We start from the raw sequence: 72,089 nt of genomic DNA on the forward strand, positions 1-72,089 counted from the left end.
TCTGTAGGCAGATGGAGTCCTGCTCTATGTTCTTGTAGGATGTAACAGGGGCAAGCTTCTTCACCTCTCTGATCTTCAGTCCCTCATTTGTAGAATAATAATAATAATGAGTAGCTTCTGCATATGGCAATTGTGACAACCAAAAAAAAAAAAACAGTCTGAGTAAAGGCTATGGTGTGTGTTCTATAAATTTCCCTATTCCCACTAGCCAGTGAACAGAAGCAGCCCACCGACACTATGAAGAGCTCTTCAAATTAGGATGAAAACCTTGCAGTTCCCATAACTTCTACAGTCCAAGTCCCTTCAGTTGAGGTTATTAATCTATTTCCATTGATTGACAGTTCTACAGTCATCAGTTATTTGATTTATAATTTGGGCTGAGTTATTAAATGTATAATTCGGACAGAGCTCGAAATGCATTTTTGATTTACGCGTGTCCCCCACACAGTTTCAACAAATCACTGGTGGTTGAGCAACGTTGACGGTAAGACACGCATTTTAGCAGGTGGATTTTAAAGGGCAAAGCAATGTGTATGTCTTCATGTAAATGTAGAATCAACGCTGTAGATCACTGCCAAGGAAACCAAGTGAACAGGCGAGGAAAGCCACGCAAACCCAAATTCTGTGGATAATTCTGTCCCTGTCTGGGCTGCATTACAGATTTCCCGTTACCATGGTGAACATCTAGGGGAGCATTTAAAATAATTTTTTTTTCTTTATTGATTTTAGAGAGAGAGGAGGGGAAAGGAAAGAGAGAGAGAAACATTGATGAGAGAGGATATTGATTGGCTGCTTCCTGCCTGCCCCCCACTGGGAATTTGGCCCACATCCTGGGCATGTGCCCTGACTGGAAATCAAACCAGCATCCTCTTGGTGCATGGGCCAATGCTCAACCACTGAGCCACATGAGCCGGGCTAGGGAAGCATTTTTGCTCGACACACAGAAGGCTGTAAGTGCCCAAGCCCATAAAGGAGTCAGTGTCTAAACTGAAAATGTACCCAACTTGTGGATTCTTGTTTAGAAACCTCTCCCTCTTGCAGTTTTCCTGCAATTCAGTTTCTCTCTCTGAAAACTATAAGGACGATAATAGAGGCTTTTCTTGGCAATGGAGTATTTTTTCTTTTAATGCATGAGACTTGCCATGTGCAAGAGCTTTATCTACAAAAGTACGTTACAAATCCTACCGAGACTCAAGCTTTGGCTCCTTTGCAAGGGAAGACACAAGGGGTGGAGTCAGGTGTCCCCATCTATCGTGTGGCTACTATTAACAGAGAGGCTCCAGCAGCCACACATGTTCAGTTTTGATCTTCAGAAAACCCCCTTTCTCATTTTCAGAGGAGAAACTGAGGCTCAGAGAGGTGAGAGATGTCAGGCTGGGGTTTCAAATCCAAGGCCTTCCTGTCACCGCTCGGCCATCGGACACCCTTGCCTTGGACCTAGGAGGCTGTGAATTTAATATTTTTCTGGCAACGCAAAAACAACTGCCTCTTTAAGATTTGACCCTAATTGTAAAACAGTTTTCTTCTTGCAGTATTAGCTGTCATATTAATCTTTCTTTCTGACCTCGTTCTGGCAAATTGTCTTGGAGAGAGGATAAATAATGTTCCTATAAATTGATTTATATGAACTCTAGAGATAGAGTTACCAGCAAAAAATACTAGGCCGCGTCGGGGACGCAGTCAGTAGACAAAGGTTCTGTGTCTTATTGTTTGTATTCCTATCAAGTTTAGGATAATTACAGAATGCCCACTCTTCTAATGCCAGACCTTCAATCAAGTACCCTGCACTTTGACCTCCACTGATCTGGCCTCACGTGTAACACTATGACTTCATGCAATGGCCAGGAAACGTCCGTTTGTAGGAATCTGCACTTGAAGTAGAGGATTGGGCTGGAGCTACGAAGATGAGCAATCCGATCAAGGAGGATATACCTCGAGACTTCCAAGCACTGAAATGAACTCTGCAAAAATACTCTGTTTTAGAGAATCTTAGGACCCTGTCCCTTTCACTCTGAGAAGCACGATTAAAGCCTAATGCTTTCTCACTTTAAACTCCCCTTTGGTACAGCCAGTGTGGCTCAGTGGTTGCGCGTCCGACCCATGCACCAAGAGGTCTCCAGTTTGATTCTCAGTCAGGGCACATGCCCAGGTTGAGGGCCCGATCTCCAGTGGGGGACATGCAAGAGGCGGCCAGTTGATGTTCTCTCTCATTGATACTTCTGTATCTCTCTCCCTCTCCCTTCCTCTCGCTCTCTAAAATCAATCAATAAATCAAAAAATAAGTAAATAAACTCCCCTTTGATGGTTACTAAATGCAACTTTCATCCAGCACAGCAGGTACCAAAGCAGAGGACATGGTTGTGCCCAGATCCTCTTACACTGTTGCAGTCATTTTCTTCGCAGTGAAAATCAGTGCCCTTTGTATTAGGAGGTCATTATCATCTTCCACTCCATTCAAAACATATCAGCTGTTTATCTATGTGATTAGCAATTTAAGGAAGGACATATTCAGTGACCTCAAAAACATTAGTATTTCGTTGAGTGAGAAAGAAGTAACATTGTATGAAAAACAAAATGCAGTATGTGATCATGGGGGGCGGGGTCAGGTACTTGTTACAGGTCCTTTCAACAGAAGAGGAATCGAGAAGAGGATGAGGAAGCATGGGAAAGCACCCAAGCACTGGAATTTGCGCGAGACCTCCACAGGATAAGCACATGAGAAGAAAGAAGACATCGAAGGCCTGGACGTTGCATGGCCATTGTGACGGAGTACACAAACCATACTTATTGTAAAGGTATCTGCAGAAAAGGGGTAAGTTGGGGAATTCGTGAATAGCAGTTGAATGAAAACATACACCCAGTTGAGAAAGGGGCAGGAAATTAGCTAAGAAATTTGGACTTTAGAGTAATGGACGGTTTCAGAGCAGACGTGAAGGATGTGGTCAGTTTCAGACACAAATATATCAAATGAGAAACTAGAGGCATGGAGTGTATGTATCCAAGGCTGAGCAGGAGTGAAGTGATGGCCACCACCGAAGGGACTAAGTAAGGTAGCAAAGGAAGAAAGTGGAGAAAGAGGAAGGAAGAAAAATAAGAAGCAGATGCCTCTAGGGGAGCCCGATGAAGTCTTGGGAATTATTTCTTGGCAGGGTTGGCAAATAAAAATACAGGAAGCCCCATTAAATTAGAACCAAAGAAATAATTAATCGAGTTTGAATACAGCTATGACCCATAGGTGCATAATTCCACTAATAGTTATTCTTTATTTTTTTGAAATTTAAATTTAATTAAGAAGTCAGTATTTTATCTGGCAACCCTACCTGGGAAATTTCCCTGTATCAATATTTACCCCACATTCCAGAAACATTCAAAGAACAACTGTTCTGGTGCTACAGAAAAATAGGCATGAATAAAATTTATCAAATTTTCAAAGTAAAAATATATCGACATATAATAAAGATTGCCTACTGAGACGAAGGTTAGGGAAGCTGTGCCATTAATCTAGATAGAAATTTCATTAAAGCACTCATTTGATCAGCAGTTGTGAGAGAAAAAGTAGAAACTAGAGAGTTTTAAGGGAGAATATGCAATTACCTAAAAGTTTCAAAATTGTGAGAAAATAACGGTTTCATGTTTTGAAGAGACTGTAAGAACCAGAATGAAGAGCACACCTGGATGAACTGCTATAGCACAATGATGCCAATTTGAGTAAAACTTAGGGCTGGCAGAGAAAGGAAGTAAAAATAATTCGTCATTCACTTTTCTACTTTTCAGAGAGGGCATGATGGTTAAATGTAGGTATTAGGGGAATAAGTACTTGAAACGCCCTTGAAGACTAAGATCACACTAAAACATGGAAGAGACTCAATTACATCGAAAGCTAGAATGGAGCCATAGAAGCAAACAAAAGCATTGAACAACTTTTGCTCAAGAACTACGTAGAAAAAGAAGTGACTTAAAATATCTAGAAGGACTATAGATTTTGTATAACAGAGAAAATGGGGGGCAGAGGAGAACTCATACAACATCTGGATGGTACAGGGTGACAAAAGTGGATGGTGGCAGGGTGTGTGATTGACATGGTGAGGTTTTCTTTCAAGAGATTAAGTCTTTTTAAAAATTTTTATTTTTCAATTACAGCTGACATTCAATATTTTAAATTAGTTTCGGGTATAGAGTATAGTGGTTAGACACGTATTTATAATTTATGAAGTGATTGCCCCAATAATGTACCCACCTGGCACCCTACATAGTTATTACAATATTATTGACTATATTCCCTAGACTGTACTCTACATTCTCATGACTATTTCATAACTACAACTTGTACTTCTTAATTTCTTTACTTTTTTTTTTTTTTTAATCCTCACCCAAGGATATGTTTTTATCGTTTATAGAGAGAGAGGAAGGGAGACACAGAGAGAAACATTGTTGTGAGAGAGAAACATTAATCGGTTGCCTCCTGTATGCATGCTGACCGGGGATTGAACTCACAGCCTAGGTGTGTGCCCTGATGGGGAATTGAACCCACAACCTTTTGGTGTATGGGAGGACTCTCCAACCAACTGAGCCACCAGCCAGGGCAATTTCTTTACTTTATTTTACCCAGACCCCTAGTCTGCTTTTCATTTGGTGACCATCTATTTATTCTCTGTATCTATGAGTCTGTTTTGTGGGGTGTTTTGTTAATTTATTTTGTTCTTTAGATTCCACATATAAGTAAAATCACATGATGTTTGTCTTTGTCTGACTTATATCGCTTAGCTTAATACCTTCTAGATCCATCCATGTTGTCACAAATGGCAAGAGTTTATTCTTTTTCATGGCTGAGTAATATCCCATTGTCTATATGTACTACACCTTCACTATCTACTTGTCTGTTAATGGGCACTTGAGTTGCTGCCGTATCTTGGCTATTGTAAATAATGCCGCATTGAACACAGAGGTGTGCATGCCTTTTCGAGAAAGTCAATGACAAAAAATGATTTATTTGTAGGAGGGAATTGTCAACATCTATATCTCTTTTCCTACCTTTAGGAAATTCTACTCAGAGCACTTGTTACTCATCGTCTGTCTTTCTAGATTGCTGTCCCCCCCAACATTTATCCTCCTTTAAAAACCCTCATAACCCACTTTATTCATTTTTTTCATGCTCTGTGACTAGATATACGTGCTTCCTTTGTTATATTTTCTTTTATCTACAGGAGTACAGATATAAAGATTTTGTTTTTCGTATGTAGTTCTAAACACACAGTAGATACTCAACAAACTCAACAGAAAAATATAAAAGAAAACATCTTGCAACCTTGAATGGGAACAGCATCCCGATTGAGGGACTAAATACAAAGCTCGGCTGATTTGGAGAGCCACTCATTTTAAAGCTGTGGACACTTTTATAAATGAAAATTAATGTTGAGTCATTTTCAACCAGTTGCTATGCCTTTGAATATACAATGACACAAGATTAACATTCTTTAACTTGCTGAATTTATATGAGCTCCAGCTGAAGCCATAGTCTCTCAAGGGTCACAGCTGACTAACATTATTTTCTGAAATTGGAAGGTGTCCTGGTCACCTCAGATTCGATGGGACAGACATAGTTCATTCCAGGTCATTCATTTAGTCACCAAGTGTTTACTTAGGACGCTTATATGAAAGGCACTGGCAGAAGGGCAAAGATATACGTAACAGGATAATGTGTTTAATTATCTTTATTAAAAGCTCTAATCCCTCTCTACTTTTATTGCTCTACTTTTTCCTAAGGGACTCAGTCTTATGGGTTTGCATTGCCTCAGAGGAGAAATATGACCATATGACAGCAGAGAAATAAGGGAAACGATTCTTGCCTCGAAAGTTTTAAAATCTGTTCACACGAGAGGACTGAAAGGAATATTCCTCCTTTGTAGGAGTGTTTGAAGATGCTAAACTGAGTGAGTCAGAAAGCATCCCCTTCCCCCCCACACACAGACATACCACTACCAGCTTCCATCCCCTAAACATTTTCTGTTAGAGCCAGAAGTTAAGCAAAATTAATAATAATAACAATAATGCAATATGGACCTTGTGAGCTCCCAAATACAAGATCTGATTAAACTAAAATAAATTAATAAATAAATGTCTTCCTATAAAGCATCCTGCTACTGTACTTTTAAGTACAGAGATCATAAAGTATGTCATCTAAATTTTGCCAATGTTGATTGACAGAGGATTTGAACGAGACAGAGGACAGACAACAGGATTAAATTCTGTCCAGGGAACACCAGCACCTACTTATAACCCTCTCTTGCCTAGAATCTTGACCTTGGATGTGACTGTATCAGAAAATTTAAAGAGGATACATTCTATTATTTTATAGTAATTTCTTCACTTATTGTCCTTGCCTCTCCTATCTGGGTCCCTCTTTTTTCAACATAACTTTATTTTCTATGGAAACATTGTGAAAAGACAGGAAATTAAAAATGGGTTATCTAAGGAAGAATGGCAAATACTGGAAAATTTTAGAAAACCTTAAGGAGAAGTAGAGATTGACAATGTTTCAGTGAAGAGAACACATATGAAAATGTTCGGCTGAACAATATTTCAAATCTAAACTTCTATAATTTTGTGGCAAAATGTCAGGATCCATAATTCTCATTAAAAATGTGAGCAACTAAAATTAAAATGGAGACTACAACAAAACTGCTTATCAACAACGGATGATATGTATAGCTTTAGCATATAAATATATTCCATGATTAATGTTCCCATCATTATACTCCTAAATGAGACCAGCACAAGTTAATTCTATTTGTAATCCTCCAAACTCTTCTCCTTGTCTAGAACCTGTCTAGGACTCAAGAGATTTCATATTCCCCATATATTTTCCTTTATACTTTTCATACCATTAGAAATTACCAGAAGTTCCCACTAGCATATATTAAGCATTTATCTGAAACTATTAAAGTAATAAATGGCTTGTCATTGTTAACACAGAAAAGGATTTGAAATCCATCTTCCAGATGAGTGCTAAGTTAATCACATTACTTGTCCTCAGATGAACTGAGATCAATCCTCTAGACACGCTCCTCCTTCAATGAGAGAAGGATACCTCTGAATGTGTGGCCCCAGGGATAAATGAGCCTGGCAATAAAGAGAAGAAGAGAGAGATGAAGGGAATAAAGGGCACAGCCCACTCCGGTTATCTTCCCTTGGGAAAGTCACTTTTAACGTTGGGGTGGTTGATGTGTCTTTAGCCTACCAAAACAAAGACTTGACCTTGTTGTTGCCTACTTCCTTAAAATCCTTCAAACGTTCTTGGATAATGTCAAATGATCAACAGATAAAACTAAGCTCCAGTGAAATTTTCCTCTTTAGGTTCCTTTTAGGACTATCTATTTCTAATGATTTCCTTTATGGTCTACCTAGTTACATTTTAATCGTTATTGTGCACTACTCTCTTACAAGTATTCTACATTTCTGCTATGTCTTGGCAGTTCTCAAATTTTCCATAAGGCCAAGATCACTTGGAAGAAGAGTCATGTTCCATGGGATAAAGAATTACTGGTGATTAAGGTAGAATTACAAGAGGGAAACAATTATTTCCTTACCATTTAGCTTCAAGAGCCAATGCTAGCAGATTGTATCTGCTAATAGAGTCTCCGAACCGTCTGCCATGAAATCTCCCCTAGACGGCAGTGTGGTAAGTGTGGGAATAATTTTTTCAGTTATAATCTGTAAAAGATCAAATAAATAAAGTCAGTTTCTAGATAGATATTTAATTATTTGATTGATGTGCTGCATAAGAATCCATATATACATCCTAGTAGGAACTCCACACATAAGACAAGCTTACTAATGGGAGATGCTCATAGAGAGGACAAAAGATCAAAACACTTGATCTAATTGATCATGAAAACTGCCTTTCATACTGTCTAAAATCATGATTCCTAGGCTTTTAGAAACACTTGGTGAATAAACTTAGCAAATGAGAATGCAATACTGAACAGGAAAAAAAAGCATTTAAAAAAGGATAAAGTTATAAAGAAAGGTACAGAGAGAATTCGGTGCAATTTGAATTTTGGAAAGAGTATTGATCTTGGATTCTTGCACTAAAAGTGCTATGAAAATAAGGATTTTTTTGTTTGTTCGTTTTTGTTTTTGTTTTTAATCCTCACCCGAGGACATTTTTGCATTTATCTTCAGACAGAGTGGGAGGGAGAGAGCGGGAAGAAAGAGCAAGAAACATCAATGTGAGAGACACATCGATTGGTCACCACTCATACAACCCCAACCGGGGCCGGGGACAAACTGCAACTGAGGTACATGCCCTTAGTGGGAACCGAACCTAGGACTCTCCAGTCTATGGGCCGACGCTCTAATCGCTGAGCGAGACTGGCTAGGGCAAAGATTTTTTTTTATTTGCTTATTTCAAGTTTGTTCCCTTTTAATTGAATACTATGCTTTAAAAACTCAGTGGTTCTGAGATCATGTTATACAATTTAATACAAACCGCTGGAAACAACCAGTTTGTTTTTCTTTTCCAAACATTTGTCTGGAAATCAACTTGGAAATACTCTAGAAATATTTTAAAACTCTACAGAAATGGGGGAAATGTGTCAATAGGTAGTCCCCAACACTCTCTAAGAAAACCCTTATTTTACATGGAAGAACAAAAGAAAAATAAGATTTAATATAAAGTAAAGTTTCTCAGTGCGATAGTGAAGGTCAAAACTATTTTTAAATATGCCTTTTGTAAACACATATAAAAACTTCAATCCACTTTCTAGCAGAACATTTTTTTTTCCATCTGGTACTAGACTAGCCCTTTCACTATATACGATGAGAAAATCAAACAAACAAGTGTGCATGTGTGTGTGCAAACATATATATACACATAAATATAGCAACTGGTTCACAGTATTGGACAACAGCCAGTGCAAGAACCTTATCCTTGAGAGCATGGACATGCATGGAGGAAGTCTCCCGTTCAATGCTGTTCTCTGGGGACAAATTCTCACCAGTATGCAGTGGAGTCCAAACAAATGATATGGTCGTGCTGAGTGGAGAAGGCAAACATCAGACTTTGGGTTGGATGAAGCAGGTCTAATCTATGAAAGAAACATAACAGAGAGGAACCCAAGGAAGTCAAGATGCAGTTCTCCCAAAGTACTTGGCTAAGGACTGGGCTGTCTATTCACAGAATAAGACTGCACAGTCTCACCAGAAGTTAGCAACAATGAAGTGGAGACGGGAGCATAGATACTACAGGCTGAGATGTGCTGGTGACTTTAGGTTCTAACACACCCCTAGTACACTGGGCATCTAACAGCGACTCCATTGAGGCCAAGCTTTAGGAGTTATGTCCTCATTCTCAAACAGGAGTCCTAGAGACTGACCTTAACCCAGTCTGAAAACTAGCCTTGATGATATCTACAGAGGAGATAGAATTTAGAGAGGTTTGAGAAACACATTGGGCTTTCCTCAGGTATAAATGACATAAATTCAAGCTTATCCAAGTTCAAAAAGATCAGCCAGTAATTGAACTGCTCACTAAAATAAAAATCAGTGCTTTTATAAGACAGTAAAAGAAACTAGAAACTCTGAATGTATAAACTATAATTTGCAATATGAAACCTAAAAAATTACTAGTCACTCAAAGGAACCCAAAAATGGATTCCATAGTAATCTATCTATGTATCTAACTATATATCATCTATCTATCTATCTATCTATCTATCTATCTATCTATCTATCTATCTATCTATCATCTATCTATCTATCATCTATCTATTTGCAGTGGAAGCCAATACAGTGATGGTACAAATGAATTTATCAAATTGCACCTATTGTAAAAAATTCAACTATAACATATATTAAAAGAAAATATGGCCTTAAGCAGTGAATAGACCATCTAAAAAGAATAATTGGAAATTATAAAGGAGAACCGAAAGGAAATTCTCGATATTAAATATATAATCATTGACATAAATAATTAATGGCCAGTGTAGTATTGGGTTATAACTGAAAGTATAAAATAAATATCTATGACCTTATACTGAAAAACGTTTGAGAAAATAATGCCACACATTTTTATTTAACATTTGAATGTTATATAATAGAGAATTTCAGGTTTTGAGTCTTTTCCTATCAGGAGACATTTGGGAATTCAGACGGTAGGGTAGGGATGGTTGATAACACTGGCCATCACAATATTGGGTTAATTATGGGACTTGAAATATCATGGTATAAACAAATATTACTGTGTATTGTAAAGCTGTTATTAGGCATACATGCTAATATATTTTAAAAGTAGATGTGGGGAAAGAGTTGTTGGTTATGGGACTCATGAAATAATGAAGCATTATCAAGGTAGGTGAAGAGGGTTTCTCTCCGATCTTATGTCAAAGTCATGTATATGGTTGATAACTAAGAAGCAATGGCCAGGTGCAGCACTAAGCTCGTCTCTGGAGAAGCCATCCACGCTTATTTTCTTATATTACATACAAAGACACTTCATAAAAATGATCCAACCTTTTGTTGTCATCATCTCTTTTCTAGTATACGCATCTATTTACCACATGTACTAGTCAAAGAAACTTAAGAATTCAGTGATTCCAGAGGAGAGAAGCTTATGTTTACATTTCCCAGGATTCAAAGAAAACTTGTAATATCTAGAAGGGCTTTACAGAGGCAGCAACTATCCATTACGGGCATGGTTTGCTCATCTCCTTGATGGGTTTTCAGGGAAGGGCAAGCAACATGCAGAAACCTTCTCAGGAGTGTATTTCCCCCTCCTTTTCCCCCCTAACTGTGCAACCTAGGGCTGAAGAGTTGTCCTGAGTATGTTTCTTTGCTGCTATGTAGCTGGAATTTAGAGGAGGCTGTGTCTGTGCTGATCAGGACATTTAAAAAAGGTTAATTTTCTATCACTCATTTTCCCAACTTATTGAATGGCTGTATGTGTACCTCTGGCACTCACCCTGAAAGCTGATCAGCTCACATTATATGAAAAAAAATACAGCCCTTTGTTAATCATTTTATTTAATATAGCTTCACCCAGAAAGATTCAATCATTCTGAGAACCAGGCTGCAATCCCATCTCTTATCCATCTACAATGAGCAAATTCAATTCCCCACACCTCTGTTTTAAAGAAAATTTAATCGTCGATGAAACTGATGAGCTTGTAGCTTGACACTTGGATGTTATATCCAGCGGGATAAAGATGATGAGTCAATATTGATTTCCATTGAACTGAACAAAATGTGACTATTTCATCAGGGATCAAACATCTTCAGTTGATTCAATGACAACATGAAGATGCGTTTCCAATTCAGGCATCTCATATTTAGCAAAATTAACACATTCAATACAATTATTACAATCCTCATTACTAGGACATAAATTATGATATATTTTACTTAGAAAGTCTTACTATTATGAACTAAGCAGGTAGTAGTGAAGACATACATTTTCACTATTTAGTTACTGGTAATCTAATTGACACTTCCGATATCTTTGCTGCCAAGTGGCAAGATCAATGCAGAATCAAAGTCAATGTAGTAAGATTACTTTGGGTAATGTCACTGTTATTTTCAAACCTAAGATTCATTAATAAAATAATATTTGGATCCGTCAAAATAAAGGGTGAGTAAATGTTTAAACTCTGGCTCTGGTATTAGACTCTTATGTGGATTATAATAGCAATTCTGTTCCTTACTTTACAAAATCTCTCCAAATCTCAGTTTTCAGTTGGAAAATCAAAAGCTTGCCTTAAAGAATTTTGCCAGTGCTAAATGAAATATATACATATATATCTTGTGTTTGTGTTTGGATGTGCTTATGTGCATAAATCATATTGTCTGCTCAGTTGTGATGTCTTATATATATTTCCTCTTAATTATTTTCTTTTTTCCACTTTGTTCAATTATTTGCATTCTGAATTATCCTTTTGGTAATTTGATAAATATAATATTTGCATCGTTTTTAATTTTCCTAAGTTGTAATTGATAGTTGTGAATGAAGGTACATAAAAGAGCATTCAATTCTTCCTTCACAATTAAAATAATCTTATTTTGGTTTAGAGTTTACAGTTCACAGTGTATCTTGACACATTATAATTTTAAGGCCACCAACAACTCTGGACTGTTAACATCATTGGGCTAGTATCTTAATTCACATATCAATAAGAACTGGACGTTTAGATAATACCCCAGTTTGACTAGTTGCAAAACAAGTAACAGAATAGAGAAAATAATCTGAGAATAAACTACACCTTTTCACCATAACTTGGAAGTTGTTGGAAAGGCATTAGGCTGTGTATTTAAGGCTCTATATATCTCTCTAACAATTGCTTATAAGTTCTAAATAACACATATGTCGTATCTTAATTATAATTAGTTTAAATTATTTTCTAAGATTTATTTTGATTTCATCTTTCACTGAATTGTTATGTAGACTTTTCCTATTCAAATTCCAGATTTGGGGGACTTTTGTGGTTGTTTTAAAGATATTAAATATTAGTTAAATCATATTCACTCTTGGTGATCTTAATTATTTAAATTTATTTAAATTTATTTCAGGGTGTTTTTTTTTTTAATAGCCCAACATATCTATGTTAGCAAATTTTCAAAATCCTATTGTGTCTAAATAGAAATAAGTTTAATTTTTTATTTCTAATCTGTGTGCCTTTTCTTTATTTTTCTTGCCTAACTATTCTGGCTAGAACTTCCTCCTAGTGAATGAAAGTGGTGAGCATAGGGACCTTTGTTTTGTTCTTGATCTTCGAGGGAAACATTTAGTTTTATACTGTTAAATACGACGTTATCTGAGGTTTACATAGATAGACTTTATTTGGCTAAAGAAGTTCTGTTCTATTCCTACTTTGTATTTTATTATGAAAAGATATTAGAGTTTTGTCAGATGTTTTAAATCAGTGAGAATGTATTGAAATGATTGGGTCTTTATTCTATAAATATGATGTGTCACATTAACTGATTTTCTAATGTTAAACCAACCTTGCATTCCTGAAATAAACCCACTTGATCAGGGAGCATAATTATTTTTATGTTGTTGAATTCACTAGCTTTCTAATCAATATTTAATTAATAACTCTCTCAGGAGCTATGTGTATGATGTTGGGACATGCCTTCCTTACAGCTTACAACTCTGCCTTAACCTTCATTTCTTGCTTCCAGAGAGCCTCAAGATAAACCAGAAAGGAGAGATTAGGACCTTATAAGGTCTTTCCTAGTCATGCTCACCATCCTACATATGCACATGTCCTTCTAGATAAATAGAAATGTGTGAAAAACTTTAAAGCCTCTGTGAACATCTTTTTCCTTTTTAGTTTTCTGGTCAGTCTGTTTCAGAACATTTAGCTACTTTTGCTTAACCACCATTACAACTCTATGGTCCTTCAGGACTTTTAATAGAGTATCTATGGGTCTTTGTCAATACTTAAAGACTGTGAGGATTTTGTTCTTCCTGAAATACTTTTTTAAGGTATCCTCTTTAGTTTTAGCCCAATAATGCTTCAAAATTTGGCAAGTGTCTTAAGAGGAATTTCCTCCTTGGTTTTGAGGGTTCCTCAATTCTCTGACTTTATTATATCAGCACACACGCACAAACTCTGCTAGTGTCTATGTCCTATAGCAGCTACCTTCTGACATTGGATGTGTGACCTCCACCCAAGCCCCGAATCAGTGCTCCTACATTATATTGGCTGTGGATTCCCAGTGTAAATTTACCACTCATTCCAGCACCTTTGTTACTGGCTTATTTTGCATCTGCTTAGATTTAATTTGGTTTTCACAGTGGTAGGTCTTAAACTCCTAAGCACTGAATGTCTATGGGAGATTTCACTTTCTTTTTGATAGCTTTGTCTCCCAATTCCTTCAACTAGTACTCAGAGCAACATTTTCACCAAGGTTGTGCTTGAGAGGCCAAGATTGTATATTCCTCCTTGAAAATCTTCACGTTTTGTTATTCTAATCCCTCACATCAATTAAAGTTCTGCTGCTTTTCCCTTTTTGTAGCAAGTCTACTCCCTGATTATAAGTTGATGCCCCAATTCAGCAAATATATTCATTCTATAAAGCAGCTGTGTTTTTGGTGTTTAGTTGTAGGAGTTCTTTATATACTTTAAATATTAACCCCTTATCAGATGTATTATTGGAAAATATTTTCTTCGATTTAGTTGGCTGTCCTTTTGCTTTGTTGATGGTTTCCTTTGCTGTGCAAGAACTTTTTAGTTTGATTTAGTTCAATTTGTTTTTTTTGTTTGTTTGTTTCCTTTGCCCAAGGGGACATAGCCCCCTCCAAAAATATTACTAAGACCAACATCAAGGAGTTTACTGCCTATATTTTCTTCCAGGAATCTAATGGTTTTAGGGCCTTACATGTACGTCATTAATCTATTTTGTATATGGTATAAGAGAGTGGTCTTGTTCCATTTTTTTCCCGTATCTGGCCAGTTTTCCCAACACCATTTATTAACCACTATGCTGTATAACTGAAGCGAATATAAGATTGAATGTCAGCTGTAACCGAAAAATTTTTAAAAAATAGAAAAATAAATAAAACAAAATACTAAAAGAGAAATAAAATAAAATGCAAGGTCATTGCTTAAAAAAAATGCCTTTTAAAAGAGCATGGGACAAAGAAAACACTTTCTCATACATTTTGAAAAAGATGAAACACTGTTTATTTAGATCAGTCTCTCTCTCCTCCTCTCTTCCCCCCTCTTCCTCCCTTCAAATAATGCTTATTTATTTCTTGTTTAATGTATATTCTAGTTCCAAAAATAGTACTAACCTAAAAATAAAAAGGTTTTTCAAAGTAAGAGTCAACAAGCATTTATTTGAGATCAATACAAATAGCTCTTCAGGACCTACTGATTCAGGCAAAAGCCCAAGTAGTGTTATGATCAGGAGACAAAGGCAAATGGTATGTATGAGAAAAAGACAGGAAATACTTACGTCAATACAAGTCTTTTATTTAAACAGTGTTTAAATTTTAGTCCAATAGTCATAATAACTGCTTACTTGTTTTCTTTGCAAACAGTTCTTTAGGGCATCATGTTGCTTTAGTCCAAGTCCAAAGGCCGTTTTGCCCTGTTTTAACATTCCAGAGATTTGAGGCATGAGATGGGCAAGGCAATTCCTCTGGCATGGCTGCCCAGCTCCATTTCAAGGTGGCTCCATGTTGTTATTTTTTTATAATAGGACAACATTTTCTTTTTATTCCCAAACATGTACTGAATTACCATGCAGTGACCTCTTCTTCATAGGATCCATCAGACTTTCTAAAAGTCAAATACACTTTCATAGTATTTTCTTTTAACATACAATTACTTATTCCCTTACATAACTCTAATAGCTTTAAAAGCATGGTTTTCCAATGTAGAAATGAGCTTAAAATATATGAATTCAAAAAGCTAGGAAATTGATGCATTTGCTTTTATATGAAAAAATGTTTAAAAAAAAAAAGAAAGAAAAAAAGATCATTATGCAAGAATTAAGTTTGACTTAAAAATTGCTAAATCTACAGTTCTGTGTCTTTCTTTGTTCATTAGTGAAAAAAAAGTTTTTCACAGCTAGCTATTTTGTATAATAAAGAAGTTTATGTACCAAGAACAGGAAAATGAATACTTGTAACCTCAATTGTAAATTGAGGAATTGTATTAAATATTAGGTAATGATATTTCTTCTTTTGTAGAAAGAAAAAAAAAAAAAACTCCATCAGGATTTATTGCAGTCATTAAATAATGCATTAAAATTACATTAAGGAACTTAGTTTTTCTTCATCCAAAATCTGAAATACTCCAAGCTTTGGATGTCAAAAACATCCCTCAAGGCATGGTTAGACCCAACTTTCATATCATCACAGTACCAGCAACCTAGTTTTTAAACATTATTTTACTCAAAAACATTATTATTTTATGAAAGCAGGACAATTAACAAAGAGAAATAAGAATAACTGGAAAGTAACAAAAAATTATCTAGCTGATAGTATTTTTTAAATAATCAAATTCAATAACTCTGAATCCATGTGCTGGATTAAAAAAAAAATTCAAAAATTAAACTGTACGCCAAATATCTTAGAATTAAGATGCAAAATACTTTTTATGCTGAATATTTATTTAAAATTTCATGTTAAAACCCCTTTTGGTAAATCAAATCATAATGCTGCCTCGGTCTACACGTTCAGTGATATATTTTTACTGACAATCTTTTGGCTTCAGAAGGAAATGACAGAATGACTGAGAAAAGTGAGTCTTCACAAAACTGTATATTTCAAATACATTAATGACTTCGCCATGTTGCATTAATAGGCATGTTCAAAGGAAACAGCTTTCTGGAGGGGCCGTGCAGAACCTCCTTGTTCTGGGCTGAGCCAGGCAGTGCCGGCTGCCCTCCTGCTAACCGGGGCTCACAGGCAGCCCCAGGAAACCAGCCTGCATGGGCTCAGTCCCACGTACACCAGAAACACCAAGGAGAAATCTTGGCAAGCCACAGCCCACTTTCTGGGGACTGTCTATTGATTTATAGTGAATTGTTCTGTTATTTTCAGTAATCAAAAGAAAAACAAACAAACATGACACTAGTTAATTGACCTTAAAACGGAAAAGGAAGGCTAGGATGATGAGTATCAGGAGGCACTGTGTTGTCCTCTAGGCTCAGTTTCTTCAACTACTAGGGCATCTCACAAACAGAAGACAGGAGAAGGCGCAGCCAGTAAGTTCCTAATGGTATGTTGATCATAGGAAATAACTGCCCATTGGGAGATAATCTCCAGAGAGAGCGTGCAATAACGCCCCATATAGACCTGCTTCTGTTCTTATTTCATCTACACATGTGTTCCCAGTACCAGGAGGCTTAGGGGTGGAGAGAGGAGAGGGGTCAGGATGCCAGAGGAGAAAAGGTACGTTGCTAGCCTCTGACATGAAGGAAAGAACAAAAGCAGCAGTTGCCCTTTCTTTGAACAACAGGCTTCAGAAAGATGCTTTTTGTAATTTCTGCAACTATGGCCTATTTATATCTTCGTATGTTCCACCTTTTGCAGTACTTTTCCTCCACTAACCATAAATTGAAAAATTATTTTAAAAAAATTGTCACAAAAGTTCTCACACTTAGGAATATATTTCTCTTTTCTCTCATTAGACTCCTGCTTTTCCACAGAAGTCATCTCTAGCAACAGTTATGCATTCACACACACACACACACAAACACACACACACACACGCACATACACACACAGGGATAATTAGGGAAAATGTGTACTTGCACATAAATATAGAATTACTTTCCATAAAATCACGCATACACGGCCTGGAGCTACACACTTCATTTACCTAGGGCTATCTCACACTCGCAGGAACTTCCATCTTTTTCAAAATATGTACATCCCACACTGTGTACATCATTATTCTCCTGAAAGATATTCATTTTCCTGTTTTTTTTTATTTTTATTTTTTGCTATTACAAACAGTGGTGCAATAACATTCTTATAAATACACATTTGTGTGTATTTGTGAACAGTGTTGTAGGGTAGACATTAGGATGTGATTTTCAATCTTGACAGATTACTGTCAACTTGTCAACCTTGAAAACTCTACTGGACAAAAAGGGTCTACCAATTGATATTGCCATCAATGCGTATGAGGCACTGATTTTAGTAGACTGTTTTACCATTGTAAATGATCAAATTTTCATTTCCAGTTTCATAATATAGTTAATAAAAATGGAAATCTTTTGCCTAGCTGGTGTGGCTTACTGGATTGCATGTCGTCCCATGGACTGAGAGGTTCAATTCCCAGTCAGGCCCCATATCTGGTTTTGGGCTTGGTCCCCAGTAGGGGGCATGCAGGAGACAGCAGATCGATGTTTCTCTCTCACATGGATATTTCTATCTCTCCCTTTCTCACTCTCTAAAAAATTGATAAAAACATATTTTAAAATATTGAAATCTTTTGATCACACTCATTTGCATTACCGATTACTAATAAAATGATTTTGTAAATGAATTGATCAAGAACATTTTTAAACTCAGAGTTACTGCTTTTGTTCACCATTTTCCCCTATTATCTTTTTTGTCCTGTGAGTTATAGGGAGGGATTTTACACATAAACGTTAAATGTTATATTGCAATATGTGTTTTTAGTCTGTTTCTTATCTTTTAACGATGCTTATAAGGAAAATCATTTAGAGAAGGTATATAAATTTAGGTGGTTGTCTTTTTCTTTTTCTTTAGAAAGTTTTAATTTTTTAATCTCATTTAGGAAGAACATAATGTAGTAGACTTTTCTTGTCCTTTGGACTGTTGCCCAACTCCGGTGCATTTTGATGCTGACACCTCTACTTTCATGAAGAAAATCACCTAACGCTCTGGATCAGGTAAGACAAATTCTACTCTGACTCTAAGAATAGCTTAGTCAGTTGACTTGGTCAATAAGTGAACTGTATTCCAAGATTCACAGAATGGGAGTGCATGGCCCAGGACACATAAGAGTGAGGGTGGGTCGACTTGAAGACTTTTGCTGTTCCATTGGATACAGAAAAGAAATGATTCACTTGAGCTGTCATCTAGTTGGATATATGCCTAGGACGTTTTATGGCCATCTTGTCGACCTTTAGTAGACTTTGCCTGCAAGGAATTCCAACACACACACAAAGCAACACAGAAAGCTGTAGACACACACATTCCAGATGAAACTCCTTGGATACTGGTATCAACTGTGTCAAAAGTCAAGGCTCCCCTTGCGCTGCTCAGTTATGTGAGTGAAAAAGTTATTAAGCGGTTATATTTTTAAAATGCCAGTTTGATTACAGTTCATCTAACTTGGGTTTTAAAATAAGACTCTCTAACACATTTCCACCCACATATCATTTTTTAAAATCTCCTATAGTTTCCTCTATACTTTTATATACATAATAGTTTTCTCACTACATGGGAAATACAAAATCACTGTAAAATATTAAGCAAGACATAAAAATGTAAAGGAGAAAGTAAAAATAGTCCTCAATTTCCTAGAAGCACCACTAATATTTTTTTTTATCAATTTATTTTTGTTACAGATATTTCTCCTTTATCCCCCATCGACACCCTCTTTCCTGTCCCCTGCAACTTGTATCCAGCTTTGTTGTCCATGTCCATCAGTTATGCATATATGCATATAAGTTTTGTGGTTTATCACTTCCTTCCCCCCACCTCCTCTTCTGAGGAATGTCAGTCTGTAACCTACTTCCACGTCTCTAGGTCTACCCTGTTCCTCAGACTGTTATGTTCATTATATTCCACAAATAAGTGAGATCACGTGATGTTTGTCTTTCTCTGCTTGGCTTGTTTTGCTTAGGGTAATACTCTCCAGGTCCCTCCATGTCGTCTCAAAGAATAAGAGATCTTTCTTTCTTACAGCTGCATAGTACTCCATTGTGTACCACAGTTTTTTTTTTTTTTTTTTTATCTATTCATCTGCTGATGGACACTTAGGTTGTTTCCAGATCTTAGCTATGGTAAATAGTGCTGCTATGAACATGGGGGTACATATATTCTTTCTGATTGGTAGTTCAGGCTTCTTAGGGTATAGTCCTAGAAGTGGGATCACTGGGTCAAATGGCAATTCAATTTTTAATTTTTTGAGGTAACACCATAGTGTTTTCCACAGTGGCTGCAGTGTACTAGAGTCCCCTTTACCCACACCCTCACCAACACTTGTTGTTTGATGATTTGTTGATGGCGGCCATTCTGAAAGGTGTGAGGTGATACCTCATTGATGTTTTAATTTTCATCTTTCTGATGATTAGTGATGTTGAGCATTTCTTCATATGTCCCTTAGACATTTGTATGTCCTGTTTGGAGAGATGTCTATTTAGTTCCTCTGCCCATTTTTTAATTGGGTTCTTTGTCTTCCTTTTGTTGAATTGTATGAGCACTCTCTATATATTGGACATTAACCCCTTATCTGATATATCATTGGCAATTATACCCTGCCATACAGTGGGTTGCCTTTCCATTTTGATGATTGTATCTTTTGCTGTGCAGAAGCTTTTTAGTTTGATGTAGCCCCATGTGTTCATTTTCTCCTTTGTTTCTGTTGCCTTAGGTGATGTATCAGTGATAATTCTGATGTGCATAATGTTCGAAATATTGTTGCCTACATTTTCTTCTAGGATTTTTATAGATTTACGAGTCACATTTAAGTCTTTTATCCATTTTGAATTTATTCTCATGTATGGTGTATGTTGATGGTCTAGTTTCATTTTTTTTGCATGTATCTGTCCAATTTTCTTAACACCATTTATTAAAGAGGCTGTCTTTACTCCACTGTCTGCTCTTCCCACCTTCATCAAATATTACTTGAGCATAATGTCTTAGGTCAATTTTGGGGTTCTCTGTTCTGTTCCACTGGTCTATATGCCTGTTCTTGTGCGAGTACCAAGCTGTTTTGATGATAATAGCTTTGTAGTATAACCTGATATTTGATATTGTGATCCCACCTACTTTGTCCTTCTTTTTCAAGATTGCTGTGGCTATTCAAGGTCTTTATTTAGTTCAATATGAACTTTTGAAGTATTTGTTCTAGTTCTGTGTAATACGTCATTGGTATTATGATGGGGATTGCATTGAATCTATAAATTGATTTGGGTAATATGGACATTTTAATGACATTAATTCTTCCAATCCATGAACAAGGTATGTGCTTCCACTTTTTTATATCTTCCTCTATTTCTCTTTTCAATGTCCTGTAGTGTTCTGTAAATAGGTCTTTTACTTCTTTGGTTAAGTTTATTCCTAGGTATCTTAATTTTTTTGCCAAGAAGATAAATGGGATTATGTTTTTTTATTTTTATTTCTATTTCTGTGACTTCATCATTGGTATATAAGAATGCCGTCAATTTCTTGACGTTAATTTTGTATCCTGCTACTTTGCCAAATTCATTTATTAAGTCTAGTAAATTTTTGATGGAGTCTTTAGGGTTTTCTATGTATAATATCATGTAATCATGCGAATATTGACAGTTTCACTTCCTCCCTTCAAATTTGAACCCCTTTTATTTTTTCTTCCTATCTGATTGCTGTGGCTAAGACTCCCAGTACTATGTTAAATAAGAGTGTTAAATAAGAGTGGTGAAAGTGGGCATTCCTGTCTTGTTCTTCTTCTTAAGGGAAATGCTTTTAGTTTTTGCCCATTGAGTATAATGTTGATTGTAGGTCTTTCATATATGGCCTTTATTATGTTGAGATATGATTCCTCTATTCCCAGATTGCTGAGCATTTTTATCAGAAATGGATGCTGGATTCTGTCGAATGCTTTTTCAGCATCTATTGATATGATCATGTGGTTTTTATCTTTCATTTTGTTTATGTGGTGTATCACATTTATTGATTTGCAAATATATTACCAGCCTTGCATCCCTGGGATGAATCAGACTTGGTCATGGTGAATAATTTTTTTAATGTATTGCTGGATCTGATTTGCTAGTGTTTTGTTCAAGATTTTGGCATCTATGTTCATCAAGAATATTGGCCTGTAGTTTTTTTCTTTGTAGTGTCTTTTTTCTGGTTTTGAAATTAGAATTATGCTGGCTTCATAAAACAAGTTTGAAAGTCTTCCTTCTTCTTAAATTTTTTGAAATAGTTTGAGGAGAATGGGTGTTATTTCTTCTTTGAATTTTTGGTAAAATTCCCCCATGAAGCTGTCCAGGCCTGGGTTTTGTTTGCTGGAAGAGTCTTTATTTACACCTTCAGTTTCCTTATTTTATATTGGTCTGTTCAAGTTTTCTATCTCCTCCTGATCCAGTTATAGGAGACTATGTGTTTCTAGAAATTTGTCCATTTCACTTAGATTGTCGAATTTATTGCCATGTAATTGTTCTTAGTGGTTGTTAATGATCCTTTGTATTTCTGTGGTGTCAGTTGTTACTTCTCCTCTTTCATTTCTGATTTTGTGTATTTGGGTTCTATCTCTGTTTCTTGGTGAGTCTAGCTAATGGTCCATCAATTTTGTTTATCATTTCGAAAAACCAGCTCTTTGTTTCATTGATCCTTTGAATTGTTTTTTTTATCTCTACTCTGCTCTGATCTTTACTAGTTCCTTCCTTCTACTTGCTCTGGGGTTTTCTTTTTGTTTGCTTTCTAGTTCTTTAAGTTGTGAGATTAGTCTATTAAAATTTTTTTCTTGTTTCTTGAGGTAGGCCTTTAGTGCTATGAACTTTCCTCTCAGAACTGCTTTTGCTGCATCCCATAGATTTTGTGTTGTTGTGTGTCCATTTTCATTGGTTTCCAGGAATTGTTTAATTTCTTCCTTGATCTCCATGGTAACCCATTCATCGTTCAATAACATGCCATTTAGCCTCCATGTGTTCAAATGTTTTTGTACGTTGTCACAATTGATTTCTAGTTTTATGCCATTGTGATTTGAGAAAATGCTTGATATGATTACAGTCTTCTTGAACTTGTAGAGACTTAGTTTGTGCCCTAACATGTGGTCTATCTTTGAGAATGTCCCATGTGCACTTCAGAAGAATGTGAGTTCTGTAGTTTTGGGGTATAATTCTCTGTAGATATTCATTAAATCCATTTGGTCTAGTGCTTCATTTAGAGTCTATTTCGTTGCTAATTTTTTTCCTAGAGGATCTATTCAGGATGTCAGCAGGGTGTTTAAGTCCCCTGCTATGATTGTATTGCTGTTGATTTCGCCTTTGAAGTCCTCCAGAAGATTTTTTATATATTTTGGTGCTCCTATATTGGGTGCATATATATTTACCAAGGTTATATTGTCCTGTTGGATAGGTCCTTTCAATATTATGTAGTGACTTTCTTTGTCTCTAGTTATGGTCTTCATTTTGAAATCTATTTTATCAGATATGAGTATTGCTACGCCACCTTTTTTTTTTTTTTTTTTTTTTTTTTGTTTGCTTGGAAGATTTTTGTTTTCATCTCTTCACTTTCAACCTATGTAAGTCTTTTGTTGTGAGGTGGGTCTCTTGTAAACAACATATATATAAGTCATGCTTTTTTTTTTTTTTTATCCTCACCTGAGGACATTGTTCCATTTTTTGTTCAGATAGAGTGGGAGGGAGAGAGGGGAAGAGTGAGAGAGAAAGAAACATTGATGTGAAAGCGACACATTGAGTGGCTGCTATCCACACAACCCAACTAGGTCCAGGGATAAACTGCAACTGAGGTAGGTGCCCTTAGCGGGAACTGTACCCGGGTCTCTCTGGACTGCAGGATGATGCTCTAACTGCTGAGCCAAACTGGCCAGGGCTAGTCATGCTTTTTTATCCAATCAGCTACTCTGTGTCTTTTTTTTATCAGAGCATTCAATTTATTTACATTTAAGGTGATTATTGATATGTACTTATTTATTGCCATTTTTATTTAGTGTGGTTATGTATTTCTTCCTATTTCTTCTACTAATTACAGAAGTCCTTTTAACATTTCTTGCAGTGCTGGTTTGGTGCTAATGTATTTCCTTAGCCTTCTTTTTTGTCTGGGGAGCTCTTCATTTGACCTTCTATTTTGAATGATAGCCTTGCTGGATGGAGTAGTCTTGGATTCAGTCCTTGTTTCTCATGACCTTGATTACTTCAGGCCATTCCCTTTTGGCCTGTAGTATTTTTGTTGAGAAGTCAACTGATAGCCTTCTGGGGTTTCCTTTGTAGATAACCTGTTACTTATCTCTTGCTGCCTTTAGGATTCTCTCTTTGTCTTTAATTTTTGGCATTTTAATTACTATGTGTCTTGGTGTGGATCTGTTTGGTTTCTTCTTACTTGGGGCTCTCTGTGCTTCTTGAATGTAAATGCCTTCTTCATTCACCAAATTAGGAAAGTTTTCTGTTACTATTTCTTCAAATATATTCTCGAACCCTTGCTCATTTTCTTCTTTGGGGACTTTTATAATGTGAATATTATTACGTTTTCAGTTGTCCTAAGTTTTCTTAAGCTGTCTTTCTGGTTTTTTGTTTGTTTGTTTGTTTGTTTTGTTTTTCCTTTTGGTTTTGTGATTGGTTGATTTTTTTACCCTGTCTTCTAATTCACTGATCCGGTCCTCAGCTTCCTCTACTCTGCTGGTTAGTCTTTCCAATGTGATCTTTATTTCTTCTATGTCATTCTTCATTTCCACGTAGTTGGTTTTAATGTTTCCATATCTTTACTCATGATGTTGAGGTCCTTACTCATGCTGTTGAGCGTCCTTAAGATCATGGCTCTGAACTCTACCTCTGATAGCTTGCTTAATTGCATTTCATTAATCTCAATTTGGTAGAGTTCTCTTGTTCTTTCATTTGGGATTTGTTTCTTTGTTTCACCATTTTGGCTATCTTGGGAGGTTTTGTAGCCTGCCAAATTTTCCCTGTGGGTGTTGGTGTTCTGCTGTTTGTGGCTTCCTCTACTGGGTTTGGATGAGCATGGGAGGATCCACGTTAAATACCACTGTCAAGTCTTACTTTCCTGGGTAGATTTGCAATCCCAGGAAAGGTTCAGTTATCCTCTAGCTTTTTTCCTGGAGGCTATTAGTTGAGGTTTTTTGAAGAACCTTGGGTTCTCAGTTGAATGAAAAGCTCCCTCAGGTGTTCAGTGTAAGAGGATTTCCCAAGGTTGTGGCAGATGCAGGTTGTTAATGAGCCTCAATTTGCATTTCAATGGCCCACCTGGGTGGGATTGAATCTCCCAGGAAGGGGCTGCCACCTCTTCTCGGAGCCCTGGGAAAGAGTAAGATGGCCATCACCTTGCGTGGCCACAACTCAGCAAAAGCTCTGATTGGCCTCCAAATCCAGAGTGTTCCCACACAGTTCCAGTCCACTCTGCCCTCCCTTTGCTGGAGCCCAAGATGAATAGCTTTGGCCAACTTAGCACTCTGTCCTTGCCCTCTGTGCTGCGGAGCTGGCTTGGGATTTTAACCCCTTAGCACTGCTCACATTTATGACAGCTGCTGTCCATGGGCTCCTAGACCCTTTTCATGCCTCCACAATCCTACCGGGATTGATGCAGTGTCCCTAGTTATATGGTCCTCGCAAGCTACTTGTTTCTTGCTTTTTCCCAACAATTTGTCTTTATTTTACTTGTAATTCCAGTTTTGTCCTGGGAGATGGTCTGTGTAGCTTCCATTCACTCTGCTGTCATTTTGGAATCGACCACTAATATTTTTATCATGTCTTTTTATATATTCTTCTAGACACAATTGGTCCCCTACCCACCCACATTTAAAATATTTTTTCTTTATTGATTTTAGAGAGAGAGAGAGAGATACATTGATTGGCTGCTTCCTGCATGCCCCTGACTGGGGATTGGGCCCACAACCTGGGCATGTGCCCTCATTGGGAATTGAACTGGCAACCTCTTAGTGCATGGGTTGATTCTCAACCACTGAGTCAAACCAGCTGGGCTAAATTTGCACCTTTTTAAATGTCCGTGTTTTACTAATATGCTCTCTTTTTCCCACTAGCTTCTTTTTTTTTTTTTTGTACAGATAGAGTGGGAGGGAGAGAGAGGAAGAGAGAGAGAGAGAAACATCGATGTGAAAGGGACACATCGAGTGGCTGCCACCCGCACGACCAACCAGGGCCGGGGACAAACTGCAACCGAGGTACATGCCCTTAGCGGGAACCGAACCCGGGTCTCTCCGGACCGCAGGCCGATGCTCTAACCGCTGAGCCAAACCGGCTAGGGCTCCCACTAGCTTCTTATATAGAAAGAAAATAGTTACTGAAACACTGTTATTTTTACTTATTATACAATCTGTGTTTTGCAGTGAATTTTGATTAATTTTTCTCCTCATCATGGGTTATAGTTTCCTGCTTTATTACATACCTGATAGTTTTGAATGGAAATCTTATTGTATTCTGTATACTTTTGCATTCCTATAAACAGGGTTGAGCTTCATTCCTGGGCACAATTATGTTACTTGAAAATAGTGTGATATCTTCTAGTCTTGTGTTTAAGTTTTTTAGGCAGGGTCAGACAGTTTTTAGTCTAATCGAATTTTTCTCATCACTGGAACAAATCCCTTCTGAGTCACCTACCTAATCACCTATGAATTGTGAGATTTTCCACTATTTGTGGGAAGAGGAGCTGTACTTGGCTCAGTCAGTGTGAGCCCTGAGGGCAACTTCCCTGTTGATTTTAGATGATTGATTCCTCACCATGAACACTGAGCAGTCCTTAGCCGAAGACTCCAGGAGGACCCTCTCTGCACATCTGCACACTTCATTCTTTGGGCAGCTTTCTCCTCTCAGGACTCTGCCTTCTCAACTCGAGCCTCCTGGCCCACCCAGACACTCTATTCAGTGACAGTACCACCCTCTGCCTGGGTTTCACAGCATTGATACAGCTCATGCTGCTTATTATCATGTAGAGAACACCGTCCTTACCTCCTTCACCTCCTATGCCCTGCACCGTGTTGTTTAACGGTGTCCAGATTTTATTGGGTTGATCTGGGAGGGTGAATTCAGATGCTGTTACTCCATCTTGGTTATAAGCAGTTTTAATAGGGATTTGTTTCAAGATGACAAGGTGATACATCCTAAGAATCACAGTTGGAACTGACTGTGCTCTGACAGTTCAATGCGTATGTAGGTATGAAAATAACCCTCTAATAAGCCTATTTAACCTTAATACAATTCTACTAAAGTTCATGTATGGTTTTTATAAACCTTCAACCAGATATTCAAAGTTAGAAATCAAGTAACAATTCGTATTTTGGTATGATAAATATTTAAATATATATCCCAATGAATACCATAGGTTTGGAATTGTAGAAATGGAAAAGTTAAGCCATGATTGTTTTTAAAGGTAAGCCATTCAAAGAAAAACACACTAAGAAAGCTGTTTCTAAAAATGCCTGCCCCCACACCTGAAATTCTGTCAAATTTTAATGAGTTTTCTATTTAATTTAATAAATAAATCTCAACAGAAGAAAACTTCAAATGCACCTACAAGGTATGTATTCTCATTTATTTTCCTTTTATATTCTGGACTTCTGTTTCATAAACTTGGCGGGAAAGTATGCAATTGCCATGAAACACAGAACAATATTGTGCTTTAGCAAGTCATATACTCATATAAGGAAAATAATTTGGAGTTCTATTTGGGCTGAATATTTTTATCTGCTTAGGAATTTAATTATAGTACTCTGGTTAGTGCTCTGTGTTTTTCTTCAGTAAATAATCCATTTATCTTTATAAATTTCTCAACATGAAATATTTTCATATATAAGAGCAAGAAAACAAAAGCACTCCATTTCATATTAATTTAGTTGTTGAGTGTTCAAAAATTCCAAAATAAAAATATTAAATGTATCGTTTGTTTTAAAAGTACTGGAAATATTAAATCAGAAGATTAAAATTCCAGACAGCCTTTTGGTTTATGATAACTTTATTATGTTAACTAATTAAAAACTAGTTTAAGCTTCTAGATAGAAATACTTCTGTTTTACCATGATGGTAAAATAAAAGAAACAAAAGCTAATCTCAGACTGAGATTCAGAAGTAAGCTAAGGCCAGGACATGGAAAGGTCACAATGATCAAAGGTGAGATCAAGGGAAAAAAACAGAACACATGGTTTCCAGTGTGATAAATTCTGCCTTTATTTTTTGAAAATAGACCATCTAAAAAGGCAAACGTTTCTAAACTTCTTTAATTGGTCCTTTGATGCTCTGATGCAAAGATTTTAGACCATCACCAGGAATGAGGAAAGAAGACCCTGGGTTTCACCAGCATAATTGGGTGACTTTATTTTTGTAACTATTCTTACCTGTCCTGCAGCTCAACACGGGAGCGGAGAGGTGCCTTCGGAGTCTGACTATGTAGACTTGCATACTGATTCTTACACTCAGTTTATAGCACTAGTCATAGTGCTTACTTTCCCGACCTTAGGATCTCAGCTCTAAATGTGAATTAAAAGTAAATCATAGAATTATTTTAAGATCGAAATAGGAGAATCCATGTAAACTGCTTAGCACAGTGTTTGATGCATAACTCTTCAATACATGTTAAATGTGGGCAGACCTACAGAGCTACACTTACAATTAATTGATGGGACAGAAAATTAGTTGAGTATCAACTATTGAATATTCACCCTCTAAAATCAACCGGAGGCTGAGTAGGAAAGAGGCGAAATGTGGATTCTTCTCATCTTGTATTTTCATGAAGTGGAGAAGAACTTCCTTAACCTGATAAAGACTATTTTTTCTGAGAGTTTTCTCATGACGGGGTGTTGGAATTTTGTGAAATATGTCTTCTGTGTTAGTTGATCTGATCATGTGAATTCTCTTATTAGCCTCTTGGTGTGATAGGTTAACTGAATTGATTTTGGAATGTTAAAACAGTCCTGCAACCTGAAATAAATATTCACAGGGCTGTACAATTATTTTATACACTGTTGGGACATTTTGTATGTGTGTTGATGCAAGATGTGGTCTTCATTTTTCCTTTATTTTAAACTCTTCATCTGGTTATGGTGTTAGGATAATGCTGGTCTCATAAGCATTAGAAAAGGTTACCTCTGCTTCTTTTTTTTATCCTCATCTGAGGACATTTTTTTCCATTTTTTGTTCAGATAGAGTGGGAGGGGGGAAGAGAGAGAGAGAGAGAGAGAGAGAGAGAGAGAGAGAGAAACATCAACATGAAAGGGACACATCGAGTGGTTGCCACCCATACGACCCAACCAGGGCTGTGGACAAACTGCAACCGAGGTATGTGCCCTTAGCGGGAACCAAACCCGGGTCTCTCTGGACCGCAGGCCGACACTGTAGAGCCAAACCAGCCAGGGCTATCTCTGCTTCTTTATTCTGGATGAGATTGTGGAGAACTGGTATCCTTTCTTAATTGTTTGACAGAATTCATAAGTAAAATCAACGGGGCCCATGATTTCTATTTGGGAAGATCTTTAATTATTGATTCCATTGTGGCCCGAGGGCATACTCTAAATTATTTAAAAGAACATAAATCATACAAAGTTTGTCTTATGGCCACAATGTGATCTGTCCTATTCAATACTTCATATGAGTTTTAGAAAATTGTGTCTTCTTCTATTGATGGATAGAGGAATCTTTAAATGGCAATTAGATCAAGACGATTGATAGCACTTTTAGGTCAATTTTATCCTTACTGATTTTCTGCCCATTTGGTCTATCAATTACTAAAGAAGAGATGCTAAAACACACAATTAAAATAGCCATTTTTGTCTCTGTCCTCTAGCTTTCTATTTTTGCATTTAGATAAAGATGTACTGTGAGATCATGTCTCGGTCTCTCCTACCTGCTTCAACGTGTTTTTCCCCCTTGACTGTCGAATGTGCAGATATTGCTCAGTTAGGTTTTGTTTGTTTTAACCCCAGAGGAAACTGTTCCATCTGTAGCTGTAGGTTCAGTGTGTCCATGGGAAGAAGTAAGTTCAGGGTCCTCCTCTGTCGCGATCTTGAACCAGAACTCCTCACTGAATTCTGATGATAGTAAAAGTTTCCACTCCCTATTCAAATGGCCGAAATGTGCATTTCACAATTGCAGTGTTTTAATGATGAAATGAGCATAGGACTTACCCTCGAAGATTCTGGTCTCCAACTCAGAACCACATTCAAGATGAGAAGCTGAGCATGAGGGAGGGCAGGGTTCCTGGACAAGAGGCTGCTGTAAAGCATGAGTCAATCCCTCCCCAGAATGGAGAACAAGCCCATTCTAGTTCTGTGCTTCTTGTGCCTAACGTATTCGGAGGAGAGTTCAAATCCCAGCTCCCCAGTCACTAGCTCTATTAATCCAGGGCACGTCACTTACTTTCCTAAGGAGCATCTGTGGCTGTGATGACTTGAAAGGATTTTGAACACCTTGCCTTGCTCTCCACGTACTGTAGTATCAGTCTCAATTCTCTTTTCATTACCTAGCCCATTTTTCACTGACTATGCAAAACTGAAACTACATTTATTTTACCTACGCAGATTAGTGTGACATAGAAGCTCACAACTTCTCAAAACAACTAACCAAATGAAAATGCGAGCTATGTAAAATATTAAATTGGAAATAATTCATTTGGTGATCCTCAGAGGAGACTGGACACAACAGAGGAAAGACATGCATTAGAAGGTCAGTAGAAATTATCAAAACTAAAACGAAGAGAGGGGAAAACCATTAAGAAAATGTAACACAGCATCAGAGACTTTCAGACAGTATTAAATGAAGTATAAAATGTAATTGGAATGCCTGAAAGAGAGAAAAGATCACTATTGAGATTTTGTATAATTGATCAAAGAAATAAATCTATATGTCCCCAAATCCAAAAATTCCCAAGCAGTATACATGCAAGTAGAAAGCCACAATGTAACCAGCAGTTTAAAGATAGCTAGATTGAAGAGGGTCATATTACATAAAAGGATACAATTATAGGACACATGGATGACTCCCCACTCAAAATAACAGAGGACAGAAGACATGAAAATATTTACATAATTGCTAGAAAAAAAATCTAATAACTCAGAATTCAACATACAGTAAAAAATTATTTTCAAAATGAAAACTAAAGACATTTTCCAAAATACAAAAATAATAGATAGCAGATATGCATATCCATATATATTATGAAACATTCCTCAGAGCAAAGAGTGATAATATCACATTTGAAATGTATTTAACATATAACATTATATAAATTTAAGGTGTACATGTTGAATTGATACATTTACATATTATAATATGATCGCCATTGATGAGCATCTCTATAACCTTAATATAATTTCTTTTTGGTGGTCAGAATAATTAAGATGTAGTCTCTTAGCAAGTTTGATGATTATAATACAATATTATAGTCTATATTCACTAAGTGCTTTAGATCTCCAGGATTATTTACCTACCAATTTGTATCCTGAGATATTCACTCCTATTTCTCCACCCTCATATCCCTTGATAACCACAATTTACTCTGTGTATATGAGCTTGGTTAATTTAGATTCCACATATAATTGATATTATATAGTATTTGTCTTTCTGATTTATCTCCCTTTGCATAATGTCCTCAAGGTCCATGCATTTTCTTCTTTCTCATGACTGAATAGTATTACATTATGTGTATATATGTATGTATATGCCCACACATGCTGATACATTCATCCATTGATGGACAATTAGGTTGTTTCCCCTAAACTTATAGAACATTACACCAACAAGTACACATGAAATGCTAAACAATATAGTTCATTTTAGAGGCCAAAAGATAAAACTCTACATTTTCCAAAGTATTGAAATCATCTAGATTATGTTTTCTAAGAATAAAAGGATTAAATTACAGATCAGTAAGAACAAGCGATCTGTAAAATAAAATGTTTGAACATTAAACAGCACACTTCTCAATAACACATGGAATCAGAAACAAAAACATATTTTGAGCTTGGTGAAAATTAAAACACATTGTATGAAAATTTACAGATTGCAGCAAAAGCAGTGATTAGAAAGAATTGCATTGCAGTAAGAGTGGACTGATAACAGGTTAAAAACAGTGATCTTTGCCTCCACTGTACAAGCTAGAAACGGGCACATTAAACACAAATATTACCGCCCTGGCCGGTTTGGCTCAGCGGTTAGAGCGTCGGCCTGTGGTCCAGAGAGACCCGGGTTCAGTTCCCGCTAAGGGCACGTACCTCGGTTGCAGTTTGTCCCAGGCCCTAGTTGGATCGTGTGGGTGGCAGCCACTTGATGTGTCCCTTTCACATTGATGTTTCTCTGTCTCTCTCTCTTCCTCCCACTCTATCTGAACAAAATGTCGAAAAATGTCCTCGAGTGAGGATTAAAAAAATAATAATAATAAACACAAATATTACCATAAATAACTTAAAGGAGTAAAATAATGAAATAGAAAATAGGTAATCACAAAAACGATATCAAAAGTTGGTCTTTGATATTTTAATAAAAGCTATAAATGCTTAGTAAGACTGAGAAGAGAAATACAGAATTTACTAATGTACAGAATGAAAAATAGAATAGTACTATAAATCTGTCATTAAAAGAAATGTAGGTAAGTCTTTTGAAGAGTTTTTAACAATAAGTATATCAACTTAAAAGACTATTTATCTGAGCCTAGCTTGTGTTGCTCAGTGGTTAGCATTGCCCCATGCATCAAGAGATTGCTGGTTCAATTCCTGGTCAGGGAACATGCCCAGGTTGTGAGCCTGATCCCCAGTGGGGGGCATGCAGGAGGCGGCCAATCAGTGTTCTCTCTCATCAGTGTTTCTATCTCTCTCCCTCTCTCTCTAACATCAGTAAAGAAAAAAAAATAGTACTATTTACCTGAAAAATAAATAAAATTAAATAGAAAATGTAAATATCTTTATATCTATTGCAGACTGATCCTTTAGTTAAAATCTTCCCATTAAAAATAAGTTGCCGACCCAGAGGGCTTCAAAGGTGAGTTCTACCAATATTAAAGATTTCACACACAACCATTAATAAAACAAAAGAGGCCTGAACCCTTTTAAAGTCATTTTGCATGTCCCATTATTTTCCTACTATCATAATTCCTGTTAAAAACATTACAAAAAAGGTAAGTTAGAAACTGATTATCTTTGTGAACAGAAGCAAAAAAAATCCTTTACAAATTAGCAAATCAAACTCAGCATCCTATAAATGTCATATCATGCTATCAATGCCACATATAAAACCCAGTATATTTATCCCTGGAAGGCAAAGTTGGTTCAGCCGTTGAAAATTAATAGTATAACAGGATACGGTAGAAATATATCAAATGATCTTTATAATACATAAATAATACGCATCTGAAAAATTCAGTGTAAGTCCTAAGAAAAATCTTATTGATTTACAAATAGAAAGCTCTTTTCCTCATCTGTACTATGATATCTTTGAAAAACCTATGGCTAACATTGAAATTAATGGCAAAATATTGAATGTTTTCCTCCTAAGACAGGGAAGAAGTCAAGTATATGTACTTTCTATTATATATTTTACTGGAAATCCTACTCAGAGACATAAGATCAGAAAAAGTCACAAAAGGCATGAACTGTAAATAAAGTCAAAATCTCATTATTGGAGGAGACATGATTGTGAATATGTATGAAATCTCTATAGAAAGATAGTTATGGGTTGAGTGATGTCCCTTAAAAAGCATATGTTGAAGTCTTAAACCACACGTACCTCAGAAAGCGAACTTATTTGGAAATAGGTTCATCGCAGAATTTAGTCAAGATGCAATCAGACTGGAGAAAGGCAGGCCCCTTCTGTATGACTGATGTCCTTACAAAAATGAAAATTTGGACACAGATGTGAATACAAAGACGACAGCAGGTGAAATTTAAGTCATGCGGCCACAAGCTAAATAATTCCCGAAGCTCCGGTCAGGCCTGGATCAAATCCTGCCCTTCCCAGGGAGGGTGGCACTGCCAACTTGGTCTTGGAATTTGAGCCTCCAGAACTGGGAGACAACATGTTTCTGTTGTTTTTAAGCCACTAAGTTTGTAAATACTTTATTATGGCAGCCCTCGCAAACACACACAAATACAGCTCCTAGAACGAGTAGGTAAATTTCGGTTGTGGGAAACCAAGTCAATATAAGTAATTTTGAATTTGTTTCTATAGGCTGACAACAAATAATTTTAAAAAATAGTTAAAATGATTTACAATAATATTCCAAAAATTGTCAATTACCTCTGAATAAACCCAGCAAAAATGTAGAACTATCCCTGAAACCAACAACACTTTGTTGAGATAAATTAAGGAGACCAATACAGGGAGAGTTATATACCGAGAATGAATTTTGCTGGATAGACATAATATTGTTGATATTCATTTTTTTTCTAAATTGATACATAAATGCAATGTCAAAATCTCAGGAACTCTTTGAACAAATTGGCTGCTTCTAAAATTTATATGAAAATGCCGCCCTGGCCAGTTTGGCTCAGTGGTTGAGCATCAGCCTGCGGACCAGAGAGTCCCGGGTTCGATTCCCGCTAGGGGCACGTACCAAAAAAAAAAAAAGTTACTCTACTGAAGAACAAATGGTACATTTGCCCTGGCCGGTTTGGCTCAGCGGTTAGAGCGTCGGCCTGCGGTCCGGAGAGACCCGGGTTCGGTTCCCGCTAAGGGCATGTACCTCGGTTGCAGTTTGTCCCCGGCCCTGGTTGGTCGTGCGGGTGGCAGCCACTCGATGTGTCCCTTCACGTCGATGTTTCTCTCACTCTCTCCCTTCCTCTCTCTCTCCCTCCCACTCTATCTGTACAAAAAAATGGAAAATATCCTCGGGTGAGGATTAAAAAAAAGAAAATGCCAAGGACCTCAGAGAGTTAAAATGGTATTTTAAGGCAGCAACAATATTAAGAACAATACCATTTCATGCCAAGCTTTCCAATAAAGCTACAGTAATTGAGACAATGCGGAATGGATGAGAAGACAGACAGACATCCAGATAATAGATCCCAGAGGTTCCAGAAATAAACCTGCTATCACTGAAACAAGCCAACACTGCTGGTCGCTCTGTTCTTGGTTTAAATCTAAATGTCTCTTTAGGTAGGAAAACATCAGTGTAAAATCGTCCCTCCCGTCTTTGAATAATCACATTATTTTGTCTGTACTCATTTATTAATATTAAGATACCTTTATCTTATTTCCTCTATAATATCTGAGCTCCTGAAAGGCAAATAAATATAGTCTCTTCATCTTCATAGTTTTTAAAGAGTCCACGATGTTGTGTAAATAGAAGGGTCAACCACTAATCATATGTTGAATTAATTTAAGCAACTTCTTACAAAGAAAGCAGATGGACCATCTCTGCTACAATATGCTTCGACATTTAAAACAAAACAACAAAAGAATCCTAAGTAAATTCACAATACCTAACATTTAAATAGATTATTAAATGTGTATTATTGTGACTTATGTAAGTAATGATTAGATTATAATGTTTTGGAGTATTAAATATCTACAAACCAATTTCCTCATTTTCCCTGATAATTAAAGATGTTTTATTTCTTCTTTGGATACCTTATAGGCCTTCAGAAAGGACTTTGACTTAAAATATACTAACACTAAAAATAGGACTACAAATTTTAAAGTAATTGATCATAAATGAACAGTTTTGTGAATATAAATGATGAGGAAAATTATTTTCCCATTCCAATTCTAGCATTGTGTTACATTCTGTGTGATATCTAACAGTTTCTTTTAATTCAATAATTTTGATTTGCATACATCAAATTGATTTATAAATATGCTCAAATGTCAGAATAAATCATATTAGCAAATAATATTTCTGATTTGCTGGTATTATAAATTACATTTTGATTATATAGAGTTCTATGTATTTTAGATATCTAAAGGAAAAGATTTCATTGCTAATACATCTAATTTTATAATGTATGTTTATAAAAATTATAAATATCAAGTGAAAGTTATATATTTTTTATCTGAGGACATTGCAATTCAAATCAAACAGAGGTGAAAAGGGAAAGAAAACATAAAGAGACTCAAATATCTAGTGCTTGAGCACTAGACAGACTCAAATGTCGGTTTTATGGGACATGATGTAGTGTATGAAGACATTCTACATAAGACTCTGCACATTAAGTGGTATAACTAGGTATTTTGGTATATGTTCACATGCAGAGATATGTAGGTTCAGTAATAACACCTAAAGTCACATAACATAACATACACGTTGTATATTCTATTTCCTAAACACCAAACAAGACAATAAACCAAATTATAGCCTCGATTAGTATATTCATAACCAAACAAATTTTCAAATTCTGGCTCTTAAACATATTGTGAATATTAGTAATGCCGTTATTACCTTCAGCTTTAATAAAGTGGTATCAGTTTCCTCATCCATGCCACTGAAGTTCAATAAGAAATCAGGCTCCATGTAGCACTGAAATGCATCGATGGATATTATTTCATTTTAAGGAGTCAATGTGATTAAAGCAAAGTCATAGGTACATAAATTGTGACAATTTCATATGGGTAATGCAATGGAGGTACCATAGACTTACATTCTGCTAAACTGTGTGTCTTATTCTGCTTTAATATCCCATTAGGCAATTCTTTAGTTGCTTTTACATACTCACAGGTCATTTCTTCTTAATATTTTATATAACTTTTCAAGTTAGATTTTTACATCTGCATTTGATAAGAAAGTATACTTAGATATTATATTAAAGTGTTTGAATATATTTAATTTGCTTACGCACTTTTTAAAAATTGGTTTTTAGCCCTGGCCGGTTTGGCTCAGCAGTTGGAGCGTCCACCTGCGGTCCGGAGAGACCCGGGTTCGGTTCCCGCTAGGGCATGTACCTCGGTTGCAGTTTGTCCCCGGCCCTGGTTGGTCGTGCGGGTGGCGGCCACTCGGTGTGTCCCTTTCACGTCGATGTTTCCCTCTCTCTTCCTCTCTCTCCCTCCCACTCTATCTGTACAAAAAATGGAAAAATGTCCTCGGGTGAGGATAAAAAAAAAAAATTGGTTTTTAGAGAGAGACACAAGGATTGGTTGTTCCCCTTACTTACACATTCAGTGGCTGGTTCTTGCATGTGATCAGGGATTAAAACCACTGCCTTGCTGTATCGGCCGGCACAACGCTCTAACCAGCTGAGCTACCTGGCCAGGGCCACTTACACACTTTAAATTGTGTTTAATCCAGATCAAATATTGAATTATTATTAAAAATAAAGTTCTTTCCCAGCTGGTGTGGCTCAGTGGAACCATGGACTGAGAGGTCCCGGTTCGATTCCCATTAGGGCACATGCCCGTGTTGTGAGCTCGATCCCCAGTGGGGGGCGTGCAGGAGGCGGCCCATCAGTGTTTCAATCTCGCTCTCCCTTCCTCTCTCTCTCAAGAAAATCAATAAAAACATATTTTTAAAAAATCTTTAGCAGTTATGTTTTAAAAATGCATATATCATTCATGAGCCCTTAATTAAAGCGTCAATGGTGAAAACAGCTAATCTTGTTTGGTAGTTATTAGTATCAACAGTGATATCTGACATGTTGGTTCCAGCGTCAAGCTTTTTGAAAAGCGAGTCCCTGGTATGAAAATAAACGAAGTCCTGGAAATACAGAACTGGGGCACCACGCCCGCGGACACTCCGAAAGGGGAACACTTTCTGTCACCCGTGTCTGAGCGGGCATGCTCATTCCCTGAGAAAGCAGACACACTGTGCTCCGTGGTCAGACAGACTCCTCATTCCTGGACCAATGATGTCTCCTTTCAGATGATGCGACGCTGGGCTTGCAAACATAAGTAGGACGCTGACCCTCCTCTTTCCAGTCAAGACACAGCCAAACCACAAAAGGGAAGAGGAAGAACGCCCTATGCCCTGCTCTCTGGTCCCTTCCGTCTGCTCAGGATTGCAAACCACCTCAGGAAAAGTGACATTACTATCTTCACATGATGCCTCGGGTGGGATGGCTTCCGGATGCATTGTCCTGCGTAGCTTTTCTAGGTGAAAAACGAGTTCATTCCTTAAGCAAAAAGTTTCACCTAGAGTTGGAGATGCCTGCACCTGGACAGAGAGGAAAGGATGCAGTGGATGGCACGGACTCTTCCCTTCTTGCAGAGATAAGCCCTGTGTCATGCCTCCAATATCTCTAGCCTCCAGAAGTCTCTTTCCTTTCCTGTGCTCATGTGTATTCTGCATGTCCCCACAGCTCTGGCTCTGCACCTGCGTCCATTCCGGAAGCTGTCTTGTGAGTTCTGGGCACGGGGCCCATCTGGACTCCGGGCTTGATTTCTTCCGCTCAGGGACACAACCCGCCGGCGCCTGGGTTCTCTCTGTTTGTCATCACCCTGGAACCCACTCAGAACAGCACATTTGAGTCAGCAACGGGTTCACCTGATTTACTTACTTACTTACTTCTCCTAGATTTCTGTCCTTCATTGCCAGAGATCTCCTGTCTTGAACCATTTTGGCATTGATTCGATTAATCTTTTGGTTGCTTCAGGTAGTCCCTGTTATTTTATCCCTACTGGAAACATCTTTACTGGTTTATTTTTAAAAACTTTTTTGGCTTTAAAATATGTGGATTTCTAAGAAGACTCAACATATTTAAATATGAATAAGAACATGCCCCGTCTGAAAATATATACTGTAACCAACAGAATATGACACTCTTCAAAATAATGACTTTGAGAAAAGGAACTATTTTACATGTTGGAATTTCTTTTGAATATATTTTTAACATCGTAGTCCAACCATGGCAAAATAGAAGACAGCCAAGTAAATTCAACTTGTAACAGAAAAACGATCCTAGGGTTCTATTTGGATTGTATGGACTAGGTTCAAAATAGACAAGGGAATATTGTCCGTTGGTAAAACTAAAGTCACCACAAAAAATTTAGTGCCCTTAATAATATATGACTGCATTTCCTTATTCTTGCCATCTCACTTTATGAAAAACCTTTAATATTGAACACGTTTCTTTGTAATGTGGTTTCAAAGTCAGCAGGTTACATACAACTGACATGAAGCCAACGTGTGGTTTTTTGTTTTTTTTTATCCTCACCCGAGGACACTTTTTCATTCTTTGTTCAGATAGAGCAGGAGGGAGAGAGAGAGAGATACATCGATGTGAAAGGGACACATCCAGTGGCTGCCACCCACACGACCAACCAGGGCCGGGGACAAACTGCAACCGAGGTACATGCCCTTAGTGGGAACCGAACCCGGGTCTCTCTGGACCGCAGGCCGACGCTCCAACTGCTGAGCCAAACCGGCCAGGGCAAAACCAATGTGTTTTTAAAGCTCACCTTGATTCTCTCGCCTAGGAATTTTATGATTTTCTGTCTCCCTTTTATTTGGCTTTTCAGAATGAGAAGAAATGACCAGGACATGCTTTTCCTCTCCTTGGATGTCATCGCCATGTGTAATGTGGAAACAGAAAGCTCTAGAATCCTTGGGCAGCAACAGCACAAAGAGCGGCTGTGACGCAGGTAACTTCCTGCCGCCCCTCCTGCCCCTGCTCACCTCCTGCTCTTTCCTCCTCGAGTATCCTGTGCCCGATCCCATCAGATCTTCCTTTCCTTCCACTGCAGAGGCAAAGCGTAGCCCTAAGCAGCCACTGAAAATTCCAGGGACAATTCTGTCTTGCAGAAAATAAGCTTTGAGGGCAAAGTAAGAATCTTGAAAGAGTGAAATCAGAAAACGTTGGAAAGATGGGAGAGACTGGTTTTAGTTGCACGTTGGCTTGTGTAGAGTGAAGGGAGATATAGCAGGCGCTCCAGCGTCACGTGATATAAAATGAAATACAAATGAGTTGTGTCATTGTTTATCACTTAAGGTTTTGTCAAGTAGTTTACAGTTATAATAAAGTATGCTCTACTCTTATTCATTGTGACTACAGACCTGTGAAATAATTTCGAGTGCATCACTTTATACGGAAGAAATCATGGGAGAAAAGGTGAAACCATATCCTGTGTTTGGAGACTACAAAGCCTTACTTCCTTAGAGATTATCTGGAGGACATCAATTCCTTTTCCATAGCTCGCCACATACAATTTTGTCTTCGTATCCCCAGTACCATCTGCCTCTTTTAAAATATTCTGTTAGCAAACAGACGCTAAGTAAGAAATCTGTTTTACTAAAACAGAGACCCACTTTGAATATTAACACACTAAATGTGTAATTTGGGTTCTGCCTCACCCTGAATTATCCTTGTGAATGTATTATTTTAAAAGTCTACATTAATATGATAAAGATAAAATAGATGAGATGCTCTCTGTACTTAGGTACATTTTCCCCATCACCTCTTATGAAAACCCAATTAAAATTTCATGAAAAAAATATACAGAGATTATTAAATATTCCTCAGGCATCTGTGAATATGTGTTTTCATAGCTACATTAACTGTCTCAGATACAGACCTCTGGCTATATTGAAGAGTGTATTTTTGGTTTCCTTTTTAATATATCGATGGAAATTTGTGTGTAGCTATTTAATCTCAAAGGATACATAGTGGTTGTTTTAGAATTGATATTGAAATGATAAATTCATTTCCCAATAGCTATTTAAAAGAGACATATACCTTTAGGAACAATGGCAGAGTCTAATCTCATTTAAGATAAATTTCAGGTTCTGTTATTTCAATATTATGTTCATCATATTTTTCCATAATTTAAATGATAAACTATGGCTGGAGGAAAACAAAGTTTCCCAGCCCAATAAAACAGACCAGGCTTTTTAAACACACTGCTATGTTCATATTTTCCACATAAATTTATTATGAATAATGATTCATTTTCTTTGGAATTAAGGAGCTATAATGCAGTTCCATTTATCTTCCTGAATAGCATTCTCTTCCTTTTGCTTTGCAGCCTCAGTCCCCAGGCTATCGCGACACTGCCTAATACATTTTTATTTGATAACTCGAAAGAATTCTGAAATGGTACACATTGAATGCATGTTACCCGTAAAAGTTCAGAATGCAAACATGCATGCGGCTCTATTTCTTCCTAAGCTATAGATCACTAGTGCTTCCTGTACCATCTTAATCAAAGGTAGTAAACACGAGCTCGATAGCTTGATTTAATAAATTCTGGGTCTTGTGGAAATGACTAAAATACAGTTTCAATGTATTTTACCTACCCCCTGCCCAAGTTAAGATAGAAATCCCTAACTGGCTTATATTAGGAGGTGTGTCCCTGAGAAGTTTCTCACTGTGACAGTACCGTATGGGGCAAAGTAGGTTTACCGTTGTTCGCATGCAAAATACAATAATTAGTAAATAATAATAGAAGAATGAACTCTGTTTTCACGTACTCACAATTGTAAGCTTACTTTTGCCCACCGCTGTCTCTCCCTGCACTGTGAGGAGGATGCAATATTTCTAAGGAAAATTGATGACCCTCTTGTTTTGTAGAGGGTGCTGGAGTTCAGGGACTGGGTCAGTGGTTACCAGTATTTTGGCTGCCACTTATTAAGAAGTTGAAGTCTAGCCCTGGCTGGTTTGGTTCAGTGGTTAGAGCGTTGGCCTGTGGTCCAGAGAGACCCGGGTTCGGTTCCCGCTAAGGGCACGTACCTCAGTTGCAGTTTGTCCCCGGCCCTGGTTGGGTTGTGCGGGAGGCAGCCACTTGACATGTCCCTTTCACGTCGATGTTTCTCTCTCTCCCTCTCTTTTCCTCTCTCTCCTTCCCACTCTATCTGAACAAAAAATGGAAAAATGTCCTCGGGTGAGGGTTAAAAAAAAAAAAAGAAGTTGAGTCTAGATTGTGTTTCAATGATGCCAGTATTGAAGACAAACTAAATTTGTAGGATATTCTCGACAATCAACCCAAATTCATAGGCTTTCTTTAGATCAAGGGAAAGACATGATCTTAGACCAGAAATGTAATTTTCATAAACATTTCTTACTCAAAAAGCAATTAGATCTTTATGTATCATTTCTATGGTAATTTCCATTTAAATGTTGTATCCACCCTGCAAACCAAGTTCATCCTATAATTAAGTTTATTATAAGGCTGCCTTCCCTTGGCACACCAAGTTGACTTCTGTGAAAATCTGATCAGCCCAAAAACAAGTGGACTTCTCTTAGTGCCTAAAATGAAAATTGCAAGTACAGTTTTTACTTCTCTCTCCCCTGCAGTGAACTGACCACTGTGCGGTCGAATCCTCTGGAAACAAGTAACAGAAGGACAATGGGAAAACCTATGAAACCATGGAAACCACCCACTTGAACAGCCACTGACTCAAAGAGAAAAATCAAAAGGGTAATGAGAGAAAAACTCCAAGAAAATTAATTAAATTAATGGGATACAATAAAAGCAATAGTAAGAGGGAAATTTATGCAGACAAACATCTATATTAAAAAAGAAGAAAAATCTCAACCCTAACTTTAAAACTGAAGGAGTCAGAAAAAGAAACACTAAGCCCTAAGTGATCAAAAGGAAGGGAATAATAATAGAGCAGAAATATATGAAATACACAATGTAAAAAAATTCTGAGATTTCCAAAAGAAAATGAAATTCACAAACCATACCTATACTAAGCAAGGGAAAAAAAAAAAAAGGAAAGACAAGTTAATAAAGTAAAAAATAAAATAGGAGACATTACAATTGATGCCACAGAAATAAAAAAATATCATAAGGTACTATGATGGACAACATACAACCTACCAAGGTCGAATCAAGAAGAAACAGAAAATCTGATCTGCTCAATAACAAATAAGGAGATTGAATCAGTATTCAAAAGCCTCCTCCCAAACTGCCCCCCAAATTCCCAGGACCAGATGGCTTTATAGGTGAATTCTGTCAAATTTAAAGAATAAGTAATGGCAATTCTTCAACTCCTCTATAAAATTTAAGAGGAAGAATCACTTTCAAATTCATTGATGAGTCCAGTATTACTCTGACAAAGACACCCCAAGAAAACTGCAGGCCAATATCCTAATGAACATAGATGTAAAAATCCTCAAAATATTAGCAAACCTAATTCAACAGGACATTAAAAAACATCATGCACCATGACCAAATGGGATATATCCCTAGGATATAAGAATAGTTCAGTATATGCAAGTCAATAAATGTGATCCACCACATAACAGAATAAAACATGAATACACATGATCATCTTAATAGAGGCAGAAAAAGAATTTGATAAAAATTCAACACCCTTTAATAAAAAAAATAATCTCAACATTTTAGGCATAGAAAAAAATGACTCCAACACAATGAAGATCATATGTAAAAATTCCACAACACCATATTTTATGGTGAAAAACTGAAACAATTTTCTCTAAGATCTGGAACAAGGCAAGAATGCCCAGTCTCACCATTTGTATTCAGCTTCATAGTAGAAGTCCTAGCCAGAGCAACTAGACAAGAACAATTAATAAAGTCACCATTTTTTGCCTTATATTTTCTTATACCTACCTCTCCCTTGTATTGTAACTGCAACAGTCCATGATCTTATTACTTTATATCCAGAATACTGAATATCTCTACACTGGTGCGTTCCCTTTTTTTCAATTTTTTTTTTCTTTATTGATTTGAGAGAGAGAGAGAGGAAAGAAGAGAGAGAGAGAGAGAGAGAGAGAGAAACATCAATGAGAGAGAACATCAACTGGCCGCCACCTGCATGCCCCCAACTGGGGACTTGACCCACAATCTGGGTATGCACCCTAACTGGGAATCGAACCGGTGACCTCTTGGTGCATGGGTCGACGCTCAACTACAGAGCCACACCAGCTGGGCTGCTTTCCCTTCTTAATCCTCAACTCCCTGGGTATTGTCCTTCCCCAGGATAAAACATTTAACATGCGAATGACATTCATCTTCAGATTAAAAAAAAAAAAATTGTCATAGTACTCATCATGTTGCAGAATAAAAGCCATAGGATTTTGCATTGCAAATGATGTGCAATAATTTCTCCTTATCTTCTCTATATGTCTGCTAATTTGTAACATGAGCCTTGTGATATAAGCAACAAAAGCCAAATTAAATCAAATTAGACTTTTTCTATTCACTTAACACATCTGATACATACCTGTCTCCTGCCCAGTGCCAGGCACACTATAAATATACAATATTTATAGATGTAACAATGTAGCATTATTATGAAAACAAGTTCAGAGAGAAAAATGCAGTGTTTATCATCTTCCAATTTTCTAGCTTATTGTGTTACCATAAGTATATTTTTGAAGACTCTGAATTTAATGTGTGGGCTGTCAGTTTAGAGAATTCAAATGAAGAAATTGTGACAAATATTATGTATGTCGTGTTCAGATTGGAAAAATGAACCGCAAATGAATATTCATGTTTCTTGAACATCTTCGAAACGTACCTATACCTGGCAATTTAGACCTCTTTCTTCAATTTTGTAATTCAATGTGCTGCAATTCTGTCATTGCTAAAAGGGCCTTTTAAAATAAAAACAGGTATTTGAAGACCTCAGTAGAAGGTGGGTTTTGCAATAACGTTCAGAATCTCTAAAGCCGTGCATATATTCCCATATTAATGCTACTGTGGACTATAAAGATTTAGATCATATTCATGCATTCCATAATAATCTTGCCATCGAAATGGTTACATTACCGGCATTGCCTGTGTTTGGTTCTGTAGTAGCTCCAGTGGGTTCTCTCTTCCATCCTTAGAGCCAGTGGCCCTTCCTCGTGCGGAGCTGCTAGGAGACTGCTGTCAGTGAGCACCTGGGAGCTTGAAACTCTCCACCCCTCCAAGTCTTGCCAGGGGAAGAACTGATTCATGGGTGGCCTCAATACAGGACACAAGAGAAAGCCCTTGAGGCAGTCTTTGGAAAATATGGACCAATAGTGGAGGTAGTCGTGATGAAAGAGTGAAACCGATACATTGAGAGGATTTGCATTTGCCACCTTTGAAAGCCCAGCAGATGTTAAGGATGCGGCCGGAGACATGCATGGAAAGTCCTTAGAGGAACAGCCATCAAGACAGAACAAGCCACCAAACCATCATTTGAAAGTGGTAGATGGGGACCATCTCCACCTCCAAGAAGCCGAGGTCCTCTGAGAGGTCTTCAAGGTGGAAGGAAGAGGAACCAGGGGATCTCTCTCACATGGGGTGGGGTGGGGGCACATGGATGATGGATGATGGTGACTATTCCATGAATTTCAACAAGAGTTCTTCCAGGGGACCACTTCCAATAAAAAGAAGATCACCACCAAGAAATGGGAGTCCTCCTCCTAAAATATCTGCTCCTTCAGGACCCGGGCAGCAGCGGTGGAATTGGAGGAAGACAGCCTGTATCACGTGAAATAGTTACGGAGGCCCCCCTTGAAGGGAGCCCCTGCCTTCTCATAGAGATGTTTATTTGTCCCCAAGAGATGATGGATATTCTAGTCAAGATAGCTAGTCGAGCAGCTCATGATACAAGAGATTATGCAAATTCTCATGACACAAGAGATTATGCTCCACCACCACCACCACCAAGAGATTATTGTGATTGTGGTTATTCCCGATCATGTGAAGACTATCCATCAAGAGGCTACGGAGACAGAGATGGCTATGGTTGTGATTGTGACTATTCAGATCATCCAAGTGGCGGCTCCTGCCAGGGTTCCCATGACAGCTATGGTGACCCCCTTGGTGCTCCAGCTACAGGAGGGCCAGTCATCTTACAGGGGAAGCAGTTACTATGATGATTACAGCAGCTCACTGGATGGACCCGGTGGAAGTTGAGACACTTACTCAAGCAGCCTAAGTGATCTCTACTCAAGTGGTTGTCATCGGGTTGGCAGACAAGAAAGAGGGCTTCCCCCTTCTGAGGAAAGGGGGTACCCTCCCTTCTCCACGAGTTTCTAAGAGCGATTCCAGCCCTGGAGCAGCAAGGGGTGGTGGGGCAGAAGCAGATATTAAAAACAAAACTCTGGACCCAAATTCCCGTTCAAAGAAACAAAAATATGGAAGCTATTCTGTCATAACTACCCAAGGACTACTAAAAGAAAAGAATTGTTACCTTTAGGAAATTTCCTGTGACGTTCCCCTTCCACAGTTTTTATGTTCTTATGAAGGAAAAAGTAAAACATGTTTAATAGCATGACTTTGCTTTCAACAAGCAAATGTTAAACGTGCTCAGACTTGACTCGTGTTGTATTTTCCAAGTAAAAGTGGCCCGGAGTTTTTTCCAGTAAAGGAGGCAAAGACTTCTAAGACTGTCTACAAAACATCTGGACATCTAAAGCAGAGAGGAGTCCTCTTCCCGGGTGAAGCTGCTTTTATGTAAAGAAGATACTGTTATGGCCCTGGCCAGGGTGGCTCAGTTGGTTGGAGTGTCATCTTGTACACCGAAAGGTTGGAGGTTCGATTCCTGGTCAGGGCACATGCCTCGGTTGTGGGTTGAGCCCTGGTTGGGGGGTTGTGGCACCTCTGGGAGGTAACCAATCAATGTTTCTCTCTCTCTCTTCCTCTCTCTAAAAGTCAATAAGCATATTCTCAAGTGAGGATTAAAAAAAAAAAAAAGAAAAAACTGTTATAAACTAAATTTATTTTCTATATTTAAAACATGGTAAAATACTCATGTTACATTTATAAAATGTTTATATTTCCCTTTCCTTTTCATTTTCTACTTTACATGTGATATTTTAATAAAATGACCAGAAATGCTGGAATTTAAATACATTGTGGGGAGTGCATCATTCCCTGAAATTGGGGTGATAAAACAAAAGCACATCTCCTTAAGTTAATATTTTATGATGCTCCTATCTCCACTGATCATAACTCTACTATTTAAACAATGCTTTACCTTTAGAACAATCTTCATGGCTAGAAATAGATCCAAAGAAGTAGCATCGATGAATAAGGAAAGGAAATTGCAAAGCCTACCACATAGCCATGTTTCCTAGTTTGAAAGCTTAAACTCATATTTCATATTCTATATTCCATACAGGTATAGAGCACGGACCACCACACACAGATGCACCGTTATACACTACGTGAAATCAGGTGCAAAGCCAGCTAGACGGGCTTGGACATACGCAGTATTTTGTCTACAGTGTGAATTTGGATTTCTTAACAAACTGACAGGTAATGGAAACCCTCTATCCCAGTGATTTTCAACTGTGTTCGTGTTCACATAGATTCTTCTAAAATTCTGCAGTGCGCTAAAAAATATTTCTTGTCGATCTGACAAAAACAAAACAAAACAAAAACACAACAAAACATGTAGGTACAATTTTGATGCATGAACATGGGGCAGCTATTGTTGTGTTGGCTGTTATCATTCTATTATCAATCTATTCGATTGTCATTCTGTTGACAATCTAAGAGAGAAGAGGTCAGTGCTCCTGACTAAACAGTCAGGTACTGCATGTTTTAAATTTCCTGTGGCGCACAGATTGGAAAGCATCGTTCTAGCATATCCGTAGTGCACACTCTATCTCGTATTTCTGTTCAGTTGTAGCGATGCATTTGTCTCTATGTATGTGAATACTTGAAGCGCCACATGTAAGTGACATCATACAGTTTGGGGGATGTGTGTGACTGGCTGATCTCCTGCAGCATAATGTCCTCAAGGTTGACCCAGGTTGTAGACTATATCAGAATTTCCTTTCTTTTTAAAGCTAAACAGTGTTCTAGTGTATGTACGTATCACCATTTGTTTATCCATGTATCACTCAATGAAGTCTTGGGTTGCTTCAACATTTAACTAGTGTGAATAATGCTGTAAGAACATGGGTATGATCTCCATAGGAGTCTCTTTTTGTTAATTCTATGCCCACATGTATATACCCTTGCCACACCACACAGATGAATAAACGAATGAACTGTGGTAGGAGACATATAAGTAACAATAACGATCCAAACTCTCTTGCATCGTAATTGACCTTATGAAAGAATTGATCAATTGTGAGTTTTGTGATTATAAATTATTTACAGAATATTTTCTCTGTTTAAAATTTAGGGAGTTGGAAAGGGTCTATTATGGAAAGGGTCTATTATTACGTAGACTTCTAATGTTAGAAGCACAATCAAGAAAAAATAATGTATGGGTACTTGACTACAATTCATGCAACTTAACAAATAAATCAACCTCTTTTTTCACTTTTAAAGCATTGCTCTCTATTTGATTCTGGTGTGAAAATATGCTATATATATCATGTTTCCCCAGATATTTTTAGCAAGACAAACCTTGATATTGGGCAAAACATGATCACTAAGTGAGCACTCTTCGAGCAGGGACAGGCAGCATTATCTTTTCAACTGTTAAATTTAAACACATAAAATTTGTTTCATTTTAAAAGCCTACTCTTGTGAGTTGCTTCATCGTCTCAGAAAATCTCATTAAAAAATAACAGTAGTGGCAATATAAAATGCAACATCTAATCTGAAATTTACTGTAGGGTGCTTTCTTTTAAAGACATTTTCTATTGGGCTTGTTCCTTGTCAGAAATTAAAAAACAGGCCCTGGCAGTTTTGGCTCAGCAGGTAGAGTGTCAGCCCACGGACCAGAGTCCCGAGTTCGGTTCCCATGAAGAACATGTACTTCAGGTGCAGTTTGTCCCCGTCCCCGGCTGGGGTCGTGTGGATGGCAGCCACTCAATGTGTCTCGCAGCCACTCAATGTGTCTCTCTCACGTCGATGCCTCTCTCTCTTTCCCTCCTGCTGTACTTTAAGATAAATGCAAAAATGTTCTCGGGTGAGGATAAAAAAAGAAAGAAATGGGAAGTGGCCTCCATGTGGTGGAGGACTAAAGTAGGCTTATTAGGAAATCAATATATTAAAACATAGACCGTGTAGTGAATTTGCAAATATACACATCAACGCAACTCCCCGAAGTCTTATGAGTGTAAATCAACAGCAAACCACCCGCATTCCTAATGACAACCCATAAAGTATACCAATCACATATTAAACAAAAATAATGTAGGATTAGACTTCAGAGAATCCGAGTTAGCTGCCTATCATATCTCCCCCCACCCCTTTAGAAAACTAACTACGGGTGTGAATTTATGCTAGGGTATAAGAAAACTAACTACGGGTGTGAATTTGTGCTAGAGTATAAAGTTGTACTTCCAAACAGAAACTGTTGGATTCTGCTTCCCAGAAATTTCCTTAAAGGAGCTAATTCCGCTGGCTCCTTTTTTTTAATGCATTTTTTTCTCCCTTTTTCTTGCTCCCCAGAACATGAGAGACACATAACTAGAACATAAGGGCCAGATAACTAGAGAGAAACAAGGGGTATCTCAAAAAATGGAGTCGATCCTTGAGTTTGGAAACAGATCAAAGTGATTGGATTCTTGATGACTCAAGAGACTCCGTAATACCAATATCAACCCTGGTGGGCCTAGGTCTTGAATCCCTACACGTCAGAAACATTTAAAAATTGAAGAATAGATGCCCTACCATGTTCATAGCAGCACTATTTACAATAGCTAACATCTGAAAACAGCCCAAGTGCCCATCAGTAGAAGAGTGGATAAAAACGCTGTGGTATACATACACAATGGAATACTATGCTTTAACTTATGTTTAAATAGGTGGATGATTTTTGAAATGTAAATGTATATATTTTAATTGCTCAGTTCAAGAGCGATATGGCCTATTAAACCCATGACTTGTTTTATTCACGATATTTCTACCATTTGAGTTTGTAGGAAAAAAAATGCTATTGACATTAAGTGTGTTACTCATGTTGAATAGACAATGCTGATGGTCATAGTAATATCCCCAAAATATCAAATAATCAGTCCTCATTATTTGTGGCTTTTTAATGTTTCACTCTGCCTCCCCAATGGGGTGATGCTCTGTCTGCCTTCTTGTTTCGACTCTCACGCTATCCACACGTATCCTTTTTGTCTATTTACTGCCACGCTTTTCTCACTTTGGTGCTTTTGTTGATTTTGTTGCCTCAGATGGCCCGTCAGCATCGTGCTGAAGGGACGTCTGTGGTTCCTGAGCTAAGAAGTTCACGATGTAAATTACAGAAAATACATGTATAGCACGTGAGCTTCCTGCAGGCATGAGCTACAGCGCTGCTGGTCAGGAGTTCAATGTTAATGAATCGACTGCATATCAGATATGGAGCTGTTCAGTGGAAATGCACGTAAACCGGTGAGAAAGTGTTGGTTGATGACAGCAATCCAGGGGCTCCCAGGAACCTAGCTCTGCACCCCCCAAGGAACAGTTTCAGGGTTCACCAACCCGGTGCTTGCTGTGACTCTAGAGAACATAGCACAGATCACGAGCATTGATTGTGAGTCTGTAAAGTATTTCGTGATACCGGTTGATTTCTCAAAAATGTACCCTGAGAGAAGTGGGGAGCCCCTGATCCCCGGTTGCTCTTGATCCAGACGACTAGAGGAAGGTATCAGCGTCATTTTCAATACACTTTCCTTATCTCCTGAACCAATGCCCTTTTAACAACTAAAAATTAACCCTAATATCTCAAATCCATCTAATAAGGAAAGCTTCATATTCAAAGTTATCCCAAACATATACATTTAATAATAAAAGGTATATATAATCTATGCTTTATATGTATATATTATATACTTTTATATACATAAAATGATACATATGTATGTATACACACACACACACACAGACACACACACACACACACACACAAGGTTTTCCTCTAAGACTTATTGCTTTTAGTGGGAGAAAGATACTGAGCAACAACTCTCAAGAGTGTTAATTCTGCTCCCAATTTCCTTGCTGTTCTGTTATGTCAGAACTTTCATAGACTGAAAAAAATGTTTCTGACATTATCACAATATAATCTAAATACATATATATAAATGATACAGCTTGCAATAAAAACTTATGAAATTTAAGGGGTTTCTGGCAGCACTTTGATCGAGAGAGAATATCCCACTGAAGATGTACAAAGTACCCTATTGTAAACCCTTTGGAATACTTTTCTGTGCTTTTGTGCTTTTCTTTAGATTTTCTTATTTTATTAGAAATATAAAGCACAGATTTCGAAACAAAGCATTTAGATTTCAAAATTAAAAGTAGGAAAATATACATTGAGATGTCATGCAGCCAGCCAGCCATTCATGCCCTGTCTGCTTCTTCCCTTCTCCCCAGCCCACAGATTACAGTTTCACTGGTCACTGGCTTATCCTTCCAGCATCTTCATTTGTCAATGTGGATATGAATTTGCATATAAGTATATATTTACCACCTTTTAACATATATTGTATTATTTTATTTATAATGTGTTTTGACTCATGCAAATATTTTTCCATGCTTGTCACTTTTTACTATATTCATGATGTTCTTTGCAGTTGAATTACTGAGTTTCTAAAGTGTCTCTGGTTTTTAAGTTGCAGCTAAGAAGGCATTCCTACACTGCAGTCATGGAAAAATGTGTTTTCTGCTCATGCATTTAGCCTATTATATGTTTGGAATTCATCTTGTCTTACAGTGTGAGGTATGAATTCAGTTGCATCTGTCTGCAAAGAGTTACCCAGCTATTATCACGATTTATTAAAATACCCATCGTATTCCACCAGTTTAATAAGCTGATGACTAAGTAAAGAAATCGTATTTTCAGAAGCCTCAGAATGAAATCACATGTTCAGGGGCAGACCCTTAACCTAAATTTCAACAAAGATGGGAGGTTCGGAAACTATGTTTCCATCATGTCTACAAATGTCATGGTTTCATAAAACTCAGCAAGGCTGAGGGATTCTAAAAATTGTATTTCTGATCATGTGATTGTGAACAAATCTCTAAGAAAGTGAAATGTGACATATTCAATGAAGGAGGAAAACTCTAATAGGTTTTTGTTATCTCCTGTTTTTCTAGGCTAAGATGCCTGTTTTCTTAGGTCATGTGCCTAGCAAGAAATACAATAAGAATGGAAACAAATTGACAGCAACAGAAAAGATTTAGTGAAAATGTGGCAGACCAGAAAAACCAGTGACTGTGGCGTTCGTAGACTCTGCTGGGCATAAATAACATGGTAAAGAGGAAATTGCAGATCCTGGTAGATGAGCAAGTATGCGGAAAATCATCTTACCATTTTAAATTAGATACAAGTCCCAGGCCAAAGAATTTACCTTATCATAATGTTAAAATAAGTTGTATGTGTGCTATCACAGAGAACATTACAGAAGTGATTTTGTACATTATCATTAAGGAAGATAACATTTGAGAGGTAATTAAACATCAAAGAAGGGGTTACTCTGCATCTCTCTCTCTCTCTCTCTATATATATATATAAGGTAACATGAGTCTTATTTAGATAAGGAGTTAAGACAAGAATTAATTCAGTGTCCTCACTTGTGGAAGCGACATAATTAAGACAGGTTTGCCATGCATGAGTACGTCTGCATCAGTTTTTTTCTTTTAATTTTTATAACACAAAAATGAATTCTATTTTAAAAGACAAATAAACTTCTAGAAATGGACAAATCAAACTGCCAAGTCATAGATAATGAAACATTAAAATTGAAAAATACCATGAGGCTAGAAAATTGATTTAGTAAAGGGCTTACAACCTTCATCAAATGTATGACATGAGAAATGAATCCTGTATGTTTCAGTAATTTGACAATGTTCAAATGAAAAAAAAAAAAGCCTACAAAACTCAACAATAGCCAATATCTGAAATAAAAAGATATAGAACAAATAAAAGAGTAATCATAAGCGGATAAAGAGGAGGAAAGATCAGAAAAATTGACTTTCATTCTCCATAGAAAGGAATTCCTATTGCTAATCTGAATGTGAATTTATGGAAGGAAGATGATTTTCTTCTTTAGAAAAGTGGAACAAAGAGCGATTTCTTTCAATATTATTAGAATAAGTTTAGGACACATAGTACCTAAAAATAACTTAAATGGATTAAAGACTTGAACATAAGACCAAAAACCATAAAATTCCTAGAAAAAAAAACCCTTGGCAGTAAGTTCCTTGAAATCAGTCTTGGTAATGTTTTTTTCTTATTTTACACCAAAAGCAAGGGCAACACAAGAAAAAATAACCAATGGACTACATCGAACTCAAGTTTCTGCACAGAAAAGCAAACCACCAATAAAATGAAAAGGCACACCCCTATGTTCATAGCAGCACTATTTACAGTCACTAAGATCTGGAAACAGCCCAAGTGCCCCTCAGTAGATGAGTGGATAGAAAAGCTGTGGTACATTTACACAATGGAGTACTATGCAGCTGTAAGAAAGAGATATCTCTTACCCTTTGAGACGACATAGAGGAACCTGGAGAGTATTATGCTGAGCGAAATAATCCAGTCAGAGAAACACAAATATCACACGATCTCACTCATTTGTGGAATATAATGAACAAAATAAGGTGATGAACAAAATAGACCCAGAGACATAGAAGTAGGGTTCAGACTGACAAACTTTAGGGGAGGAGGGGCAGAGATAAACCAAAGAACTTATGCATATAAGCATAACCAATGGACATAGACAACAATGCTGGGGGACAGGGGGATGGGAGGAGGATGTCAATGAGGGGAAAAGGAGAAACATCTGTAACAAAAATAAATGAATTAAATGAAAAGGCGACCTGCTGAATGGGAGAAAATATTTGCAAATCATGTATCTTATAAGGGGCTAATATCCAAAGTATATAAAAATTCATAAAGCTCAATAGCTAAAACACAAATATCTGATTTTAAAATGGGCAGAGGAGACATACAGATGCAAATGAGTACATGAAAAGGTGTTCAGCATCACTACTCATCAGGGAAATGCAAATCAAAATCACAATAAGATATCACCTCATACCTGCTAGAATGACTATTATGAAAAAGACAGGAAAATAGCATGAATTAGCAAGAATACGGAGAAAACAGAATCCTTTTGCACAGTCCGGAGACATCTAAATTGGTCTAACCTCTAAGGTATTTATCTCAATGAAACGGAAATGCTAACTCAAGAAGATATATGAACTCCCTTTTTCATTTCAGCACTATTCACAAAAACTAGGTAATGAGAACAACTTAAGTGCCTGTCAATTACTGGAGAGAGAGAGAGGATTTTATGTATAATGGAATATTATTCAGACACGAGAAAGAAAGAAATCCTGGCATTTGTGACAACACGGGTGGACCTGGGCAGTGTTATGCTCAGGGAAAGAAGTCACACAGAGAAAAGCAAATATTGTGTGATCTCACTTATATGTGGGATCTAAAAAAAAAAGAAATACAAACAAACAAAAAATGAGTTCCTAGATAAAGAATGTTACTGGTGGCTGCCAGAGGTGGGAGGGGGGTTGGTCAAAGATTCAAATTTCAGTTATGAAATAAATAGATCGTGAGATGTAATGTACAGCATTAGTTAATACCACTGTGCTGCTTATTTGAAAGTGGCTAAGAGAGTAGATCTTAAATTCTTAGGATAGAGAACAATGTTGCAACTATGTGAGGAGATGGGTGTTAACTACACTTCTTGTGCTGATCATTTCAAAGTAGTTACAAATATGGAATCATGACTTTTTGTACCCCTGAAACTAATGTGCTATATATCTCAATACACATCAGAATAAAGACAAAAATCTTTCAAATAAATTGAACAAAAATGTTTGCTTCTAACAAAATCTATTTGCACAAATGCCAATAAAATGCTGATGACAGAAATCAAACCTAAAAAGTTGGAAATATTCTAGTTTCATACGTTTGTGGGATCGATGTTTGTAGAATATTAGGTTTCCTCCAACTGATCTGTAGAATCAACATAGACCAAATAAAAACCCCAACACGCATTTTGTTACTGTCTGGGTGGGGTTTCAGTAGATACCAACACGGGAACCCTACAATTTCTATATAAAAAATAGGAACTAAAGTAGCAAGAACAATTCTATACAAAAAACATAAAGTTAGAGAGCACACAATGTTACAGTACTCAAAATAATGTGGTATTTGTGAAAATGTAGACACATAGATCAATAAAATAGAATAGAAAATCACACACACACACACACACACACATACACACACATAACAGTCAATAGATTTTTCTACAAACTTCAAAAAATAATTAAATAAAGAAAAAAGAGTCAAATTAACTCAAAATGGACCACAGACCTAAATATACTACTAAAAATCTCCCAATTTTTAGATGAAGAAAAATACAAAAGTATTTGGTTTAGGAAAAATGTCTTAGATATGACAAAAAAATCATAATTTTTTGGAAAAATCTAATATCTAAAAATCTAAAATCTAATCATAAAAATTGTAAATGTCTGCTCTTCTGAAAAGGTATATACATTTAAGTAAATGAAAAACAAGTCGCAGACTAAGAGAAGCAAATATATAATTAAAATTATTTCTTGACTTTTGCTCCAAATACTATCTCAACTTACATTCATAGAATATAAACACATGTATGTACATCTAATTCTACTGCTGCCTGAAGTCTTCATGTCAGAACATCCCAAACCAACACACATTTGCTGGGTATTATCTGCAAGTCCATTTTTATCACAATTTCTTTTGAATAAATTCTAAACCCCTGATACATATTGCTAAAGGGAATATCCAAGAAAAAAAATCATGAAATGTGGTCTCATATAACATTTTAAACTATAATAATGCATTTATATCTGTTATTACAGTATCCTAAATATGTTCACATTTTCCATAAGCATATATCATTTTTATGTCCTGATTTATATCTACTGTGGCTGCTTGGAAACCGTTTACTTCACTTATTTCAGTTTTATTGGCTATCTTTTTAGGCAGGTTAGCTTGTTGCATAAATAATTTATGGATAAATGAAACAGTCTCATCTTTGAATAGTTAGCAGTTTCTGTTGAAAACATCTGTGTTCAATTTCTGAAGAAAATAATTTATAGATGCCATAAAAAACAAACACGGCAACACCGAAATAATTATTTCAGAATAATTAGGTAATCTTTGTTTGTCATTTACATCCTAACTTCATCGACTAGTCTTCTCGTTGACAATGTAGTCATTTAGAAATAATCCTCACAAGCGTTCATGAATCATGTCGTTAGTTATGCTGAAAAGGGATTTAATTAATTTCTGGGGCAAATTCCAGGTTATCAAAATTTGGAACGGGATCATTTGTATATTTAATTAATAAACTGTAAAGTGCACACTGTTTTTTCCATTAATACTGATCATTGCTCAGTGTGTATTCCTGCCAAGTGTAATCACAGGAAAGTCTTCAGGGTGAAAAATGAGGATAAGAAAACATCAGAACTCAGTGAAAATAATAACAGCAGATCAGGCCTGGATATATTTCCACTTGTTTCTTATAAATCATTTGCTGAAAATAATCAGAGTCAAATCGAAACTGATTCTAAAATGACAGAAATCATGGACACTCAGACACATATTTAAATACCTTAATGGGATTTAGCTCCATTGACCAGCCATAAAAAAAGAAGGCAATTCTGCCGTTTGCAACAATATTGAAGAATCCGTAGGGCAAGACTCGAGGGTAAAAAGAGAAAGGCAAAGACTGTACGGTATCACTTATAGGTGAAATCTTAAAAAAAAAAAATTAATGATTTCATAGAAAAAGAAAATATAGAATGGGGGTTACCAGTGGGATGGGAAAAGTGTTTTGTAGGTCAAAGGACACATGTTTTCAGTTATTTGAAGAATACGTTCTCACTAAAGTCAATGACACAGTGTTGTCTACTTGACAGTTGTGAGCAGATCTTAAGTATTCTCATCCCACACAGAAAGAATTACCTATGTCATTATGTGAGGTGAGGCATGTGTTCATTATCTTGATCATCATTCTACAAAATAATATGTGTATATCAAATCACTTTAAATACATACAATTACATTGTCAATCATTCCTCAATAAAGTTTAAAAACATAAAATAAAAAACCATTTCATATTCAACCATACTGCCCTATGTGTTCTCGCTCTCTCTTCTCTCTTTTCATATGCAACATGATTTCAGTGTTGCACAATGTGCAATGTTCTTTTTCGAACTGTTCCATTATTTCCGTTACATGGCGAATTCTGCTACTTTGATCTTTCTTCCAACTAACATGAATCTCCACTTTCTTAAATCTTTCTGATGGGAACCATAGCACCAACATTCCAGAGTTCAATCTTTGTGACTTATTAGAACAGCCCGAGTGTCATTTTTTAAAGTCATTTCTGCCCTGGCCGGTTTGGCTCAGCGGTTAGAGCGTCGGCCTGTGCTCCAGAGAGACCCGGGTTCAGTTCCCGCTAAGGGCGTGTACCTCGGTTGCAGTTTGTCCCCGGCCCTGGTTGGTGGTGCGGGTGGCAGCCACTCAATGTGTCCCTTTCACATCCTTGTTTCTCTCTCTCTCTCTCTCTTTCTCTCTCTCCCTCCCACTCTATCTGAACAAAAAATGGAAAAAAATGTCCTCAGGTGAGGATTAAAAAAAAGTCATTTCTAAAATCCAAGGAAGAACTTGTATGACTAGGAGACACCCAGTCCTGGGACAATCAAGAGTCACAGAGGTGGCGACTCACCAAAGAAGGAAGGGAAATGGTATACCGTCCAATAGGGGTTTCAATCAAAGAGCCTATACTAATAATTTTAATATAATTTTGGGTGAAAATAATTCATTTAGAAGGATGAGATTATATAAGGATGACTGTGATTAGATTGTGAGAAATAAGTTCAAGGTACATTCCTCATGTTTTTAGTTGTAATACTGAATGAGGTTAATAACAGCATAGGTTTAATTGAGGGACGTTATCATTTTCTGAGCAAAAGGAACAACTCGGCAGGGGCTCAAAGTCCAGATTCTGGGCACATTGAAGCTTTGCTTGTCTCAATAGTTTAATGATGCTATCCGTGACCTGGGTTCTTCTGACCTCTCTCATGTGGCATCCAAAGGATGAGAGTTTTGTCCTAAGGTTGATTCCCTTATAAGGTTATGGGATGGCAGCACAAGGTCTAGGTTTTATATCCAAATATGAGAATGTCCAGAGCAAAAGAAACCATCTCTTGCCCGGCTGGTGTGGCTCAGTGGTTGAGCACCGACCCATGCACCAACAGGCCTCTGGTTCGATTCGTGGTCAGGGCACATGCCCAGGTTGTGGGCCCGATCCCCAGTAGGAGCATGCAGGAGGAGGCCAATCCATGTTCTCTCTCATCAATGTTTCTATCTCTCTCTCCTTCTCCCTTCCTCTCTCTTGCTCTAATATCAATAAAGAAAATAAAAGTGAGAGAAAGAAAGAAACCATCTCTTGTTCATCAGTCTGCATCACATCTGACTTTCCTTTCTGTAGTACTTTTACAAAACCTTGTATATGCCATTGAATTGATTTTAACTTGAGAAAAAAAGTTAAATGTATCGCCTACTAAACTGAAGCATTATAGAAATATTACAAAAGAGTGTCCAAGATGACAAGTGAATCATTGAGTTGAATCTCTTGTGTATGTGACAAAATCTTGGGGAAAAATTGCCTCAGCCAATGCCTGCATTGCTATCACCTCATCATCCAAACATTTATCTTCAGATGTAGTTAAGACAGAGGATTAGCAAGGAGGAAAAATGACAAAAACTGAGAACAAGTCACAAATGGCAGTCATCATGCAGAAGGTAAGTTTGTTTTTTGAACACATTGTTCTAGTTCCTTTGAATGTTTTTATGATATATGTAGGAGGCTGATTTACCAAAGTAATTAATCATGTAATGACTACGCTTGTGTGTTCAATTACAGTCTTTATGGTTGATTGCTTTTTTGTAATAAATACCATTACCAGCTCATTCACTCCTTCTGCCCTGGGCAGGAAGGCCAGGACATAAATGGAAAAGACAAATAAAACCAATGGGCAGATAAAATACTTTTTCTGAAGTGGGATGTTAGGAACTATTAATTTTCAATGTCAAAAATATTAGTTGGGTTTAGTGAAGCTAAAAGCATATAAACATTCACTAAATGTACAACTTCATTGCACTATCATCAGCTCTTTGCCAACACATTTCAATGTTATCCTTTAAATACTTCTGAAATGCTTTTTAAAGCCTCTTTACTTTTTTTCAAAAGGTAGAGAAAAATTCTGTGCATCCCCACAAAACACTTTTAATATTCAAAGCCAAAAACCATTGGTAAAGACAATGTATTTTTCTTAGAATAATCTATTATGAAAAATCTCATCAGACATACACACACACACACACACACACACATACACAAATACATACACATATGGACATATATGTATATAGATCTTAAAATATTTGGATTATATTGTGTCCTAATTTTGAGATGGAAATCCAAGCCCATCCTTCCATAGGAGAAATTCTTTGACCATTTGGAAAGGAGTTTAATTTACTTGACAGGTGTTGACTGAGAACTGCCGTATCCCAGGCATCATTCTCAGTGATGAGAATAATGCAATGGACCAAACAGACAAACATCTCTAACCTTCTGCGTTTACAGGTTAGTGTCATAAAGCACACATAACACATAAAAATAAAGTATATGTATTTTATAAATGGCAGTGAAAATTTTAGAGGAAAATAAATGGTGAGATTTAGGCAGTGCATGAGGTTGCAATTTTAAACAGGGTGTTAAGAGAATGCTTGACTGAGGAAGCTACATTTTCATACATCTCTGCCTGTTCAACTTATTAGTATGGTGTCTGCCTTCTGACAGGACCATGACTAATGCAGAATTGGGGCCAACGGTGGTCCTAGGATATGGTCCCTCAGTTATAGAACTTGGCGGTTGATTTCGTCATGGTCTTCCTAAACATCCTGTTATGGGAACTGTAATAGAAATAATCTTTTTTACACTGACATCACAGGGAATCAAGCTGTTGCCTGGGGTTGTGATATAGGACAATTGAAGCAAGTTCCTAGGGAGCTCACATTGTTAAATTATTGACTCAAGTCCTGATCTCAGAATGGGACAGCTTCCATGATAGCACTAGAATACTCTTACTGCTTGCCATCTCAGAGTCAAGATTCTTGACTATTAAACATAATATTGAATTGTGCTGTTCATAGAATTAGAATGCCGATTGAATTAATAACCTTGCTCATATGAAAGTTAGAGCTTGATCAAGAAATACAGGGACCTTGACACTCAGAATGAAGGCATCTGGTGTTTATCACTGACACTGGGCATCTTGTACACTGGCCAATCTGAGCCCTTCTTGCCAGTGGAAGTAACTGTCCATTCATGTCTGAGGAGACATGCCTTCCTTTGCTGAAAACTCTTTGTTAACATCACCTGGGGCATATGTCTTGTAAGGAAGGAGATACTTCTTTTCCTCAAGCTCACCATCATCACCCCCCCCATTGGCACCAGGTTCATACCTGAAGTCCAATATTAGCATGATCCAGGAGGCCAGGTATATAACATGACCCAAGAGGAAACAGCATTCACACAAAACAATTCCCAAACTTTGCAAATATGTCAGCAGAAACCTTGGGAATTAGTGTGACAGTTGATTCTAAGGGTGTTTGACTGAGGAAGAGGTTAGAATAAACCACCAGAGACATGCCTGTACTAGAGATTCTGTCTTTAATGTGCTAAGTATTTAGCTCACGCCACTAAAAGTTGCTCCAGCAACTATTTGCTTGGTTGACTGAAACTAGGACTTACAGGTAGCACACATTCAATGAGGTTGATATGCTAGACCTTCCCAAGGATGATGTGGAGGAAACAGTCAAACAACTTCAGGAGACAAGAAGGTGAGAATATACTTAATTTCTTCTGCAAGACTCACAATAACCTTCAACTACATCTCACAAGAATGTCAAGTGTTACCTTCACTAAGTTGATGAGATCTGCATCAGTGAGGGTAGCACCTGTGATCTTCAAAAACACTGTGGCTGTTTTCCTTTTGTGGGTCAGCTGTGGCCACAAGGGAGGTTGCAACTAAAACGGGCTCCATGACTTCATTTGGGTTGATTGGACTACACAGTAGTATAGGCCATGTAACAGCAGTTAATGATCAAACAAGAAGGGATCATTTCCCATAAAGAACAGTAGAGTCAGAACAGTTTGATCCTCTGTGTTCTCTGCAGCTAATTGATCATATTGTCCCCAGGAATGACATGTTCAAGATACAGTAACATTGCTTGACCCCTAACTGAAAACTAGCATCAACAACTATATCGGTTGACCAACTCCCCACATATGTTGCCATAATAATATCATCTCACACCTGCCAGAATGGTGGCCATCAACAAATCCTCAAACAAGTGCTGGTGAGGGTTTGGAGAAAAGGGGACTCTAGCACACTGCTGGTGGGAATGCAGAGTGGTGCAGCCACTATGGAAAATAGTATGGTGTTTCCTTACAAATTAAAAAATGGAACTTCCATTTGACCCAGTGGTCCCACTTCTTAGACTATATCCTAAGAAGCCTGATAACACCAATCAGAAAGAATATACATACCCCTGTGTTCATAGCAGCACTATTTACAATAGCTAAGATCTGGAAACAGCCCAAGTGTCCATCAGTAGACGAATGGATAAAAAAGCAGTAGTACATATACACAATGGAGTACTATGCAGCGGTAAGAAAGAAAGATCTCTCATCCTTTGAGATGACATGGAGGTACCTGGAGAGTATTATGCTAAGCTAAATAAGCCAGTCAGAGAAAGACAAATACCACACGATCTCACTTATTTGTGGAACATAATGAACAAAATAAGCTTCAACCAAAAGAGATCCAGAGTCATGGAAGTAGGGAAGAGACTGACAAACCTCAAAGAAATGGGGAGTGGGAAGGAAGGGAAGAGATAAACCAAAAAACTTATATGCATATAGGCACAACCAATTGACACAGACAATAGGCTGGGGAAGGCAGTAGGGGGTTGAGTGCAAGAGAGAGGAGGTCAACAGGAAAAAAGTGGGCATCTGTAATACTTTCAACAATAAAAAAAGTTGCCATAATAATTATGATCTTACCCAACTTCCAGGCCCAAGTCACTTAAGAAGCCCCTAAACCCTTGATTAAAATGAAAGCCAGCCCAGATGGTGTGGCTCAGTGATTGAGCATTGACCCATGCACCAAGAGGTCGCCAGTTCAATTTCTGGTCAGCACACATGCCCATATTGTGGGCCTGATCCCCAGTGGGGGGCATGCAGGAGGCGGCCAATTGATGTTCTCTCTCATCCATGTTTCTATCTCTCTCTCCCTTTCCCTTCCTCTCACTCTAAAAATCAATAAAAATAAAAAAAAGTAGAAAAATAAAATAAAATGGAAGCCAGTGTGTTATCATTCTATTATCAAAACTTGATCTAAGTCTTCTAGTTTCAGCTATGACATCTAAGAACCTTAGAAATCATCACCTATAATTCTTACAGAAAAAAAATGAAAACCAACTTTTCTTACACCCCTCTGAGAAATGATGTCACTGGACAAAGTGACAACCCAAAATGTGAAGGGCAAAGACAAAGAATCCCAGCTGAGTTCTGCTTATTGGAACAGAAGCTGCAGGAGCCAGAAACTCATAGGAATACTAAGTGACCATTATTTTGTCAAATTCCCAGAGGCTGGATGTAGACTAGCTTTGTGATGAGAAGCACAGGGCGCCTAATCTTAGTGAGGTCCTGACACATTCATGAATTTTATCTCCAGGAATCTTACAGGACAGGAGAGAGTGAAATAATGTATGCAAAGTGCTGAAAGAATAATGAAAATCTGCCTACCAAGAACACTCTATCCAGCAAAGTTATCCTTCCAAAATAAGGCTAAGATAAAGATATTATCAGGGAATTCATTATCACCATTAGATCCACCCTATTAAAAAAAATACTAAAAGGAATTGTCCAAACTGAAATAAAAGGCCACTAATGTAACATGAAAACATATAAAATATAAAACACACTGGAAATATAAGGATATAGTCAAATTCAGAATTTTCTAACATTGTACTATGGTAGTGTGTTAAGCAATTGACTCCAGAATAACCATTAAAGAAAAAAGTATAAAAATAACTATAGCTATAATTATTTTTTAATGAATACACATTATAAAAACAGGTAAATTGTGCCATCAAAAACAAAAGAGGTGAGGAGTAAAAAGTTGTTTTTGTATGTGGTTGAATTTATCTGGAAAAAATGGACAGGTATGTCCATAAGATAATTTATGTAAGTCTTATGGTGACCACAAAGCAAAAACCTACAGTAGATACACCAAGGATAAGGAGAAAGGGAACAAAACATACCATTGTGAAAAATCATCAATTCATAAGGAAAGAGAGAAAGAAATATGGATACTACAAAACAGTAAAAAAGAAAAGAAAAGAAAAGAAAACAACATTTTATAAGAAGGTATTACAAAGTTTTTACTCATCAATATTTATTCTCAGTGTAAATAGAGTATTATAATCTCCAATAAAAATGCATAGAGTAAGTAAATGGACTAAAAAAGACCAACTCTATGCTGTCTACAAGACACTACCTTCAGTATTAAAATGCACATTGGCTAAAAATTAAGTGATGCAAAAAGATAAACCATGCAAGCAAAAGCCAAAATGCTAGAAATTGTAAGACTCCTGATAGAAATCATAGGAAAAAACACTCCTTATGTGCACCTTGGCAATGATGATGATGATGACGATGATGATGATGATGATGATTTTGGATATGACACCCAAAACGGCCGTCAATGAAAGAAAAAACAATTAAGTGGGAATATATAAAACTAAAAAAGCTTCTCCCCAGCAAAAGAAACAATCTCCCAAATGAAAAGGCAACCTATAAAATGGGGGGAAAGTATTTGCAAAGTATCTGGTATTGGTTACTCTCCAAAATATTTAAGGTACTTACACAACTCAACATCAATAAAGCAAACAATTAAAAAATGGACAGAGAACGTGAATAGACATTTTCAAATAAGATGCACACATGGCCATGAAAAGATGTTTCATATCACTAATCATTGGGGAAATGTAAGTCAAAACCACAATGAGGTATCCCCTTATACCAGTTAAAGGGGACTCTAGTACACTGCTGGTGGGAATGCAGACTGGTGCAGCCACTATGCAAATCAATATGGTGTTTCCTCAAAAAATTAAAAGTAGAGCTGCCATTTGACCCCGCGATTCCACTTCTAGGAATATATCCTAAGAAGTCTGAAACACCAATCAGAAAGAATATACGTACCCCTGTGTTCATAGCAGCACTATTTACAATTGCTAAGATCTGGAAACAGCCCAAGTGCCTAACAATAGATGAGTGGATAGAAAAGCTGTGGCACATGTACACCATGGAACACTATGCAACTATGAGAAAAGGAAGATCTCTTATTCTTTGAGAAGACGTGGAGGGACCTGGAGAGTATTATGCTCAGCAAAATAAGCCAATCAGAGAAAGACAAATACCGCATTATTTGTGAATATAATGAGCAAAAAATGCTGATGAGCAAAATAGACCCAGAGACATAGAAAGGAGTAAGGTTCAGACTGACAAACCTCAGAGGAGGGGGGCGGGGGGGATGAGATAAACCAAAGAACTTATATGTATGTATGCATGACCAGTGGACATGGACAATGATAATTGGGGGTGGGGGAGATAGGGAGGAGCATGTCTGGTGGGGGGGAAGGAGAAACATCTGCAACAAAGATAAATTAATTAATTAAAAAAATAAAGTGACTATTTTTCAAAAGACAAGAAATTACAAGTGTTGGCAAGAATGTCGAGAATAGGGAGACCCTGTGAGCTTCAGTGGGGTTGAAAATTGGTACATTCACTATGAAAGACATGGAGGTTCCTCCAAAACATAAAAATAGAACTACTGTATCACCTCATAATCTCACTCTGGGTATAGCTGTAAAGGAAATAAAATCAGGATCTGAAAGAGATAGCTGTACTACCTTGTTCATTGCAGCAATATTACAATAGCCAAGTAATGAAATCAAACTAAGTGTCCATTAAAGAATGAATGGATAAAGAAATGGTTTGTGTCTCTAGGTTTGTATGTGTGAACATCCATCAGACATGAGCAGGAAGGGAAGCCTGACATTTGCAAGAGTCTGGATGAAACTTCAGGACATTATACTCAATGAAATAATTCAGAAAGAGAAAAACAAATACTGTAATATCTCACTTCTATGTGAAGTCTAAAAAAGCCAGTTACAGAACAGAGGGTAGAATAGTGGTTGCCAGGGATGAAGGAGGTGGGGGAATTATGTAGACATTGGTCGAAGGGTATAAACTTCCAGTTATAAATTCAGGGGATCTGATATGCATTGTGATCTACAGTTAACAATACTGTATTATATACTTGAAAGTTACTAAAAGAGTACATCTTAAATGTTCCCAGAACAAACAAAGTCATTATGTGAGATGATGCAAGTGTTAACTAACCCTTTGCAGTGACCATTTTCCAATAAATATGTGTATCCAATCATTTTGTAGTACACTTTAAACTTATACAGTGTGATAGGTCAATAAAGGTGGAAAAATCAAGTGGCTCTTTGGGAAACCTAAAGAAACAAAGGAGAAACCATCAAGAATTATCAAGAAAAGTGCATCTGCTGCATCCAAAACTATAGCAAACATTACTCCAGCCAGATTAATACAAAGTCCTTTGCTAAAGGCTGCTTCATTTCATTTACAACTACCTGGCATATAATGTGTGGCTTTCAATAAAAAATTACAACAAATGATAAAAGCCAAGACATAGACAGTCTGAAGCGAAAAAACAGTCATCTGAACAAGAATCCAATATTACTCTGATTGGAATGACCAGACAGGCAACTTCCCGTAAAATAGCTGTGATTAGTATGTTAAGGACTCTAATGAACAATGATGCAAGTGGACAACACGCAGGAAGGGATGGGTAATGTCAGTACAGAAATGGAAACTCCAAGGCAGAATCAAGAGCTCTGTCAGAAGGAAAAAAAAAACACTTGAATATCAATAATGAATGTATTTGTTTTGGGCTCATCAACAGATTAGGCATGGCCAAAGAAAGAATCAGTGAGCTTCCAGGTAAGTGTTCAAGTTCCCAAACTGAGACACAAAGACAAAAAAATATATTAAAAAGAAAAACAGAAAAAAAATATGCAAGAAGAGTGGGGTAATTACAGAGTGTTACATTCATATAATAGGAAAACCAGAAGCAGAGGAAAGAGAAATAGAAGCGGATGAAATATCTGAAGCCCTAATGATTGAAAATTTTCCAAAATTAAAGGCATCAAACCATAGATTCTGGAAGCTCAAACACCAAGCAAGATAAATACCAACACTTCTGCATCTAGAAATATCATATTTAAACTGAAGAAAACCAAAGACAATATGAAAATCTTGAAAGAAAGCAGAGAACAAAAATCACAATTAACCAATACTGGAAGAAGGATATGAATTACAGTAAACTTTACAACAGAAACTATGCCAAAAAAACAACAACATTGAGATAAAATTTTATATCCAGCAAAAGTATCCTACAAAAGTGTGAGAAATCAAGACATTCTCATACAAACAAAAAATGAGGTCATTATTAAAAACTGGTATACCCTGCAAAAAAAAAAAATGTTAAAAGAATTATTCAGGGGCAAGGAAAATATTATGGGTCAGAACTCAGATCTACATAGCCCTGGCCAGTTTGGCTCAGCAATTAGAGCGTTGGCCTGGGGTCCAGAGAGACCTACCTAATGAAAGGGAAAATATCAGAGAAAAAATAAAGGTGAGATAATTTTTTTCTTTTTCTTCATCTTAATTTAACTAAAAGATAACTTCTGTTTAAGGTAATAGTAACAATGTACTGGGTGATTTTAACATGAATAAACAAATCACAGTCATTTTGCAAGGGACTGGCCAGAGATATTGGGAATATTTTTATTAGGTATTTGCATTGCATGTGAAGTGGTATAATGCTATTTATAAATGGACTTAAATTAGTTGTAAATATACACTGCAAACTCTAGAGCAACCACTAAAATAAAATTTAAAAGAAGTATAACTAATATGCTATAAGAGGAAAGAAAATATAATTGTATAAAGCCAGAAGGCAATTTCTTTTAGCCACCCAACAGATGCTAGTATTCCTAATTCTTTCTCTATTTCTTCTAATCAATGCTAACAATCTCCCTTGGTATCAGCTACCACCAAAGCACAGATAATCTACACATATCTCCTCAGCATTAGCTTATATCAATACTTATTCAACACCTTTCTACTTGATACTTTGCAACTTAAAATGTCAAGGGCACCTCAAAAAGCATGTACAGACCAAATTCAACACTCCTCACTCATTTTTCTTTTTTATTATCTTGCAATCTCAAATCACCCATAACACCTCAGTCTGTTCCACTAACTGTTAATAGCACCTACCAACTTACTTACCATGTACCTAATGTTGGCCATTTTTTTTTCAACTTCTTTGTCAATATCCATGTTAAACCTACCATTCTTCTCCCTGGACGTTTGAAAAGTCCCTTAGGTGTCTTTGTGCCTCCACTCTTGCAGCCTTCCAATTTATTCTCCAAACCAAGAAAGTGACCTCTTACTAATGAGAATTGGCTTATATTACTCCTTCCCCTCAACAATCAAGAAGTTTCAAACCTGTTAATGTTTATCAATTTTCGGTGCCTTAGGGATAAAGTGTTCCTATGCTCTTTGACCTCTGAACCCCTGTATAACTATGTTCCTCTCTCTCTCGATTTGTTGTTCTTCTTAAAGCACTCCATTTATCATTTCCTGCAATGCTAGTTTGATGGTTATGTATTACTTTACCTTTTTCTTTCTTTCTTTGGTCTGGAAGCTCTTTATGCTACCTTCAATTTTAAATGATAGTATTGCTGGATAGAGTAGTCTTGGATTTAGTTCCTTTTTTTTCCCATTACTGTGAATACTTCATGCCACTTCCTCTGGCCTGAAGTGTTTCTGTTGAGAAATCAGTTGACATTTCAGTGGGTACTTTCTTGTAGATAACTTTCTGTCTCTCTTTTGCTGCCTTTAAAATTCTTTCTTTCTCTTTAATGTTTGCCATTTTGATTATGATGTGCCTTGGAGTGGATGTCTATGGTTTCATTTTGATTGTCACTCTCTGTGCTCCCTGAACTTGTGTGACTTTTTTCTTCACCATGTTGGGGACATTTTCTGTCATTATTTCTTTAAACAGTCTCTCTATTCCCCACATTCTTCTCCTTCTGTTACCCCTATGATGCAGATATTGTTATATTCCATATATTCCTAAAGTTCCTTTAACCTATCCTTCTGTTTGTAATTCTTTTTTTTTATTTTGAATTGCGGCCTAGTTGATATCTGTGCTGTCATCACAGATTTTCTACCAGCATCATCTGACTCCTGCCAAAGGGCCTCTGTACATGCATATCCTAACATCCTGCCATGAACAAACACACACTGTGTCACCTATCTCACTCCTATCACCCTTCCGACCCTAGATCCAGCACCACTTGTCAGGGAAATCTAATGCGATCCTCAAACTGTCTCACCTACTCCTGATAAAGGCTTCAATTATATTGTACCACTTTCTTCCAGCAGATAGCAGAGTTTTGATTACTTATCCAATGTAAAAAACAACAACAACAAAAACCCACAAAATACATTTGGAAAACGGAGAAGGCAGAAAAGGGAGAAAATAAAGAAATAACAAGTGAAATAAACTGAATGGAGTTACAACATAGTAGATGTTATTGTAAATATAGCAATAACCACTTTAAATGTGAACACTCTCAAGGTTATCAAAAAACAGATTCTCTACGAGTCTGTTTCTATTTTGTTTGTTTATTTTGTTCATTTGATTCAATATATGAGTGATATCAGGTTATTTGCCTTTCTCTGACTGGCTTACTTCAATCAGCATAATAATGGAATAGAATTAGAAATAGTAAGAATTCATGTTTAACTTAATATAGATACATGTGGTTCATATAGAAGTAGGACATACACAGGTCAGTATACACACATGTATCTCTTGTTCTGTGTGCTGAGAGGCCCTAGACACTAGGGCACTCCTGTAGCTGCCCACACCCTCCTTTGAAAAATGGACTATAAGAGGAGTACAGGACATAGCCTAGACCATCTGGAGCATCTTGTAGTGCCATCAAGGAAGAAATTTCTGGAAGAAATTTCAATGATGGGAGTTTTACAAGGATACCCAGGAGCCAACTGGCAGCTTCCAGTGACTAAAGCTGGAACAGCTTGAGCAACAATGAATAAAGCCCCATTGGATTCTAACCCAAAGTATACAATAAATATGCATGAGTTTATATGAAAAATACTTGAAGAAGCTGAAGAAGAGAAATTCCCCAGAATGTCTATATATAGTTCATACCATCCTCAAGGTATAGCATGACTCCCCACTCAAGTGCAGGCTATCCATAGTTACTTCTTTCCAAAGAGTAAAGTATAAAATGGGTGGGGGTTTTATAGTGGAGAAAGCTGACAAATACCACCTCAGTCAGGTGATCAAAGTCACTACCAACATCAATAAGTCGTGTTGCTGTAGGAACGCTTTCCATGAATGATGAAATGGAGCTCTCTCCTCTGTGATCTTTCTCCCAAACCTATATCCCCAATCCAATCAAGGAAACACAGACAAATTCCAATAGAGGGTCGTCCTATAATATAGGCAACCTGTATTCCCAGAAACTATCAAGGTTATCAAAAACAAGGACATTCTGAGAAACTACCACAGCCAAGAACTTAGAATGATGTACAACTAAATGTAAGGTGTTATCTCGGATGAGATCATGGAACAGAAAAGGGCATCAGAGAAATCTAAGGAAATATAAATAAAGTATGTATGGACTTTAGTTAATGATAATGTATCAATACTGGTTCACTAATTCTAATAAACGTGTCGCACTAATTAATATGTTAACAAGAGGGGCGGTAAGGAGGAGATCTGTAGGTAATTGTTTATGCAATCTATGTACTATTTTCCTGCAGATATAAATCTGTTCAAAAATAGTCTAAAAAATAAAGGGAAGCTTGGCCCATTTGAGGCAAGAGCTTACAGCCTTGTCCCACAATATACAGAAGATAAATTGTCCTCTAAGTCTTCCCATGAAGGGACTTAAGACAATTTACTACAATGGTGGTGCCCTGGGAGCAAGGAAGACCGAGACTTCAAAGGTTAGTCGACATTGGCTCTGCATTGACACTAATTCCTGAACACCAAAACTGCCACTGCAGCCTTGGGCAAAGTGTGTTCTTGTGGCATTGTGTGCCAGATGGAGTCTGTCCATGTTCAACTTGGGGGGTGGGGGCAGGTAAGGACCCACCCTTGGGTTACTTTCTGAATGTTTAGTTGAGATAGATGTATGTAATAATTTTCAGAATTTCCACTTTGGCTCTCTGACCCATGGAGGAATGGGCAATATGATAGGAATACTTCCATGGAAGCTTTTGGAATGTCCTCACTCCCCCAATGTCGTCAACCAGAAGCACATCGGATTCCTGCAGAATGGCAAAGACTGGTCCCACTCTCAGGAGACCTTAGCAAGTGTGCGATGATGGGGGTGAAGTGATATGCATGACTGAACATGTTAAGATGCTGACGTTCGCTGGAAAACAAATAGGATGCCAGGTAGAAACAGAACTAAAGGGTTCTAACTCGAAACCTCATGGGTTCACAGATGCCGTACTGGAGGGAGCAAGTCACGTTGCAAATGGCAGAGTGTGCCTGGAGAGGTCTTTCAGGGATTAAGTAGCCTTTATCTGAATGTGTATTTGGAATGGCTACTGTGTGCAAAAGCATCGTACTGGGTCCTTTATGGGGGTTGTCTGCAAAACCTGCCCTTTGCTCAGTTTTAAGAGGCTATGCTAACTGGAACCTTTTCATTGCATGAACCCTTGTTGCTAGTCAAGATGAACCAGTGCCTTAGCCCGTTTGGGCTGCTTAACAGAATACCGTAGACTGGGTAGTTTATAAACAACAGACATGGATTTCTCCCAGCTCTGGAGTACGGGAAGTTTAAGATGGGGGCACTGTCTGTGGACAGCCCACCTCCTGTTTCATAGATAGTCCCCCCCCCCCAACCTCATATGGCAGAAGAGGCAAGGTTTCTCTCTGGAGTCTCTTTTATAAGGACACTAATCTCATTCCTAATCTCCTCCCAAAGACTCCACCTCTAAATAACCCTCATATTGGTGATTAGGGTTCAACATGTGAATTTGGGGAGAGGGCACAAACAGTACAGAATTCCATGTAAATCCTCAACAGTTTCATAGATGCTACCAAGTGGCATGATATTCCCGGGTCAGAGACAAAGGCCTTTCTTGCTCTCATTTGTGATGTTTTCCCCTTGTGATGAGGGGATCCCAGGTGGACACTACATGTACTGGGGGATTTCCTCACAGTCGGGGAACCCCTGGCTTAGGAAACTCCAGTGTGTTAGAATAGGCTCTATGAGATCCTGCTCAACCTCTGCCTTGGGAAGAAACATTCACTAAGAATTTTGAATTGACAATTTACCCAGAAAGAAATTTAAAACTAGAAATATCCATGTACTTTGAGTTAGAAAACATTTTGCCCACGGACAAATGAAGACTCAAGAATAAAACCAAGTTTCAGAATGGAAGAATTATAGAACTAAAGATAATTAATTACCTTTCTGGGGACTTCATAGTGATCATGATGAACTTCAAAGTATTAATCATTGCTGGTTATTATTATAATGTTAATATTATTATGGTCATCAATACTGGAAAAATAGAGGTATATACATACAGTGGACTACTCAAGAATCAAAAGTATCAAAATACTGACACATGCAAAAGCATGAGTGATTCTCATAGACATGCTGGGTAAAAGTATCTGAACACAAAACACACATAATATTCAGGGACATATGGTTACAAGGATGAATAAATGGGTTTTACTTCAATATGCAATTCCTTTTCCTCTTTAATAATTTATGGAGCCAGATGAGAGGGAAATTGATCACAGAAGAGCGCTAGAATAGCATTATGGCTGAAAACACACAGCAGACAACTTGAAAAAGTGGGCATATAAATAGTGACAGATTAACATAGTTTTCATACTTAACCTCAAACTAAAAACCCAAATAGAGCCAACAGTAACCTCTACCTTTCATCGGCCATATTATTGATATTCTTTTAACACTAAAGGTCAAATAGCACAAGAGTTCTGAATAAATGCTAAACAATATAAATCAGAGTTCTTTATTCAAACGTTAAGCAAGCAATGTTTACTTCTGGGAAATCTATTATTTTGCTGTGTTTGTGAATAAGTATTTATGCACACAAGTGAGTCTCTCCATATTATTTATATAGTGGAAAAATACAGCAGATGAATTTCAAATAAGAAGGAAATGCTAAATAAATTACTGCATATCTAATTGATAGAATAATGTACACCAATTAAATAGATTTTAATAACTATTTTAATAGCATATTAAAATATTTGTGGTATGGAAGTAAGTGGGAAGATAATAAAATTGCAAATAAGTTCTCATTAAACCTCACATATTCTCTGAAACAAGTTTGTCATAAATAAATTTTGAAAATAAAATTTGAAGCATGAGCTAAGCTAGATGAAAAAATATCAGATAAGACTACACAAACATGTATGGAAACCTCTATTTGAAATTATCATGTTTATTTCAATTTTATCTTCACCCATTTTAGTTTTCATTAAAAGTTAATCACCAAACATTATTAATAAATTATATGTCATTCAATCTTAAAACTATAACTAACTCAGTATTTAGAGATAAGACAATATTGTAAAGGCAGTAAATAAGGAATTATTTTTGTACTACTAAGTATTTTTAGTGCCCAAAGTAATTATATCAGGATAAAAATTTAAGATAAACTCATTCT

The 72,089-nt window shown here is 37.1% G+C and overlaps 1 pseudogene; it reads left to right on the forward strand.

The window, feature by feature from the left end:
- The first annotated feature begins 16,883 nt into the window (after positions 1–16,883).
- On the forward strand, positions 16,884–45,388 carry LOC118619729 (annotated as a pseudogene).
- Positions 45,389–72,089: the final 26,701 nt, after the last annotated feature.

The sequence above is a fragment of the Molossus molossus genome, unplaced genomic scaffold (assembly GCF_014108415.1).
Source record: "Molossus molossus isolate mMolMol1 unplaced genomic scaffold, mMolMol1.p scaffold_m16_p_7, whole genome shotgun sequence".
NCBI classification, from domain to species: domain Eukaryota; kingdom Metazoa; phylum Chordata; class Mammalia; order Chiroptera; family Molossidae; genus Molossus; species Molossus molossus.